The sequence below is a fragment of the Rhinopithecus roxellana genome, chromosome 20 (genome assembly GCF_007565055.1).
Source record: "Rhinopithecus roxellana isolate Shanxi Qingling chromosome 20, ASM756505v1, whole genome shotgun sequence".
NCBI classification, from domain to species: Eukaryota; Metazoa; Chordata; class Mammalia; order Primates; family Cercopithecidae; genus Rhinopithecus; species Rhinopithecus roxellana.
Window position 1 is genome coordinate 15612960 of NC_044568.1, and position 72089 is coordinate 15685048.

A 72089-nucleotide genomic window follows, 5' to 3' on the forward strand; every position below is an offset into this window, starting at 1 on the left:
TGTCCCAGGAATGCAAGGTTGGTTTAACATTTGAAAATTAGTGTAACTCAGCATTTTAACAAAGTAAAGGGGAGAAAAACTTACATGTTTATTTCAATAGATTCAGAGAAAACATTTAAGAAAATTCAACACCCATTCATAATAAAAATTCTCAAGGCATCTGTGAAAGGACATCTGTGAAAAATCTGCAGCTAACATTATAATTAACAGTGAAATACTAAACACTTTCCCCCTAGAATTGAAAACAAGAAAAATTCTCACTTGTATTCAACATCGTACAGGTGATTCTAAACAGTCTACTAGTACAAAGAAATGAAATAAAAACATCTGCAGATTGGAAAGGAAGAAGTAAAACTGCCTTCCTTCACAGCAAACATGATCATGCAAGTGGAAAATCTAAAAGAATTACAAAGAAAAGTACTAGAATTAAGGCTATGAAATGTCACTTGAGGAAGCTAAAATCAGTACAGCAGGATTCAAGAGTGGATCCGAATTACTTGGGGGTAAATAGGAACTATAACACAAGTGAAGGACGTCCTTCATACTCACTCATCTCTCCCAACCCACAGCCTCTGCCACAGAGAGCTCAGACTTTAAGAAGACATTTAATTCCCTCTAATGTCAGGTTCCCATCCAGCTAGAGCCTAGGCACATTGCTGGAGAAAGCAATCAGCAACTTTAAACTGACTTTGTACACCTGTGTTAATAATTGTTGAAGCTGTAGATGGACACACAGGGACTCATGATATCATTTTTCTACATCTGAATTTTGTAAAATTTTTCTTAATAAACAGGCAATTTTTGATTTGATGATTATTTCTGTTTGTCTGGCAAAGCACTGGTTTGAATAGAGCACTAGATTGGTCAGCTGAATTAAGACCTGGCAAAGCTATTAACATGCTTTGATCTTAGGCAAGTCTGTTTCTCCCTCTGGGCTTCAGCATCTAGAGTTGAAATGAGGAGATGGATTATATTACTGGTTTTTCAACTGTCACATGGGGGCTTTTGCTTCCCAGAGACTGTTTTATAGGCAGTGCTAGCACAGGTTAAGGGTGGGGTTGGGGTAGGACTGGGGGCATGAATGTACACCCCTCAACAACCCTGCTTTTATCTGCCTTGTCTGTGTCAGGCTTGCATCAGCGTATTATTTGTTTGTTTTGTTTGATTTCCTTCCCTCAGACCCTGCCATGGGCCATTTTTCAGTCTCCCAGTTGATACTAAAGTAGAAAAAGATTTCTGGCTGCAGAGTACATTTTTCTGCTCCAAAGACTAAAGAAGGGGGCTGAGGGGAGGCAAGAGGAAATCAGTGGTTGACTTAGACAGAGGAGGATTTTTGGGGAGCAGCATCCTCTAAAATGGGGAGGAGATGAGAGCCCATCTGACCATGGATTACATACAGCACAGAAAGAAAAGAAATCAACCTTCAGTCACTGGCTAGTTTAGACTCCCCATCTCCATGTCTACCAACAGCGATGTCTGGTGCAGAGTCCTGGTGGCATATAACAGCGCCTGAACTGAGGGTGGAGAACACAAACTCCCCACATGGGCACAGGGAGACAAAGGGAAAGCCTCATCCCAGGGCAAAGTGGCCCTGACCCAAGCCAGCTGGAAATTTGCCCAGGAGCCTGGACAGATAAGTTGAACACATGCTCATGTTGGGTTTTTCTGTAAGATTTAATTGTTAAAGGAGTTTTCCACTGTACCAGATGATCTAGAATGTCCAGCTTTGATGCTCTATGACATGAGCTGATTCAGTCAGTAAATGAACCTATCCCTTGACAAAGGAGATGTAAAAATGAAGGCATAAGATTCTGCTCCTGAAATTTTATGTATTAGCTTGCTCAAATTTCTTTTCTCTACCCACACACAAAAGTGCATAAGATAAAATGCAATGTTTCCTGAAGGAGATGGCATGTACTGTTTTCCCCACAGAACAGGCACCTCATTCTCCAGGTCTCTTCTTTTTCATGTGATATGAACTAAACAATAAATAACCTCAAAAGTTTTTACCAGCCCGAAAGGTTTGTAAACTGTGAGAATATTGCTACTTTTTCACTTCACTAGAATATATCTTTAAATTTTTTAATATGTAATAGAGAAGCAGCATGTGTGAAATAAAAAATAAAAATAAAAAACTGAGAGAAAATTGAGTAACAGATATGAAAGGTTAATGCCCTTGATATATAAAGTGCATCTACAAATAAATGACTAAAATACTAAAATATTGTTAAAAAGTAAAAAAGACATGAATAGGCCACTTACGAAAGGAGCCATAAAAATGGTTTATAGATATGGAAAAATGTTGGGCTTCACTGTATATCAGAATAATAGAATAATACAATTTTTTAAAATAATACTTTTTTCTAAACAACTAAAAAGCAGCATATTAGAAGAGTTAAGAGTGTGGGGTCTGACAAGCCTGGATTCAAATCCATGTATGACTCTAGGAAATAATTTAACCTCTCTAAGTCTTGATTTCCTCCTTTATGAAGAAGGCCTAATAATTATACTTACTTCCTAGAGTTATTAGTACACAGCCTGACAGTACCAGAAAAAATAATAAGTAAAAACAGAGGACTTTAAAAAAATAATGTTGACATCGAATATTTGAAAAGTTATTGGAAAATTGTCAATTTGAAGTGTTATTAGTCTACAGAGCAATTTCCCACCATTCAAAAGCCTGAAATATGTACACAAACTTCATATGTAACAATTTCATTTGCAAATATGAATCCTAAAAATATAATCAGAGATGTGAACTAATGATTATGAATAAGGATACTGACTGCAACCATATTTATAATGCGGAAAACTTTGAAACAAACTCATCAATTCAAGCAATATGAAATTGGTTAAATAAATCATAGTATTTCCACAACACAAATTTTCTGTGTAACCCTTTAGAAATCACATTGGAGAATGTTTCATCACATGGGAAAATATTCAAGATGTTCTCTGTGATGAAAGCAGATTACACAGCAGTAAACTCAGTCTGATTTCAATTTTGTAAAACAGAAAAGAAAGAGAAAGAAAAGAAAGAAAAGAAAAAAATCTCAAGAGATAAATATTCCTCATGACAATCTTTAGATAGGTTAATTTATTTTTGTGCTTTTCTGTGTTGTACAGGTTTATGATATTAATGCTGATGTACTTATGTAACTCTGAATACATTAAATATGATAATATTTCAAAGATGTGCTATGCAGGGAAAAATTGTACTTATCTGCATAGTTGTCTGCATGACATAGTTCTCTGGAATTTAATGGCTTAAAACTACCAGCAAGTTATTATTTAATATTTTGGTTTTATGTGTCAGAAATTCGGGCATAGTTCAGGTGAGAGATGCCTGCATTTCACCATTGGCTGGGGTCCCTCAATGGTACTCAGTGGGCAACCACCTGGTCTACAAGGGGACAAGATGGTTCACTCATATCCCTGGCAACTTGGTGGTATAGTTAGAAGGCTGAATCCACCAGATCCATCCCCCTCTCCATGTGGGTTCAGGGTCTCTCAATATGGTCTCTCAAGTTGGTTAGCTGGACTACTTACATGCAGGCTCAAGGCTTGAAGAAAAAATGAACAGAAACTGCCGATCCTCTTAAAGGCTATACCCAGAATTGACATAGTGTCACTTCTACTCCACTTTATTGGACAAAGCAGTTCCAGGCCAGCTCAGATGTAAGGTGAGGGGAAATAACCAAATCAGTCTCTGGTAGAAGTATCCAAGAGCTTATTGTCATGTTTAATGCACCACAACTGCATTTTCAAACAGCAGGGAAGAAACCAAAGTGTATTCTATTTGGAAAAAAAAAGAAACATAGGTGCAGAATTTCTACCTTATCTCTTCAACCAGACAGTTATCCTGAAATAAGTTCATTCCCATCTGTAAAATGAAGCCTATAATTGTTATGAAAGTGTTCAGTGCGTTGCCAAATACTGTACAACTATGAAAGATTATCTGTGGAACAAAGGCTAGCACATAAGCTAACAAAGCAAAATGTGCGTAGATGTAAATACCACATATGTTTCTGGGTGCCAAATACCATAGTCAAGCATTTAGCGATTGCTTTTACTAATAGATACTGCAGCACTTGCATACTGCAGCCTTTGTAGCCATGAGATGAATGTGTTTCTCTGGGCTGTTGCATCCGGTAAGAATGCACATTCCTGCCTGGCAGCAAGTGACTGGAACCGAGCAATAGTTGTTCTCTGAGAGGAAGGCAGGCCTTCCCACCTTTGCAAGACCCCACCACTCATAAGATACTTGCGTGCACTAAGACCTGAGCCCACTTTGCCCGTTCTCATTACTTGACTGCCCCATCGGCATTTTGATTTGTGACAGCTAAAATATTACATGCTAACATTCTTAATGAATCACAAAAACTTCCTTTCTACCATATCCATAGTTATTTTCAATGTTTGTCCTAAAATCGAATGGTGGATCCATTTTTCCCTATAATCTGGGATTTGTCAAAAGTGTTGATGTGCATACAGGGCTTCTCCCATCAGAGGTTGGCCTATTTCCCCTCACCTTGCTGCTGGGCTGGCCTAGAACTTCTTTGGCCAATAAAGTAGAGTGGAAGTGACACTATGTCAATTCTGGGTATAGCCTTTAAGAGGATTGGCAAATTCTTTTTGTTTTTCTTCAAGCCTTGAGCCTCCATGTAAGTAGTCCAGCTAACCAGCTTGAGAGACCATGTGGAGAGGCCCTGAACCCACATGGAGAGGGAGATGGGTCTGATGGACCCAGCTTTCCAACCACACCTCCAAAGTGCCAGAGATGTGAGTGAACCATCTTGTCTCCTGCAGACCAGCCAGTTGCCAGCTGAACATCACTGAGGGACTCCAGCCAATGGTGAAATGAAAGCATCTCTCACCTGAACTGATCCAGGGCTAATGGAACACAACAGAGAATGGGGTTGGAAAATACTAGCTCACTGCTACGTCAAATAGCCCTTGAACTCTAGCAATCATGGAGCATCAAATCATTCTCTGGGAAATCCCGCCACCCCGCCAACCCCACAAGGACCTTCTGTGGATGGCACAGAGCACCTTGGCTGGTATGGACTTCAGTAATGTGGGAAGTGACCAGGCCCATCTGAGACTCTTGCCACAAACCTGGAATGCATGTCTTCATTTATTTTGAAAAGTTTCAGGACATTTTTCCCTCCCATATGTTAAGCATTAAATGGCAAAGATGATAGAAACAGGCCTAATGAGCCTTTGATTTTTGTATACACCATGATGCTGTGCTGGAGGAGGTTGAAGATGGGGAGCTGGGTCCTCAAAGAAATACTCACAAGTGCCCCCCATCCTTCCAGGAAGAGCCCATGCCTCTCTCAACCATCAGTAAGCCCAACTGCTTTTAATTCCAACAAGTTGTTTTCTTTTATCATTAATTTTGACAGTAGAAAAAAAACCCTTTGATATCAAAGAAGGCAGGCCTACTCGAAATTATTGTTTTTATTAGATTAGTAATAGTGGTTGTGATAAATTGGACCAAGCAAGGGTTGATGTAATGGACCCTCCTGGCCCCAAGCACAAGGCTGTCATCTCCGTTTACCTTGACTCTTCATTCTGGCCTGGGTTATAAGTGATCATGTGTCTGTCTCTCTCCCCTCTGGATTTGTCAGCACCTGGAGGGTATAGCCCTTGTCTCGTTCACTTTTCTACCTCCCAACTCCCCATGGCAATAAGCACAGAGAGTTGCTTAATCAACACACCCGATAGGATATTCAGTAAAACCTCAATTAGTTGGAAACGTCATTGAACCGGGTTTTGTAAATGACTGTCCGCTGGGAGGACAAAGTGAATGTGAGAAATAAGCTCAAGGATAAGATGGTTTCTGTTGCATTTTTGCTTTTGTCTTTAAAGCAATTTTTTAAGAGATGGGATCTCTCTGTGTTGCCCAGGCTGGACCACAATGGCTGTTCTCAGGTGCAGTCTCACTACTGACCATCACTGGAGTTTTGAGATGCTCCATTTCCAGCTGGCTGGTTCATCCCTCCTTGGGCAACCTGGTAGTTGCCCCTCCCTCCCAGGAGGTCAACATGTTGATGCCCAATTTAGTGCAGACACCTGAAGGACATAACACTGCAGCCAAGGACTCCAGGGCTCCAGCATCCTCCTGCCTCAGCTCCCCGAGTAGCTGAGACTACAGGTGTGCACCACCACACCATGCTTTAAAGCATTCTTAAGGGTAGGCATGGGGTCTGCACATGGTTAGCTGAATCATCACAAAATATACCCACCCTCCCTAGGCCTGATTGAAGTGTGTATTAGTCTCTTTTCATACTGCTGAAAAGACATACCCGAGACATACCAGTCTCGGGTATACCAGTTTATAAAGTAACAGGGGTTGAATGGACTCAGAGTTCCATGTGGTTGGGGAGGCCTCACAATCATGGCAGAAGGTGAAAGGTACATCTTACATGACAGCAGACAAAAGAGAGAGTGAGAGACAAGCAAAAAGGGAAACCCCTTACAAAGTCATCAGGTCTCGTGAGATTTACTCACTACCATGAGAACAGTATGTGGGGAATCCACCTCCATGATTCAATTATCTCCCACCAGATCCCTCCCACAACAGGTGGGAATTATGGGAGCTGCAATTCCAGATGAGATTTGGGTGGGGACACAACCAAACCATATCAAACCTAGTTCCTTTTTCACCCTGCACATGATGGGGGCAAACAGAGAAAAAGTTTCAGACATTGAATAAAGGTTATCCTGTGGCCTAGACATTCATTCAACAGGTGTCCATCCACCACTTACTGTGGGCACTTACTGTTCAAGGCAGTGGATATGTAACATTGAGCCTGCAGCTTGAGTGGGGAAGGAAGACAGATAATGAACATGGAAACATGCAAACAGGTGCTATGACAAGTGATCCTAAGAGCTACTGTGAAAAATAAAGCAAGTTCAGGGAGTAGCTGGGGAGGGGGGTTGTTCGTGAGAAAAGGAGCTAGGAAGGCCTCCAGAATGGGAATGAAACACACATATAGCTGAGGGAGGAGAGTTCCAGGAAGAAAGGCAAGTGCACAGGTGGGAGAGTGCCTGGGAGTTTGGGAAAGGCATTCTGTGTGTCTGGAGTGAAGTGAGGCAGAGGGAGGATGGGAAGAGATAGACCAGAGAGGGAGCCAGGCTGCCTGCCGCTGTAAGGAATTAGGATTTTCCTCTGAATGAGATGGGTTTTGAGCAGAGGCATAACATGATCTCATTTGCATCTTAAATGCCTCATTCTGGTTTCTGCCAGAACAACAGACTGAGGGGCCAAGAGGGAGAGAGGAGGTAGGAGGCCAGGTCGGAGGCTGCTGCAGGATCCGAGCAGGGCACGATGTGACTATGACCTGTAGAGGTGGTCATGGTGATAAGGGGTCATTTTCCAGATCAATTTTGATGGCACGCAGAGGGAGATGAGAGACACAGCAGTCAAAGATGACTCCAAGGTTTGGTCCTGAGCACCTAGAGAGTCAGTGTGGGAGGTGGAGGTGTAAGGTGGGACAGGAGTTAGGTTTGAATTTGTTAAGTGTGAATCTAAACATCTTCCCATGTTTTAAAAGAATGAGGTTATTACTCACCTTGAGGGACTGTTGCGATGAGCAAATGATGTGAGTGAAGGCAGATTTAAACGTAGCTGCATTATGTGAAGGGTAATCTTTACTCCCTTGACATTTTTACTTGGCATCCATGCCATATTCTTTCAAAGTTTCCTACCTATTGCTTCAGAACCTTGGTTTCTTTCCAGCAGACAAATCAAAATAACCCTGGGAGAGTTTTCATTATTCAGATGCCAGGTCCACCCCTCACCTGTGAATGGGAGGTCCTGGCAAAGGCTGTGGTCTTGGGCACTCCCAGGTGTGTCTGCCGTGCACTCGGCTCAAGAACTGGAGCTTGGCTGGGCGTGGTGGCTCAAGCCAGCACTTTGAGAGGCCAAGGTGGGAGAATCACTTGAGGCCAGGAGTTCAAAACCAGCCTGGGCAATATAGCGAGATACTTCTCTACTAAAAACAAAAACAAAAAATAGCTGGGTGTGGTGGCGTGTGCCTGGATACCCAGCTACCTAGGAGGTTGAAGTGGAAGGATTGCTTGAGCCCAGGAGTTCGAGGCTGCAGTGAGCTCTGATTGTGCCACTACACTCCAGCCTGAACAACAAAGAAAGACCTCGTCTCAAAAATAAATAAACAAAGGAAGAAAGAAACTTAGGGCATTAGAGGGAACAAGCAAGTACATGAAGATGAGACACAAATGAGACACAGTGTTCTAGCTTAGAAGGCTTTCTAATCGTGGAACCCAAAAGACCTCAGTTTAAATAAATAGTATTAGGTTTACTATTAACTTGATACTATAGTAAGATTCACTCTAATAATAGAGGAAAATTTGAAGAAAGGAAAAATTTGAATATTTTTATTGATACTAACAATGATGTTAAAGAGATTTTATATAAAAAAACATTTTATTGTTGTAAATACAGTAGACTATTGGGATCATGTAGAAAGTCTTAATTTCTGAATATTCAGTAATAATTGACTAACACTTTAAAGAGTATAAAATAACTGCTTTAAAAGTCATTTGTGTGTATGTATATGTATACTACATATATATCAGTGAATATAGAAAATAGCAGAAATTACTCAAACTCTAATCAGTCATATCATATGTGGTTTTTAAATTTTTGCTTTCAAAGAAGTACAAAGTAAAAATTTACCAGCCACTACCACTCCCAAAAGGCAATGCCATGCTCACCTTTGCTCTGAGTTTTGAATTGCCTAATTCCTCCACTGGGAGTTAGCATCTTACACTGTTTCTTCTCTGACTCTTCTTTCCACCTGGAATATGGGCACACAGTAATTTTGGTGTTGAAGGAAAGAGGCGAGGCGGTATCTTACATGCCTGCAAATTTAATGAGTCCTCATCCATTTGGAAGACAAAGAAATAGATGCTCAGAGAGGTTAAGTGACTTGCCAGAAGCCACACAGCTGGAACTGTGCAGAACTGGTGCTGAGACACAATTTTAATTACAAAGACCAATTTGCTAACCACAATGCAAAGTTCCTCTCTAAATCCAAAGAAATTATTTCAATCTACCGTCAAAAAAGCCCTAAAAGATCAGAGGGTCTGACTACTTATGCGAGTCTCAAAATGGTTTTGGAAACTACAAAGCACTATACAGATGTAAGGAGTTTAACTGGTAATAAAATTGTATCCTGGCTGCTTCGTATGGTCTTACCAACATTGCAAACTCCTGGAGGAGGAGCTATGCCTTTCCTTTTACTTAGAGCCCTCCTGCTGGTGCCCAGCACCCAGTGAGTCCCCCAAACATGCTCACTGAATTGTGCATCTGAATTTGTCCCCTCTGAAATCAGAGAAGGCAGAATTAATTCGGTTGCGCTGTATTATTAATGTTGCTGAGATTGATATCAGTGTTGAACGCCAGAGGAGCATTCCAGCTGCCTGTCTTCTTGAATAGGAAAAGAGAGTGAGATGAAACAGTTTCGAGTTTCCCCAGTGAGGCCCTGCCTGGTGCTGATTCACTTACTTCTGTTCAGACTCTGCACCAGAGCGTCCAGTGAATTCCAGGCCCCGCGTCTCACCACCACCACCTACGCCAACAACTGACATGATGGGAGCTTACCAGATGCCAGACACTGTGCTGGGCTTTACATGTGTATGCTTATTTAGTCTGGCCCACACCCCAGGACTCAGGAACTACCGAGAATCATCCTTATTTCACAGCTGAGGTTCAGAGAGGATAAATAACTAGTCTGTGGTCAAACAGTCACAAGACATACATCTGTGTTTTTAAGCCTGAATTACTAACCAGTGTACCCTCTAACCTCTGAACATCATAGATAAATCAGTACCTGACCGGGTCACCAAACTCTGGACACTCAGTAAGAAGCCCAAAATCCAAAAAATATATAAGCCAGAAACAAAGCCTAGGAAGGAAAAATTAATACCACAATCTCAATCTCTCTCTGTCTTTCTCTTTCTCTCAGCACAAGATATTTCCTCTATATTTCATAGAATGAGTTTTGTATATTCTGTTTGTGCACCAGGACATTGGAATGGAAAGGCAAGAAATCACTGTTACCTCAACAAATAACTAATTTTAAAAGCAAAGGACGTCATTTGAGTTATTGAAGTTCAGAAGTATTTCAGGATACACTTACCAGTGAGTTAGGCGTCCACACTCTTGGGAAACAATGCCCAGGTAATTATTTTAAATGAGCATTAATTATGTCATTATTAGAAATGGGGAGAAAATGCAATTTCCTTCTGTCACTTCTTGATATCTTAACTAGAGGAATATTTGCCATGCTATTATAACAAGTCACTGTTCGCATAATGGTGCCCAGGCAATAATACAGAGACGTGTACATTTTCATATGAATATATCATGCCTAACTAATGAGATTGCTCATTTCATAACTTCAGTTCCATTTTTATTATTTCATAAAACTGGAAGTCCTTATCCATTTTATGAAAACACCAAACCTTTGTGAAATTCATTAAATAAGCATAAAAAATTCATTAAACAAGTGAATTGCATTCAGGGCTGCTTTGATGCAAATGCCCTTTAAGCAATGTAAAACTCCATATTGATTTAACCTTTCATGTTCTGATATTTCCTTGTGGATATAAAAAAAATTCTTTATTCAGGGAATGAAATTAAGTGCTGATCCCTTGATCTCCGGCTGGGCAAGATAGATTGGTCAATTTAAGTAGCTGCCGCTGATCAGCAAACAACTGAATTTAAAAGTATTAAGGCATGTCGATATTTTAAGTATTGTCACCTGCACATCAAGCAAAGAGAAAAAATTAGTATTCCAGCTCAATTAAGTTTGTGTTTGCTGTCAAGCTGACCTTGAAAGGGCTAGCCCATTGGGCCATGGCTTCATGCCCTTGGAAGTTGACAAGGGCAACAGTAGCAAGATGTAAAACACCAACAATAGCCTGAATATTTTGAATTGTGAGGCCAGAGCAGACGCAAAATAATTAGCCTGGAGACACCGTCCCTTTGGGCTGTGTCGCCTCATTAGTGGGGGGCAGTCAGTGGAGTAGGCATTAGTTCAGAGGAGGAGAAAGGGGCTTGCCCTTCACCCAAGAAATTCTTCTGGGAACCCTCATTAGGCAAAGAGCACAAGGTGGGTTTTAGAGGACTCTAGAGCTTGATAGGCTCTTTGAGATCATCTAGTCATTCATTCATTCATTCATTCATTCGTTCATCCATCCAAATTCTATGTGCTGAGTACTGTGGTTGGTACTGGGGAATAAAGTGTGAGTAACATAGCTATTGCCCCAAGCCTCATAGAACTCAAAAATTATGAGTAGTTTTACAGTGAAGAAGCTGATCTCTTAAAAAACAAATCTGATCCATAATGTTATATGCCTGAATCGAATCTCAGTTCTGTCATTTACTAATTGTGTTGTGTGGCCTTAGGCAAGTGATTTCATCTCTCTGAGTGTCAGCTTCTTCAAATTTCTACCTCATGAAGCTGTTGGGCCAACTCAATAAGATGTTATATATGAAAACCTCGGCAGAGCAGAATGCAAGCAGTTAAGTGCCTGATAAGTGGCCATCATGATCATCATCATCACTGCTGTGATTTCAATCTGACCTTCTCGTTTTAAAGATAAAGAAACTGAAACTTGAAGAACTGAGGTCACACAAAGACTAAGTAGCAGAGTGGGACTCAGAGGACCCTTTCTCATGCCAACAGTGGCTACCACAGCCTCTCAAGCTGCAAGCTTTGTATGTCAATGGACTCCTGACTCAGACTGGCTTGTGTGACTGTAAAGTTTACAAACCTGTCAGACTTCAGGTGAAACATGATCCAGGAGCCCAGTGATCTCATCCGCTGTTGATTTGTCTGCTCTACTTGCTTGGTAATGACTCCAACCTTAGCAAATTTTTCCTCTCCCAGTCCCAAGACAGCTTTCAGTACTGATACGGTTTGGCTGTGTCACCCCCCAAATCTCATCTTGAATCGTAGCTCCAATGATTCCCTATGTCATGGAAGGGACTTGGTGTGAGGTAATTGAATCACGGGGGCAAGTGTACTTCCCATTCTGTTCTCGTGATAGTGAATAAGTCTCACGAGATCTGGTGATTTTTATAAAAGGCAGTTCTCCTGCACACATTCTCTTAGCCTGCTGCCATGTAAGATGTGCCTTTGCTCCTCCTTCACCTTCTGTTATGATTGTGAGGCCTCCCCAGCCATGTGGAACTGTGAGTCCATTAAACCTCTTTCCTCTATAAATTACCCAATCTCTGGTATGTGTTTATTTGCAGCACGAGAACAGACTAATACAAGTACTAAGGATACTTCCTGCTTCTTTGTGTGTGACCCAGAGAGCATTTCCAGACAAAGACCTGAAAACCAATATTATCAGGGCAGCTGAAGTCACACACCCACTCCTGAACCAATAAATGGGGCCGGTAGATGGAATGTGCTGACTGACTCAGCCTGGTCTCACTGACATTCCACCTTGGGTCAGTAGTATCATCAGCCTGCCCAGAATCACAAAAATCAGTGGCTATTGGGGAAGTGGAGGATGGTGGGACAATACATACTTGAGATTTAACCATAAACATCCTCACACAAATTTAAAAGCCACACAACACTGGAGGGTAAGGATTCCATAACATCTGACTAGTATTTATAAAAACAGTGACATGAGAAAGAGTTAAGTCTGCACTCTTAACAACATACACCACTGTGAGCTCCAACTGGGTGGAGACTACACTTATCTTATTCACCAACATCTCCCCAGGGCCTGTCGCTGTGAATTTGGGGTGATTAATTAGTGGTTATGAGTGTCAGACTACTTGGTAGGAGTCTGAATCCCAGCCCTACCTCTTACATGCGTGAATTCTTATGTGAAGGAGGAATAATTCAGGATCTAGCCGAAGGGTATATGCACATCTAATGAAGGAATATCTGTAAAGCATGTAAAATAAATCTAGCAAATAGGAATCATTCAAAGAATGCTATTCATTATTATTATTATCAACTGGTACTTCCCAGCCCCAATGTAAGCCTTCAGTGACATTTCCCATTAAACATATTTGCAGAAGGAAAAATCGATGGCTACAACATACCCCACACTGTCTTGACTTTTTATCTCTATCATTCATGTCCTTCTTTTTAAGACCCAAAGCAAATCTACCTTCTCTGTGAACCCCTTCTTCATCCGCAGAGCTGGAAGCAATTTCCCTTTGCCCTCTATTCTCACAGATCTTTCTTTCCCTTTCTTTTGGAGTCCTTGTCAGATTGTATTGCCATTTCCCTCTTACTTTTTCTCAGACACGCAGATGTTTGTGACAATGTATTAAATTCTGCCTAGAGATCAGTCCCACAGTGGTATTTCAATAGAAGACTCAGAACAACAGATAAGGGACTCAATCTTTGGGAATCAGGATTGGCATCTAGATGTATGTAGATTTTGAGGATTCCTTTGGTTACAAGCTAAAACCCTGACTCAAACTAATTAGCAGAATGAGAATAATAGTATGGTTGTTGCAATGAGATGGTGACATTACTGATGCCTACAGATTCAGTGAATGGTAAGTTATTGTAATATTTGTAATTGCAAAGGACTCAGAAATTTACCGAGATGCAACACTCAGCTGAAGACAACACAGCACAAACCCACTAAGGCCTGAAAGTTCCCCAGCTGTGCAGGATGCCATCTGCATGGAGGAAAGATTCTCCAGGTGTAAGAAGCTCTGTGTGCCTGTTTTATGGTGGGGTGGGGCCAGTGGTTAATACCCTGCTGGCTTCCATCTTCCCTGATTCTTCTGCAGCCTCTGGCAACTTCCCTGCTCACTCATACCAACACATTTGTGATTGAGAGATTGGGTGAGTTGCAGATTGATTTTCAAGGATCAAGACCTAGAGGCCCAAGCTGCAGCCAAGCCTGAGGACCTTTCCTGAAATTGAGTTCTTACTAAGTGTTCAGCTGAAATAGCTCCACGAGACAGGTGCCATTATCCTCCCCATTCTACAGTTGAAGAAACTAAGACACAAAGGGCAATGAAGTGAGTTGTTCTAGCACCGGAGTTAGTGACCATATACATTTATGTGATCCCACAACCCAAACTCTCAATCTCTAACCTGTAGTGTGCCCTGTTGATTGCATATGATTGAAGGAACGGTGAAACAGTTGGACAACTTGAGGGATCCAGGGGTCTATTCTCTTCACCTCAGACTTCTCATTGGCAGGTGGAGTTCATTTTCTCTCACTGCAAATGAGAAGCCTTCTTGGCAAGGAACGTGTCTTAATTACAGCTTCAGCATTTCATATCTTGCAGTTCCATTCAGTGTCCGGTGCTGATAAACTTATGTCAGGGGAGATGGGACTCTGTAAGAACTGAGATGTTCCTGTTGGAGTGGGTGGAAGAGCTGATGGGAGGTGTTGGTCATAGACTACCACAGATGCCCACACAGTAGCTAAAGTCTCAGCTTCTCTATAAAGTCATATAGCAAACTGAAAAGATGAAGTATATACAGCAAGCAGCCAGTGTCTTTAAAAAAAAAAAAAAAAAGATGGAAATGGTCACCAGGGTTTTTTACACCTTTACGTCTGCTTAATGACAAGTATTGTTGCTCACTGCCAGGAATAATAAAGCAAGAGACAGGAAAGACAGAACAATAAAGATTTGCACAGTTTCTGAGGCTTGGAAATCATGTTTTGGGCAAGACATAGCCAACAAAGTTTACCTGCTTTTGAATCTTAATAACTAAAGCATGCAAAGCCCCTGTCTGGCATTAGTGATCCCTCTCTGCCCTTATCAAGCTGCGTGATTCTGGACAAGTCACTTGCCCTCTCTGAGCCTTGGCTTCTTCATCTGTGACTGAGCTGTGAGTGAGGCTAATGGGCAACGGTTTTAAAATTATGTTCTGCTGAGCCCTCAGTCCTTCCACGGACAGCATCATAAGAGGAGGGTCAGGGGCTCAGTGGGTGGGAATCTGTACCCCCAGCTCCACATTAACCGGCTCAGTCTGCTTTTATCTCTTTTATAATCACAGTTCTGCATAACATTTTGAGAGAAGAAAGAGTTCTAAGGCCACAAAGCAAATGAAAACCACCCTGCCAACTGATCTCAAAGGCCTTCCAGCCCTCATATTGTAGCAACAGAGGGAGATAATCGTCTCTTTTCTAGTCCCAAGACCTCTTGCAAATGATTTAGGAACCAAAAAGAAACCACACCCACATGCCTGTTTGTTTGTTGCCTTAGGGGATACCAGGATGGCTCTGTTACCTGAAGATGAGAAAATCTCCCCCTCCTAGTGTGAAACTCATCACAAGGAAAGAGCTTTCTCCTCTTTTGCTGGACATTGCCCTGACACTGCCTATGGGGGGCATCTTTCTTTCTGCCTTACTGTTTATGTTCCCAACATAACCCAGAGTTGTTGCGGTAAGAGGGAGATTAATTTTCCCTCTTGGCTTAATGGTTTCACGTGTAGTTTCTTGGTGTCCGTGAGATTGAAACAGAGCTTTTAGAGGTCTGAGCAAAACCATCTATTCATTTGAGTTAATAACAACTGCTGACAAACACTATCTTTTCCAACTTGCTGATAAATTATGCCTTTCATGATGGACATCTGATTGTAAGGCTCTTGGCAGTACTTGAAGGCATTTAACTTAAAACCATTATTAGATTTTAGTGTAGTGCTCCCTTGATATCCCAGTCCAAAAATAAGACCTTGAGGTACCTCTGAGATATTTAAGTATACGTTTTCTTAAGAGACCACCCTCGCACCAAAGGCAAATACTTTAAAAGTTGCTTCGTAATATTAAAAAAGAGAGAGAAATCGAGAGAGAGAACTGGGTAGGATTTTCATGATTACTAATTTAGCAGTCTCTCAGTTATGTTTTATTGATAGCTCTAAACATAAATTTGCCTTTGGTATACTTTGCTGCTGATGCCTAAAAGAAGACGTGTAAGAACACATAATCCCATGCCTAGGGCTTTTCAGAATAATGTACAAAGGCTCTTTGTGGCAACCCAAGCAAGAGATATTTAAATGGAGAAGTGCAGGGCTTAGGCAGTTCTTCAAATTTGGGCAAAAAGAGAAGTCACTTGCTGCTCACTCGTGTATCACGCTAAGTCCCAGCGTTCATGCAGTTTTAAACACGACATTTCTCCTGGTTTATTCTTGAATTAGAAATACTGATCTCAACCACATTTTATTATTTGCAATTGGAGAATCGTGTGTGTGAGGCCCCAAGTTCACAGGAGAAAAATAATACATACTGCACCACTTAAGAACGGGGTTATTTATGACCAAAGCCTGCCGAGGATACCACTGTAATGTGTTATCAGATGCCTTTACAGGCTCAGAGAAACACAAAACTTCGTGCACGCAGCCCATAAAAAGCAATCACTTTAAAGGATTTGCTGTCAGTTTTCTTTCTCCCATCTTCTTCCTTTTTCAAATCATGAGATACCAAGGGATAATCAAATGTATATATTTTCTCTTCCAAATACTAATGGGCTTGAACACAGTGTGAAAGACAGAGAGCTGATTAACGGGGAATGTAATGATGCCATTATAGGCACTATTTTCTTTATAAATAAATGATCTCGATAAAATCTTTTATCCGTGAGGAATGCCACTGTGAAGGATGTGATAGCATTTTTAACAGGGGATGGAGATAGCCTCTTCCTCCTGACGATAACACCCTGTTTTCACAAATGACATGTTAAAAATCAAGCCAGTTTTTCTCCGGCTTGCACGCTGCTGGGGATCTAGGCAGTTTAAGAGACCTCAGCTTATGGTACATGGAGGCCCTTCCCAGAAGGGCGAATGGTCTCTTCTCCTGGCCTCGTTTCTGCAGGCAGCAATATAGGGCAGGAACCGAGAGACATAAAGCCCATCTCTTAGTATTATTTTAAGGGAGACAAAGTATCTAATAGTGTGCTCTAGGCAAACACACTCTCAGAGGCAGATCAGCTTAACTCCCTGGTATCCTGGAGCACAAAGCATTTTAATAAAAAAAAGATTTTGGCTGCTGCACATGCAAGTCTGAATCGTAGACCTCTTTCATAGATATATGTCCTCAAAGAGAGGCAGCGGGTAGCATACCTGATGTCAGTTGAGCTCCAGGTTTTCTCAACCAATCCTCCCCCTGCCCTCCCAAATCCTACCCCAGGCCCTAAAGGCCAACTGGGGAGGAAAGAAGAGGCATCCCTTCTCTCCTCCCTGCCATACCTGCTGGAGCAGGGAGCCCTCCCCACCTTCCCCACGTGACTGTCCCACTCTCAAGGCACAGCCTCATCCCTCCTAGTGGGCGGCAGACTCCACTTTCAAGCACTAGCCTTTTCTTGCCTTGGACTGCTGAGCCGTTGTCAACACTTCTTCTGGGGGACCTCTCGAAGCTCCTCCCACGCTGAGAGTGAGAGTGTGAGTTCCAGGGGCACTGGGTGCTTTGCCTCCTTGTAATAAATGTTTCCTGCACTCCTGCTGTGTGCAGAATGTGGTGCTTACAGTCAGTTTCTGCCTTTGGGCATAAAGACAGAGGGACGGTAAAACTGGACCCCCAGATATAAAGGGAGAGGCTCCAGCGGAATCTAAATGTAGGGCCAGTCATTCATTCATCTATTTTTGAAAGTGCTGAGTATGCATCAGGTTCTTTACTACTACACAGTGATCACAAGTGTGATCCTTATTTGCCCAGGGACAGCCCACTGCAACATAACATAATAAACACAGCAACCAGGTGCTATGAGATTGAAAGCTTTAAAAAAAAAAAAAAAAAATTAAGCAGATCTTTCTTGGGGAAAGTCCAGTCTTATTCAAAAGGAAATCTTGGTAAGTCACTGGGGTACAGGGCATCTCCCTAAGAAAGGTCAATAAAAAATATTTACGAAAATATGCACTTAAGAGAGTGAGCTCTTTTAACTAAAGGATACTTTATTTGCTAAATGCTGGGATGATTTACAAGTTTGGAGCGAAATAGTTTAGGCATTTTTCAGAGAGGAATAGACAGGTGGAAGGGAGTCAAGGAAAGCAGAAGAGGGAAGTAGACTAAAGGCAGGCCACTTTTGTGACCCAGGAATACCTTATGTAAGTTCATCATTTTAATGATGGCTAAAACTTTAGTTGATCATTGGAATCGCTTCAGGAGCACAGCCAGGACAAGGGAGAGCTAGTGAAGTATCTAGGATGCAGCATTTAAGGAAGCACTGATCCTCAGGGACATGTATGCACAAGGTCACCACCTGAGAGTAGGTGCCTCCTTAAATTTTACAAACTAAGCAGTTCCTTTACCTGGTCCTAGTCCCAACCCTATTGGGAAGCTTTTAAAAATACTAATTTCTGAGCCATCCCACCCCCCAGCCCACCTCTGATTTAATGTGTCTAGGGATCAGCCTGGGCTTTGAGATATTTTAAAGCTCCCCAGATGATTCTAATGTGTAGCCAGTTTTGAGAACCAGAGATACAGTGGGTTTCCCCAAGCAGGACACAGGAGCGGGGGCTAGAGCTACTAATTATCAAATATCAGGGCTTGGAGCAGGGATGGTCAGGTTCTTTGCCTGCAATTGGCTCTTTCTTGGGCAGCTTTGCAAGACTTAGGATTTCCCTCTTCCAGTGATACAGCCCTATTCTTGAGTAGCTACTGGGAGAGCTTCTGTAAACTAGTTCACTAAATTGTGATGACAATCCCAAAGAGTAGATGTTATCATCTTCATGTTATCAAGAGGAAACGGCAGCCCAGAAAGGTTAAGCCATTTGTCCAATGTACCACACAGAGAGGAAATAGGATGTGTCTTATTCTGTTTGTGTTACTAAAAAGGAATATCTGAGACTGGGTAATGTATAAATAAAAGAGGTTTTTTGGCTCATGGTTCTGCAGGCTGTACAGGAAGCATGGTGCTAGCATCTGCTTCAGGGGAGGACTTCAGGCTGCTTCCCCTCAGGTGGAAGGCAAAGGCGAGACAGTGTGTGCAGAAATTGGATGGCAAGAGAGGAAGCAAGAGGTGTTGGGAGGTGCCAGGCTCTTTTTGACAATCAGATCTTTTTTTTTTTTTTTTTTTTTTTTTTTTTTTTTGAGACAGAGTCTCGCTCTGTCGCCCAGGCTGGAGTGCAGTGGCCGGATCTCAGCTCACTGCAAGCTCCGCCTCCTGGTTTCCCGCCATTCTCCTGCCTCAGCCTCCCGAGTAGCTGGGACTACAGGCGCCCGCCACCACGCCCGGCTAGTTTTTTGTATTTTTTTAGTAGAGACAGGGTTTCACCGTGTTAGCCAGGATGGTCTCGATCTCCTGACCTCGTGATCCGCCCATCTCGGCCTCCCAAAGTGCTGGGATTACAGGCTTGAGCCACCACGGCCGGCCGACAATCAGATCTTGTGGGAACGAACAAAGTAAGAACTCACTCATCACCACGAGAGGGCAGCAAGGCAGTTAAGCGGGATCTGCTCCCGTGACCCAAACAGCTCCCGCTTCCAACACTGGAGTTCAAATTTCAACATGAGGTTTTCAGGACAAACATTCACACTATAGCAGGGCACGAGACGCAGCCCCGAGTTTTTCTTTCTTCAAAGCATGTGTTCCTAACCTTCTACTAAGCTACACTAGGCTCTCCTGAGCAAGTGGCCATCTTTAATCAATAGTAAAGGTAACTCTGGTTCTGAATTTGTGAGCTGTAAATACCTTGACTTACACAAATCTCCTTGCCCTTGACCTTGGAGAAAACTAGGCCACTGTGTGCCCTTTTACCTCTAGTCACCAGAGTTAATGGGTGTAGAGCTCTGCCCCCCCAAGTCTGTTTAAGTTTGAATCTGATTGCTTCTGGCTCCAGGAAGGGTCCCATGTTCCCATGCCTGGACCTCCTGCTGATGGCAGATGAGGCCTCTGGGAATGCGAGGTCCACACTAATTGTCTGCAGTCTCCAGAGCACTCAGCCAATGGCAGTTGCCATGCAGGGATGCTGGGGTGAACACCTACATGGGTCCTTGGAATGACATGTCCCTTCAGCTTAGAGATGCCTATGACTCACAAGGCATGCTGGGAAAGGAGCTCTGAAAGGCTAATGCTTGGTTTTCTGAAAAGTACAGATGATTAAAGGCCTAGAGAAAAGGCAGTCCTAGGAAGATGTCTTTCAAAAGCTGACACCATAACCACAGAGCTCCACGAAGAGAATGCAAAGTCCCAAGACCTATAGTACACTTGCATCAAAAATAGAGTGAGCTGATACTGGAACGATCAAGATTTACATTCTCTGTGGTGCCATCATTTAGCCATAGAAATATCCCTCACTTCTTTTTCTCCTGATAGTGTCACTCTTGTGCTCAAGATCTTTACTGGCTCCCCACTGCCTACCAAGCCAAGTGCAAGTCCTGGTTCTTCACTTTCCAGTTATATTTACTTAGGCAAGACACCCAACCTCCTAGAGCCAGAGTTTCTTCATCTAAAATACGGAGATGTTCATAGTAGTTACTACTTCTGGTACTTTGATTTCAATGTGATTGTGATTTTGCCGCAGGTTTCATCAAGAGGTGGAGCTTATTGTCCCACTCCTTGAATCTGGGCTGGCCATGTGAAGCAAACAGAACCCAGCAGAGGTGACTGTGTGCCAGTTCTAAGCCTAGACCTCTAGAGGCTTTGCATGTTTCAGAATCCTGCCACTGGAATGTGGACGAGCCCAAGCTAGCCTAGTGAAAGAACGTGAAAACAGTCACCAGCCCAGCTGAGGCCACCTAAGACCAGCCAGGCCTAAGCTGATCTATCAGTTGAATCCGATGCATAAGTGAGCCTGAGACCAGCCAAGCTTGGTCTACATCTGCAGAACCTCTCTATACCCATGATAAATAATAAATGATTGTTCTTTTAAGCTACTAAGTTTTGGAGTAGGTTGTTACACAGCTATAACTAATTGATACACTACTTCATGGGAGTTTTATGATTATCAAATGAGATCAGGTATCTAAAGTGCTTAGCACAGTGTTTGGAACAACACAAATGCTCAATAAGTATTAGTACGAGGAATGGTACTAATAGTAGCTGAAGCAGAAAAAATACTCTAAACTTCTTATAATGTTCAGTATAGCTTATCTTACCATACACCACCTGGATTGAAGCCAGATTGAGCTACTCTCCACACATGTATTTCTTACATCTTAAACTTGGCTATAGTCTTCTCTCCCACGTGGAATATTTTCCTTGCTTATATACCTCCCAAATTGTCTCTGACTTTGAAGATCTAGCTGAAATATCAGCTCCAAGAAGCTTTCAGTGATGCCAGTCCATGGAATCAGTCTCCCAATTCTGTTTATCTACGGTTCTTTGATAATTTATCATAAGATTATACTTCACTTTGTGTCAGAGTTCATTGTGTCTATGTGCCACTCTTGGCTTCAAATTTTCTGAGGACAGACCTGAGGACATGTTAATCTCTGCTATTCCCCAATGGGTCTACCATAGTGCCTAAGTCAAAAAGGACAAATTTGAAATTTTAAGTGCAAGCCAGCTCTAATCAGTTGGTAGTGACTTCCTTGAGTGCCAACTTGGAAATAATCCTGAGGCTGTATCCGGTTCAATCAACAGTGTCTTTCATGGGCACAAAATGGGAAAGGACAATATCAGAGTAGATATTTGCATATTTACTGACTACATCCGGTTTTAAAACTCCATATTTGACACAAACAAAATATATGATAGTCTGTCTAATTGTTATGTCATCTCAGCTTCATGACATCCCTGTATTTATTTTTCTCCACTTCATGGGAGAGGTTAAATGGCTTGACTCAAGTCACCCAGCCAGCAAGCAGCAGTACTCAAACTTGAATATAGATCGCTGCCCCTAAACTCAAGGCTGTTTAGACTGTAGGGTATGAATTGTTCTAATTGACATCATAGCCCTGAGTTTATACTTTCATGTACCATGAAAATTCACTTCAATTATGTCAATTGGAATATTTATTTAAAACACAGGAAAGTACACTATAGTCAAAATCACATATAGTCAAAATCACATTGCCCACATGCACACAACAGCGAAGCATGAAATCAAAGAACTTGCTTTTAGTTCTTTCCTTCTGTAATTCTCCATGCGGGCAACTGGGCATGTGCCATTGTCATTGCTATAATAGCATCATAAGGCCATAATTTAATGACTGACTTACCCAGTACTAAATAAAGATAACATTTTTAGTATAGTAGCTTTGGCTGGGGAACAAGTATTCTGGAAAATCCAATTTTCTGGTGAATAAAAAGTGACTACATGGAATATTATACAATAGTGAGGAATAATGAACTAGATGTACATAGAGACGTGTGGACAGGTCACAAAAATAGAATGTTTTATGACAAAATTAGGAAACAGAGCAAAGTTTTTAGAACAGACGAGTTTACATAAATTAAAAACACGTATGTGAAACCACATTACATATTTTACGTGTATCACTCATATCCATATCTTGGGAAGGGGAATGGGAATGGAAATGGAAATCATGGAAAAAATTTGAAATAAGTTAGCAAGAAGGGGCCTCACCCATCCAGTGATAATAATTTGCTAAGAATTGAAAAATATGAGCAGCATATTTCTATGGCAAGAAGTGCATAACTCTATGATAGAGGTCCATTATTTTAAATTAAAACAAATTAACTAGATTCAATTAAAATTTCTGCATAAACCAAAAATGGATTCAAAATATACAAATACCTCAAATACCATCAGAATTGCTTTCCTCTAAAAGTGCTTTTGTATGAAATATACTTTTCTCTGCCTGCTAGTTCATAAATAAATGGGAAACTTTCAATGATCTAAGCATTGGAAATACAAAATAATGTAGAATCTCTGCCCTCAAGAAATTTAAGAACTACAAGTACTTATTGAGCACTTATTAAATGCTAAGATCTGCCCCAAGTATGTTACATATATTATAATTATTTCTTACAACATGAGAGCAATTATTATATCCTTTTTAAAGATGAGAAAACTAAGGCTAACAAAAGTCAATAATTTTACCCAAAGACACAGCTAGAAAGTGGCAGAGCTGGAATTCAGACTCAAATCCCCCTTTCCACAAAGCACAAGTTTTTTCTATAGAATGACACTGTGTACAATCTGATACTGGGGCAGGTGGGAGTGGAGATATAAAGCATACAGAATCTCAAGGTAATTATTATAAACATCCTATGGACTCTAAGCTTGTTGAGGGCAGAGGCCAGTTTTCATTTATCCTTGCAGGGACAGTGCTCAACATGATACATGACAGCATTCTTGTTAAATATAAAAAGTAGTTAATGGCACAAGAACGGAAGTGTGGATTTATGGCCAAACATTTTAATTAATCTCTCTCCAAATGAAGTGAATTTTATTGTATTTATCTTTTTATATATAGACTAGGAAGTTTTATAGGCACCCATGGATATTGGCACTTAATTGATACCACATGGTACAATAAACCATGTACCAACATGTGCCAGAGAAGATTCTCACCTACCCCAGAGCTGGAGACTGTCTGGGTTCTTCTACTTAAATGAAAAGATTTAAATCTGTAATCATATCTAGCTTTTAAATCATCATCATCATCACCATCACACCACTAACATTATTTTCGTAATATCTGCCACCATCCATCAAATGTATTCCATATGACGAACACTATGCTAAGCATTTTGCATGCATCATCTCATTAACAGCCTTATGAATTATTGCTGTTATTTATTCCATTTTACAAATGAGCAAAATAAACCTCAGAGAAGCTATTTTACCAAGATCACATAGGTATTAAGCAGTAGAATCATGTATTAGTCTGAGCAGGCTAGGATATGCTGCAATAACAAATATCTCCCAAGTATCAGTGTGTTAATTTATGCAAAGTTTGCTGTAAGTCTGAGAATCTCAAGACCAACTCTCCTCTAGTCAGTGAGTTAGAGATCCAGTAGCTCCACCATGTCAACCCAAAGCCTGCACATTTGCAGAAGCAGGAAAAGAGAGTAATGATCATTTCACATGAAGACTTCCTGCTGCCTCCACCTAAAAGTGACTCACATTGCTCATATTTCTGTATCCCAAACTAGTAACATGGCTTTTCCAACTGCAAGGAAGTATTGTCTTGGAATACTTGGAAGTATTGTCTCCAGCAGGTCCAGGAAGAAAAGAAGTGTATACAGATGAACAGTAGGGCTCTCCACACAAATAGGGACTCCAAAAGCCTCTTAATCCTTGGAGACACCTGTATCCACCATGAATGTTAGGCTTGACTTCTTGAATACTTCCGTAGGGCATGGCAAGGGTCGTCACGTGTTATGCATTGACCCTGTTCTCAGACTCTTACAAGGCCACTTATGCACTACTGTTTAGCCCTCACAATAATACCATGCGATAGACACTATTGTCCCCATTTTATAGATGGGGAAACTGAGGCTCAGAGAGATGAGTGACTTCTCCAAGCCAGAACTGAGGCCCAAAGCAAGAGTTTTCTACCTCAAAAACTAAACTACAGCAAGATCGCAAAGTAATTGTATTCATTCACTTTTGTTATTTTACAAAATGATTCCAAATATGTTATGGATTTAGTGTTCATGATAATTCTATGAGGTTAGTAGGGACACCTCCATTTCACAAGTGAGGACACTGGAGCTCAGCAAGGTCAAGGACATCACCAGAGAGGCAATGAAACCAAGTTCATCTATGGTCAGAGGTGAAGCACACTCAAAATAAAGAGTCCCAGTGCCAGGTCAATGAAAGGTACTAGCCCCCCCGGAACCTTGTCCTGGCAGCCCAATTCCTTTGGAGAGAAGGCAAGAGAAATTCTAACCCCTACAGAGTTCATGCTCTTAAACACTTATAAAGGCTTTAATATCCAGACAAAATCCAGACCTAAGTGCAAAGGTTACTGGAGTTGGGATTTATTGCCAGATGTAAATCCATCTTCTCTAAGACCTGCTCCAGTTCCCTGGTGCCTCACTTGAAATATTTCATGTGTGCTGAATGGATTTGTTGGCTCCCTGTTGCCTTTATAAATTATAAAGTCAAACTTTCTTAAAGCCTGGATCCAGCAAGGGTAGATCTAACTACCCCACGCCAAGCTTTGAATGGTGGACAGCTTTGCTTCATTCCTGGAGAGTGCCGTTATTGACGCTTTCCAAGAATTAATACATCATGATCTCCCATTTTGGATTGGGGTTGGGTGGGTGCTGCTGGGCTCACAGCAGATCACCCCAACCTTCAGGGCCCAAGTTTGGGACACACCCCCACCATTCTGTGGCCATGGTTGATTGGTTCAGCCACAAAAACACTGCGCCAAAAAATGGACCAATCAGTTTTCTCTTTTAGGAATATGACACTTATTCCAAGGGACATTTCTGTTGGAGGTCAAGATTTCTTCATGGTAGGCCCCTCAAGAGAAAGTCTCAAGCCTCTGGCTGAGATCTCTGCATCTGACTTCCTAAGATGGGATGTCTTAACTCACCTTTTCATCCCCCTGCTGTTCAAATGTAGCTTTTTCATTTCACTTAGGTGAACCAGTGTCCATTTTTGGTGCAATCAAAAGGATCTTGACCAATGTCTATATTAATCCACCCACTCTCAATACAGACACACATAATTTTCAGCTTCTCACTGCCCATGGACAGCTTTTCTGTATTCCTCCCCAAAGCTCATCAGCTGCACCTGCTTACTTTTGAAGTCCCACAGAATCATAGAGCAGGGTGTTGGACAGGGAAGAAGACTACAGTGTATGCCTGGGCAAGGAATTCCAGAAGACGCTGCATTTCATCAGCACTGTTATGTGTGACACTCTGCTAGAGCCCACAGCTGCTGCTGATGAGTGACTTAGAGGGACCCAACATCCTTCTGAATGCACCCTGACCACCTTCTCTGGCTCCATTCCATTCATTCCTTCCCCTCTATTCTACTATTAGCATCCCTGAATAGCTCACTCTGTGGCTTTGTGTATGCCATTCACAATGCTACTACCTGGAATGCTTCTTTTCTTCTCTGATTAAAAACCTAACTAGTCTGTCTCAGCCAGATCATTTATTGGTTCTTTGCACACATATATAAGGCAAGATTAGTTAAGATTAGTTACTTTTATTGCCCATTATGCACTTAACATGCCACATTATTATTATTATTTTCTGATTTATTTAATTATTTGTCTCCCAGTGGACCAGTTGTTATTTAAACATCTCTTCCTTCATAAGATTAATGCTCCAAATTAGCTCTTATATGCCTCTGTAAAAAAAGGACTACTGAGTTCATTTGCTTTTTTTTTTTTTTTTTTTTTTTTTTTTTTGAGTCTATTCTTAAACAGGAGATGTGGCCTCATGGAATAAGATGCTAGAAAGAATCAGTTATTGAATGTTGAAGAAGGGTATATCATAAATGCTGCCCTGTAAGCATGCTTGGCCCTGCATATAACTAAAGGGAAAAGAGTACAGGGTGGGGTGGAAGAGAGTGGGAGACAGGAAAGTAGGTAAAATGAAAGATAACAAAGAAGAAAAAAGGCCAATCTCAGCAGATTCTCTTTTTTGCTGTTGGCTAGCTTCTGCTTGGGCAAAAATCCTCTTAGAACATGGTCATGCATCAAAAGTGCCCATCAAAATATCCCATGGTCATTAAGAGAAAAAATACTGTCTCCTCCATACTAAGGAATACTACACAGGTGTCAAAAGAGGGGTATCTCTGTGCATGTTGGAAAGATGAAGAAATATATTCTTTTAATTTTAAGTTCCAGAGTACATGTGCAGAATATGCAGGTTTGTTACATAGGTAAACATGTGCCATGGTGATTTGCTGCTCCTATCAACCCCTCACCTAAGTATTAATCCCAGCATGCATTAACTATTTTTCCTGATACTCTCCCTTCCCCCTTTTCCCTCCCCCACAGGCCCCAGTGTGTGTTGTTCCCCTCCCTGTGTCCATGTGTTCACATTGTTCAGCTCCCACTTATAAGTGAGAACATGAGGTGTTCGGCTTTCTGTTCCTGCATTAGTTTGGTGAGGATAATGGCTTCCAGCTCCATCATGTCCCTGCAAAGGGCATGATCTCATTTCTTTTTATGGCTGCATAGTATTCCATGGTGTATATGTACCACATTTTCCTTATCCAGTCTATAATTGATGGGCATTTGGGTTGATTCCATATCTTTGCTATTGTGAATAGTGCTGCAATGAACATTCATACACATGAATGTATGTTTATAATGGAATGATTTATATTCATTTGGGTATATACTCAATAGTGGGATTGCTGGGTCAAATGGTATTTCTGGGTCTAGGTCTTTGACGAATCTCCATACTGTCTTCCACAATGGTGGAACTAATTTACATTCCCACCAACAGTGTAAAAGCCTTCCTATCTCTCCACAGCCTCGCCAGCATCTGTTGTTTCTTGACTTTTTAATAATCGCCACTCTGACTGGCATGAGATGGTTTCTCACTGTGGTTTGATTTGCATTTCTATAATGACCAGTAATGCTGAGCTTTTTTTAATGTTTGCTGGCCTCATAAATGTCTTCTTTTGAGAAGTGTCTGTTCATATCCTTTACCCACTTTTTCATGGGTTCTTTTTTCTTGTAAATTTAAGTTTCTTGTAGACTCTGGATATTAGACCTTTGTCAGATAGATTTAAAAAATTTTCTCCCATTCTGTAGGTTGTCTGTTCACTCTGATGATAGTTTCTTTTGCTGTACAGAAGTACAGAAGCTCTTTAGTTTAATTAGATCCCACTTGTCAATGTTTGCCTTTGTTACAATTGTTTTTGACGTTTTTGTCATGAACTCTTTGCCTGTGCCTATGTCCTGAATGGTATTGACTAGATTTTCTTCTAGGGTTTTTATAGTTCTGAGTTTTACATTTAAGTCTTTAATCCATCTTGAGTTAATTTTTGTATAAGGTGTAAAGAAGGGTTTCAGTTCTGCATATGGCTAGCCAGTTCTCCCAGCACCATTTATTAAATAGGGAATTCTTTTCATTGCTCGTTTTTGTCAGGTTTGTCGAAGATCAGATGGATGTAGATGTGTAGTCTTATTTCTGAGTTATCTATTCTGTTCCATTGGTCTATGTGTCTGTTTTTGTACCAGTATCATGCTGTTTTGGTTACTGTAGCCTTGTAGTATAATTTGAAGTCAGGTAGTGTGATGCCTCCAACTTTGTTCCTTTTGCTTAGGATTGTGTTGCCTATATGGGCTCTTTTTCAGTTACATATGAATTTTAAAATACTTTTTTTTCTAATTATGTGAAGAATGTTAATGGTAGTTTAATGGGAATAGCACTGAATCTATAAATTACTTTGGACAGTATGCCCATTTTCATGATATTGATTCTTCCTATCCATGAGCATGGGATGTTTTTCCATTTGTTTGTGTCCTCTCTAATTTCCTTGAGCAGTGATTTGTAGTTCTTCTTGAAGAGATTCTTCAGTTCCCTTCTTAGTTGTTTTCCCAGGCATTTTATTCTCTTTGTAGCAATTGTGAATGAGAGTTCATTCATGATTTCGCTCTCTGCTTGTCTGTTTTTGGTGCATAGGAATGCTTGTGATTTTTGCACATTGATTTTGCATTCTAAGACTTGGCCGAAGCTGCTTATAAACTTAAGAAGCTTTTGGGATGAAACAATGGGGATTTCTAGATATAAGATTATGTCATCTGCAAACGAAGACAATTTGACTTCTTCTCTTCCTATTTGAATAACCTTTATTTCTTTCTCTTGCCTGATACCCCTGGCCAGCACTTCCAATACTGTATTGAACAGAAGTGGTGACAGAGGGCATCCTTGTCTTGTGTTGGTTTTCAAGGGGAATGTTTCCAGCTTGTGCCCATTCAGTGTGATATTAGCTGTGGGTTTGTCATAAATGGTTCTTATTATTTTGAGGTATGTTCCTTCACTACCTAGTTTACTGAGAGTTTTTCACATGAAGGGATGTTGAATTTTATCAAAGGCCTTTTCTGCATCTACTGAAATTATCATGTGGTTTTTATCTTTAGTTCTGTTTATGTAATGAATTACATTTATTGATTTGTGTATGTTGAATGAGACTTGCATCCCAGGGATGAAGCTGGCTTGATCCTGGTGAGTAGGCTTTTTGATGTGCTGCTGGATTTAGTTTGTCCCTATTTTATTGAGGATGTTTGCATCAATGTTCATCAGGGATATTGGCCTGAACTTGTTGTTGTTGTTGTTGTTGCTGTATCACTACCAGGTTTTGGTATCGGGATGATGCTGGCCTCATAAAATGAGTTAGGGAGGAGTCCCTCCTTTTCAACTGTTTGGAATAGTTTCAGAAGAAATGGTACCAGTTCTTCTTTGTACCTCTGGTAGAACTCACCTGCAAATCCGTTTGGTCCTGGACTTTTTTTGGGGGGAGGAGGGGGTTGGTAGGCTATTTATTACTGCCTCAATTTCAGAACTCATTGTTAGTCTATTCAGGGATTCAGCTTCTTTCTGGTTCAGTCTTGGGAGGGTGTGTGTGTCCAGGGATTATCCACTTCTTCTAGATTTTCTAGTTTACAAATAGATTCTTAAGTGAAAAGGAAAAGCAGTAGAATGGCATTCACTATAGAAAAATAGCTAACATTTCTGAGTGGTTGCAATGTATGAGGGACAGTTCTATGTATTTTACATAATAAATTATTAAATCATCAGAAGAAACTTGTGTGGCAGGCTTATCATCCCCATTTTACTGATGAGGAAATTGAAACACAGAGGCTAAGCAACTTGTTCAAGATAATGTAGCTAGTAAGTGGTGGGGCCACTAATCAGGCTGTCCATATACTATGCTGTACCATATCAGCTGCCTCCATCAGGCTCCCAACCACCAAGCTGCCATTATGTGTGTGTGTGTGTGTGCACGCGCGCGCGTGTGTGTGTGTGAGACAGAGAGAGAGAGAGAGATGGTGGGTGGGGGGAAGTGGGGGGAGAGAGAGAGAAATTTCCTATGTATAACTTATATTTATGTTATTAACATAGAAAATTCTGGAAGGCAGCCAAGAAACTGTTCAGAGTCCATGCATCTGGGGAGTGGGGATGAAATAATTATATGACTTATTTGTCTCTTTGCACCCTCCTACACACTGGCTCAGGAATTCATTCAGCTGTAAGTAATAGAAAACCAAATTAACAGAGACTTAAACAAAACCAGTTTATTTGTCTTACATAACTAGAAGTCCTGAAGTAGTGGTTTATTGGCTCCTTGGTATCAGGGCTACTTTCTTGCAATTATCTTGGCCTCACTGTCATAGCTACTCTCCTTCTTTGTTTTTTTTTTTCTCCATGGAATTCTTCTTCATCCAACATCCATATATTTTGCCTGTGTACCTTGTTTATTGTCTATCTTCTGCTCTAGAATGTCAGCTGTGTGAGGATGGGGACTTTGTTTTGTTCTCAGCCGTATCCCAGCACCTTAAAACCCTACCAGGTGCAGAGTAAGTTCTCAATAAACATTGTTGAACTAATAAATGCCTTAGTTATCATGTTCATGTTCAAAAGAAGGGAGAGGTGACACCATTCCCTCTGTCCTCTTTTATTATGAAAACAAATGCTTTTTCAGAATCTCCCATTCAGATTTCCTCCAGGTTTTATGGAGCAGAATTGGGCCACGTGGCATGCTCCTCTCCCCTGAGCAGAAGATGCCAGAAACTCAGGAGCAGAAGGCCGTGACTGCACTTGGTCATGCCGGACAACATGAAGGTGTTGTTAGCAAGGAAGGAGCAGCTGGACAGCCAGCCACATCTCCCACAGGTTGTTGACCTTTCATCACTTGCATGTTCTACTTTTATTTCATGTTTTCATTGAATACAGATTTCTGGGTCCCATGGCAGGCTTGCTCGGAATCTCAGAGGGTGAGGCTAAGTATCTGTGCTTTTTAAAGATTCTGATGCACCACCAAAGGTAAGGACTGCATTTAAAGTTAGGAGAAGGGGTTTATGGTCCTAGAAAAGAAAGTGACCTTTGTAGATCAACAAATTAAATGTCTCCATTTTGCAGATAAGTAAGCTGAGGCTCCCAGAGGGGAAGAGACTTCTCCAAAGCCTGCCAGGCAATCAGAGGCAGAGCCAGGGCAAGATTCCAGAGTTCTGTCTCCCAGACCAGGGCTTTGCTCTCTTCAACCCTTGGCTGCCTTATTCTTCACCATTGCATGTTTACAGCCAAGGGCAGGACCCTCCCATAATTCACATTTAACTTTTACAGAGAAACAACCAAGTATCAATTTTCCCTTTTTCCTTTATCGGCATTATCTAGAGTAATAAATTAGTCCCAAAGCAAAAAGACGCCCTTAATCCCTACACTACTTTTTCATATCCCTGTGGTGTTTATAATGTAAAAAGAGTTTTAGTGGCTAATATCCACTCTCCTCCTTTCCTTTATTTATATGTATAAATTTCTATTTTATAATTATAGTTGCAGGTTTCCCCTCTGCTCTACATCTGCCCTCGAGCCTAAGAGTGACACAGGAAATGGTTTATGTTCTCCGGCCTACACTGACAGTCTAATCCCGTTCCTGTATTTCATGCTGTCTCTGTCAAGTCCATTTTCTCCCGGCCATGAGATAGACATGATTCCCAATGCCTCCATCTCTGCAGACTCAGCCCAGCATGGGCCTGGGAGGAAACCTAGCTACCCACCTCTAAAAGATGTCAGCTTCAGGGCAGAGGGCTTCAGAAATGCAGGCAAAGAGACCCACACCAAGATCTCATTGGTGAATTTATCTCATTGATTAAATACTTCAGCTTTAGCGTTGTGTCTATGTAATTGTCATGAACATTGCAAACTCTCTTTCTCTTTTGGACCTGTGGTTGGAGCAAACCTGAACAACCGGAAAGCAGAAGTGCATGTGGCATTAAAACTGTGATGGAAAATCCAGTCTCCAAACCAAAATGAAAGACGCAAGGTGCCCCCTTCCCAGAAATGGAAAATGCTGCTGGGCTGCCACCAAATTCTGTGTCAAACTCCAAGATCAGACTTTTCTAAAGTTCTTTAAGCTTTCTTGAAAAAGGTGTTTAAGTCCATAATAGGACAGACAGCAATCCAAACACCAAAAGGTAGTTGGGTTTTCTCTTATGCTAATCAGTTATGTGACCTGAGCCACTGGCTTAACCCTTCTGAACCTCAGTTGCTCATCTGTGAAAAGGGGGTGAGAAAAGCTGCCCCATGTAAGCCCCAGAGTAACAGGGAGAGTAGCAGAGAGCAAATTATGAAAGTGTTACACATGTAACAGGTAATGTGAGAAGATTTCAGGCAACCGAAACGCTGATGTTCCAAAATTCCAACCTAGCTATACTCCCTCCTCCAGCCCCAACATCCAGTATTTATGAGAGGTGTATTTGCATGGTCATTTTTTGGACGTTAACTGTGGCAGTAAGTGAAGGCAAATGTGTAAAATATCAGCTGAGCGTCCAAAGGCATTGGCATCAAGAAGACTGTAACATCTATTTGAATGCCCCAATTTTCTCATTTTCCATACAGATATTTGGTATTGCATAGACATAAAAGGGCAGAGAAAGCCAACCATGTGATATAAAAGGAACATGGCAGCACAGATCAACTACTTGTTAGGTGAGGTCATGATTTTTGAAATCACATTATCTTGGCAATTAAGTACTTAATCTGAAATGCGTTATTTTCTGAAGACTTGGAAGCCAGAAGCTTGAGCTCAAAGCCTAGATTGTCAATACTAGCTCTGTTACACTGCGCAAGCTTCTCTCTCATAGACCTTAACTTCTATAAAATGAAACAAATAATAACCACTTTTTAGGTAGAAAATATAGCTAAATTGTAAAGTCCACAGGAGCAAAGATTTTGTCTTGCTGACACTAAATCTCCAATCACTAACTCAGTGTTCTTTAATAACAAGCACTTAGTAAATGTTTGGTAAAGGGATGAATGAAGGGTGAATTACACATAATTAAAAAGTACTCAACCTTGTGGTTAGAACCTTTTGTGCATTCCATCAACACTAAGCCCCTTTTCCAAATTATTATGGTGTTAGGTAAGAGATTCCAGGATGATCTGAAAATATTTAACCCATGAACTGTAGCCTGCTCGGGGCAGGGACCTGCTTTTATTCAGTGCTAAATCCTCACCTCCTAGAACCAAGCTTGGCATTTAGTAGACACTCAAAAAATGTCTGTTGAATGAATGATATGTGTCTTTCTTTCCAGACGGTCTGTGTGCTACTTGAAGAGAAGGACTAGCATCTTTGTATTCTCTCATTTTCTTATGACTCCCTCGTACTGTACATGCACAAAAGATATTTAAGCATTCGTAGTATTCTAGGACCATAGTCTGTTAGGGGTATGAGATTGCTTTAAACCACCACAATCTGTCAATAGCAAACAAGGATGATGATGACCATATAATAGCTTTGACTCCAAAGTAACAGAAACATCTTCTATTGCCTCTGAAACTCTCTGCAGTCAGAATTTCAACAGAAAATTGCAATAGAAAATACTCACTGTAAAATTCCACAACCTCTGTCACTATGAAAAATGTCATGGAAGAAATTTTTTTTATAAAACAGCAACATGCAAAAGTAATCAGTGCTGGAAAAACTCAAAGATGGATGAAGAAAACAAGAGGAACAGATCCAATAGCTCTGGTTTTATGAATAGACTGTTCTACCACCCCACTCATCTGTAGGGTCCTCATGAGATCTTTTTTTTACAACAGGTTATGAATTATCCTCATGATGTCTTTAAATGGATGATCAATACTATATTTTCCCATAAAATGTTTGGTTTGAAATCCGATTTTAAGTGCATTAGAGTTTTTGTGCACCGAGTGGGTGAATGCCATAATAAATTGTCATCAAATATGAAAGAAATATAGCATAGATTAATTGCCGTATTTATTTATGAGTCTATAAAATATCTTGTGAAAGTCCTGGCACATTTTTGGGATACCAATTTGAACCTTCAGGAAAGTTAAAAGCATTAAAAGAGACTGCAAGGAGATTTATTATCAGAATGTTTTTAATTGCAGACCTAAGCAGACATACAGGTATTAGAATGGCTATGCCCTTAATGGGCATGTCTCGTGTGTTTCTCTCTCTCTCTCCTTTTTCTTTAAAAATGATATACTTTCCATATTTTTATTGATTTGTGAAGATTTGTTATAAATTACCTATGGCTAGCACGTGACATTACAAATGGTCCCAGCTTCCCTAAAATAGTGGGCCCCAGGTGGCACAGAGAAGAATGATCCCGGCCAGTTCTAATGCTCAGCTTTAAAAGTAGGAGGAAAGCATGAGGAAGAGAATTCTAGGGAAATGCTGCTAATAAGATGAAAATGTATAAAGCTGGAAGCTGCTCATGTTTTAATTGAAAGCTTCACATCTACGGTGGTGAAATCCTTTAGAGGGAAGAATGACAAAATATCCTTATAAACTGCATGTTAGCAATGCTTTAGTTAGAGGGCTGTTTGCAAAAACATAGAGCCCCTCCTGTAGCCGAAGCCAGCAACACTGTGGCTCCCTTTCTTGATTGTCTAGGCCATGATTCTACTCTCTAATTGTACACTGAAGGACCATTTCTAGGTCCTATCACATAGGGAGACAAGGGCATAGCATCTTATCCCAGTGAGTCCCTGTGTGTTATTCCTTTAAAGTCTTAATTTCTCACACGCATTTCTTTTCCAAAGACTTAGACTTCAAAAACTATTCCCTGGTTTTCAAATCCATACATCTGTTGTTTACTTAAAAGTTTAATTCCTTGAAAACACATCAGATGCCTTGAGCTTTTCATTAGAAAGATGCCATCATCCACAGGATAAAAATAATCAAGAATTTTTATACATAAAAACTGCTTTGAAATTAACACAGCAAACCCCTCCACCTACTGATGCCAAAACCAGATTTTTTTAAAATTCCTCTTCCTGAAAATAGTCCGTAACTAATTTCAAGGAATTGTTTTTAAACCGTTGTAGAAATAGAGACACTATCTTTTGTATTTTTTTTTTTTTTTTTTTTTTTTTGAAGATGGTTTTTTTGGCCAGGGAGGGGTGCTATTTTGGTTTTTTGTATGTATATATCAGTCATGGCTGGGTCTGTTTGCTCTTTGCCATTCAATTAATGATTCACACCAAATTTATAAAACTCCCAATTACTACATAAGCTCTTTCATAATACAGATTCATGTAAAACAGGGCATACAGACCCTGAACTTAATTTTCTTACAGTGACATCTCTTTAAGATGTTTTTCTGCTAAATTATACTGCATCATCATGGCACACAATATGTGAATTCACACAGTCCAACTGGAGTTAGCAATATCTCCTGGCTGTGCCTGGCTTTCTATGTGTTTGAAATATGGTTCTGTGAAAAGACCCAGAATCAGGAGGTCTGAAGTCTGATCCTTCCTCTGCCACTTACTTGGCTGTGTGATCTTAGACTTGCTTCTCACCTCTCCAATATCCTTATCATGAGCCTTAAATAAGATAAAGCAGAGGTGTTTAGGAAAGCTCCCAAGCACTCTACAAATGCTACAGAATTTTATTATTATTAATACACATTACCAATTTTAACTCTAAACTGAAATACAATGCTGTCAGACCAAAACCTCTGCATTCAGTCTTATTTTTTACTTTATCCCGAAGAAGTTAATTCTTTCTATTTGCTGCCTTTTTGACAAGAGACGTCAACACTCTCATCTGGGAATTACTCTCTTTTTATTTTCTCCTCCTGATGCCAGAGTTACTGTTGACAATATGTATTCAGGCAAGGTAGGGACTCATTGCATTTTACAATCAGATGCTATGCACACTACTTCCGTCAAAACAATTAGTGTTCATTTCGGTTTTACTCCATGAGACCTGCAGTGACTGATCAGTATAAATTATAGATGCATCTGTCCAGATGCACTTGTTCATTCATGCATAGATTTGAGGAAATTTTATTCTTCTCAGTTCAAAAACAGTCACTAAAAAATCCATACTTAAAAAATATAATTTAGCACATTTTCAACTCTGTTATTATGTTCATGTACTCGCTCATTCCATCTGGGATTTGAGGCATTTGAAGTTGATTTGGGGCATTTCCAGATTGTTATATTTTCCCCTGTAAAATCTGCTGTCTTTATAAATCATGAGAAAATCGTAGACATTTTTAACCGAAAATAATGAAATACAGTTTGTTTTCCCTCTTTTATTGTTTGTTTGTCTTTTGTGGTACCTGCATGCAAGCTTATTGTGAAACATACATCCTTTACTCTGCCTGCTCAGGAACTTCAGTGCATTTGAAGCAAAGCAATAAGAGCTTCAAATAAACAATGTGGATTAGTACTCTCTGGTGCAGATAGGCTTTTGATTGTTTAATTTGTTTCATATTTGTTTTAATGAGCAGCTAGAGGAACTATCAGGCATGTTGCACAGTACAACAAAAGAATCTCTATCATTTGTTTAAAATACTTTAGGTGGAATGACTCCCTTAAATATAACTGGGAGGGTCTATATTTGATGGATTTATTTACTTGCTTCAACAAAATTCTATGTGTACACATATACAATTGGGGCTTTTTCTCCGAAAGTAAATTAATCAGCGCTGAACAAAGCAACGGAAAGCTGCCGGGGTGGAGAAGCTCAGGGCTGCTGAAATGGGAGTCTGTGAACCATCAGGAGGACAAAAGCAAATTCCACTGTAGCTTCCCCTCAATCAGACTTTCCAAGAAAGACATCTCACCTGAGGTTTTTGCCAGACAGAGGTTGATATTGGCTTAACCCACTGACGTTGTTTTGTTATGAGGGTCCCAAAATAACAAGAAGAATAGGCACATTTCATAAAAACCATTTTTAGGAAACCCCGTTAAATGCTCAAGGTGGTAACAATCAAATGTCAGCAAAACAGGGGAGGTTTACCATGGATGCAGCCTCTCCCTGGGAAGGAAATATTAAATCAAGGTCTTGCAAGGCTGGGAAGCCAGAGGAGACATGGCAGGCCTTCCTCCCTGGGAAGCATTCTGATAGAAGCCACAAAAAACCATCAAGCAACTTTGAAGACAATAGAAAAGGTGTCTTAACATAAAACCTGCTCTTTTGTTTGTTTGCATTTCTTTCCAGAAGAAAAATGCCCAGATATCTTCATAGTCCTACCTCCCAATTTCCTTCCCCACCATTCCCCAATATCCTCTTTTCTTTTTAAAAATTGTGTTGCTTTTCTCAAATCCTAGAGAGCAAAGACAAGAAGTAGGCCTGGAGGCCCTGCACACAGCATTGATACAACAGAAGTCTTATAAATCAGCTAAAAATCAATAATTCCTATATGGTAGTTTCTCCTTTGCAACCATATCGCCAAGGGACAGGGCTAATGCTTTTTCTCCACCACCAGCCCCATTTTTCTGTCATAAAATTTTTAAAAAATTCTGCTTAGGAACAAATGGGCAATCGAAGTTGCTGAGTCAGTATTTCGACTATCTAATTTTATTACTTTACAATTGACATACCTTCCCTCTGGAAATGTTTGCAATTAATTAATTAGCAGTAATCTTCCCCAAGGGATGAATTTAATGAATACTCTCCAATTCTTACTTTAAAAAAATAGCCTAGATGTATCCAAGCTGCAAATGTGTGGATAGTTCCAAAGTGCATTTTGAAAAATCAAGGGATCTATCTATTACTGTGAATTTTTATCACTAAGTCAATCTGGTGAGGACTATAATTCTTTTTCTAACTAGGAGTTTCCCGGGATGAATGCAAGGTTTCTCCAAGGTAACAGCAGCAGCAGCAGCAGCAGCAGCAGCAGCTGTGTTTGTTAGTATTTAGAATGGAGCTTGTCCTCATGTTAATAATCTCTTAAGCAGAAGAGTCTCTGGTTTGTGGCTTCTTTAAGCTCCTTGAGCATTCTACAGAATGTATTTTTAAAACAGGGTGTGGGGAGCTAGAGATGTCATGCCAAAGAGATCAGTGGCTCCCAGTGACCAGTTCCCTCTGTAAGGTGCTAGTGGCAAACTGGGAGTTGAGGCATGCCCCGTCCAGGGCCCCAGACCTTGCGCTATCTCATGCAAGAACCCAGAGCCAGAGCCGTTGCTATCTTCTGGGCCACAGGCTCTTGCGTTTCAACTAGAAAATAAAACTGGGCCCTTGAACCAACCCCTATGGCTCCTCGGAGGAGTTGCAGCAAGGTCCTGGAAGAGCATTTTAAAAGTATAAAGCACGGTGACCCCGTTAAGTGAAAGGCAAGGCTTTCTGAGGTTTCTGGCCTGCAAATCCCACTGGATCCCTGCAGTGCCCACCGAAGACCTTCCCCTACCAGAGCGACAGTCCCTTTTCGCCCCTAGACGTCGCGGGTTGGAGGCTCTCAGAAGGGCAGCTGGGGCCTGAGTATTGAGCCTTCAGATGTGCAGTCTATAGTGCTCGCAAACTGGAGGTGCCCTGTCTCGGGACTAGGCCTGGAGGAGGCAGCCCCCTCCTGGATACCAACGAGCCTCCCCCCCACCCGACACCTCCCACCCATCAGTGCCCCTTTGAAGACCCCTGGGATGGAGTGAGGAGGTGGTCTGACCGCTGGGCCCAGCCGGGCGTCCAGGAGGAGCGCAGGGAATGGGCCACCCTCCCGGAGCGCTCCACTGCGGCTCTCCAGCGCCACCCCCAGCGGAGCACAGGGGCTGCAGCCCGGACCGGGCGCCTTCTTCAGTCTCCCCGGCTGCCCCGCGGCCACTGCGGGCGGCGCGCGCGAGGCAGCCAAGCCTTGCCTTCGGAGGAGATGCCCAGGGATCTTAGCAAGCAGCCTGCGGATACCAGGGATCGGACCCGGCGAGTTTCCGGACCGAATCTGAGGGATCCTGAGCCTCGGCCTCGAGGGGGCGCTATCCGGCCTACTCGAGGACCAGGCAGCTGCAGAGAAGTCCCAAGGTTAAGGCCTGGGCAAGGCCAGGGCTTGGAGAGTCGGAATCTAGCCCGAGTCCTGGGGAGGCTGAGGCGGGGAACCAGATCCCCGAGGACAAAGATGGGCGGGCCAGTGGGATCCACCGACGCTGCCCGGAGCTGTTCCAACGAGAGCCGGGCCTGTGGCGTGAACAAACTTTCCTTCAGCGCAGGGGCGGAGGAGCCGGGCTGGAGGCTTCTCCCCCGGGCCTCTGCTCTCCTCCACCTGCCAGTGCTCAGCCTCCGCCCAGCCTTCGCCCACCCCAGCTCCCTCCCCCTCCCCCGCGCGCCTCTGTTCACTCAGACTCATGTCTCCCCTCTCCCCTCCTCCTTCTCCCTCTTGCCTTTCTCCCCCACTTTTCTCCTGTCTCTTCTTTTGTATTCTCTCCTCCCTCGCCGCCCCGGTTGCCTCTCGCCTCCTCCGGGCCGCAGGGGAGGAGGTGAGCGCGCTGCGCCAGGGGCCTGCGCGGCTCAGAGGGAGGCGTTTCTCCTACTTCTCCCGGGTAATTTGGAGAGGTTGTGTGTGTGTGCGCGCGCGCCTGAGCTCCTGGAGGAAAGGGGTAGGATTCAGCGCCGAGCAGAGAGGGTCAGGGTCTTTGACGTTCCTCGCCAGCTGCACAAACCTCCCGAAGCAAGTGTGAGTGTGGATGAGAGTGCGCGCGCGCGCACGGGCTGGCTGCGCTTGGCACGCTTGGTGGCCCGGGGCCCCGGGGCCCGGGGTCCCGTCTGGCGGCTCGGGATTACCGTGACGTCACATTGAGCCTCTGGCCACCTTGGACTGGGACACCTCCGGAGCCTCACAGCCCCGCGCCGCGCCGCACCTCACCTCGCCACCACGCGCCTTTGGGAACCAACATCTTCTTCCTTCCCCTGCCCATCCATGGGCCCTTCTGTCTTCCGGACCCCACGGGCCGGAGGGGCGCCTTCCGGAGCGCAGGGCTCGGCAGCCCGGCTGCCCTCGCCTCTGCCTCCACTCGGGCCAACGAGGCGGAGGAACCGGCGCTGGGCACCCGCCACGGTGTAAGCAACTGAGACGCCGCACTGCTGGGGGCGCCGAACAGTTGGGCTGAGACGGGAACTCGAAAGGGAAGAGAGAGGCGGGCCAGGGACAGCCACCATGTCCTTCCCGCACTTTGGACACCCGTACAGCGGCGCTTCCCAGGTAAGAGGTGCCTCTATGGGGGACAGGGGACAGACTGGGTGGAGGGAGTGCCTAGTGCCCGGTGCCTGTCTCTGATCTTCCTCCTCTTGTGTCCTGGGGAAGCCCGAAGGAGCAAGGACCAGGGTAATGTGTCACAGCCTCCTCTGACATCCCCAATCCCTAAATGAGAACGTTTCACCCCGGAGTGCACCCTGGAAAATCCTGTGACCTGAAACACGGACCCTCTGACCATGCGCTCAGTGAGGTGGGTGGGATCACAGGGATCTCCCAGTCAGGCCTCCTCCTATACAGAAGTCTCAGGTGGCCGGGAGTGTCTTAAAGAGAAAGAAAGAAAGAAAAAGAGAGAGAGAGAGGAAGGAAGGAAGGAAGGAAGGAAGGAAGGAAGGAAGGAAGGAAGGAAGGAAGGAAGGAAGGAAGGAAGGAAGGAAGGAAGGAAAGAGGGAAGGACTTGTAGGCTACAACGCTGTCCATCTCGCCATATGTTGACCTGGACTCTTCTCCTACCCCTTCCTTGGGCGGGCCCAAGCTCTCCAGTTCCCTCGATTTTCCAAACCAAAGTGGATGTTGTGCGTTGACAAGGGTTTCCTGGAAAAGTTCTGCGGACACCCCCTCCACTGTTCTGCAGCTTTTCTCTAGAGTTCTGAGTGTATTTTCCTGTTGTCTAGTGCTGGCTCGACCTTTGACCTGCTGCGTGATCTTAGACAAGTCTCATACTCTCTCTGATCCTCCACTCCCAATCTATAAAATGGGGAGCAGGAATGAGACGTTAATAATGGTCTCTAAGGCCACCTTCTAGCTCCACCTTTGCAGATCCTGTGAGGAGGGTAGGGAAGGGGGCTGAGGGTTTGGTGTCTTTAATTCCGGTTTCAGAATATTCACATTTTCCCGGCCTCCTGGGGCTCTGGGGCCTTAGCAATGGCATAGGCGCATCTATAAGGGTATTTTGGTTAAAATGCCTTTTATAATTCCCGTCCCAGCACCTAACAGAATGCTCAGCCCAGGTGGCATTTAGTTAATGCATAATGAAGGAATGAATGAAGGAGCAATCTGATTTCACCCTCTTTGCTTCTAGCTCCCGCCAGCGGGAGGCAGGGGTCTCTGACCTCCAGTGCCCTCTTTCTTGCCCCTGTAGTTTCTGGTGTCGGCAAGTTCCAGCACCACATGCTGCGAGTCTACCCCACGCTCAGTCTCAGATGTGGCATCAGGCTCCACCCCAGCGCCTGCTCTCTGCTGCGCACCCTACGATAGTCGACTGCTGGGCAGTGCACGACCAGAGCTGGGCACCACCTTGGGCATCTATGGAGCCCCCTACACGGCTGCTGCAGCTGCCCAGAGCTACCCTGGCTACCTGCCCTATAGCCCGGAGCCCCCCGCACTGTATGGGGCACTGGTGAGTACAGGAGTGGAGTCCCAGGGTCGTGAGCAGTAGAGACAGGTGAAATCCAGAGAAAGTCAAGGAAAGACCCACACTCCTGAGGAAAGGAAATGGTTAGGACTGTGTATAAGGAGGACAAAAAAATACAGTACATTACAGTTTGCAGAACTTGAACTTCATACTGTTTAGAAAACATTTATACTTCTGTGAATTCTGTGAGGTAAGCAAGTAATCATTAATCTCAATTTATAAATGAGGAAATAGAGGTGCACAGGGGTTCAAATACTTTACCCAATGTCACAGGGATACAAAGGGTCAGAGAAAAGCTCCTGAAGAAGAGTAAAGCAGGAAATGCCCCAGCTGGTGTGTGTTGTGTGTGGAGAGGAGGGGGAGGGGTAAGTGACACAGTAATAACAGCAGCTAATATTTAACTACTGCCTACTCTGCACCAGGGATTCTGCCAAGCATTCTGCTAGCATGGTCTTCTTCAATAACCTATAAGTACTATTATCGCCATTTTACCAAGGAAAAAGTTGAGGCACAGAGTGGTTAAGCAACTGTGCCCAAGATCACATGACCAGTACCAGTGGCCATACTGGAATTTGAACCAGACCCTTGGCTACCACCCCATGTGCCCCCTCCCCAACTGTAGTCCTGAATTCTCCTTTTCTCTCCCTCCAGAATCCACAGTATGAATTTAAGGAGGCTGCAGGGAGTTTTACACCCAGCCTGGCACAACCAGGAGCCTATTATCCCTATGAGCGGACTCTGGGGCAGTACCAATATGAACGGTAAGGAGTGAAGGGCCTTGGCGAATGGCACTGTGAGGCTTTCCTCCCCCACTGCCAAGGTAGGGTGGATGGGGGCAGGGGAGAAGGAGGGAGCTGAATCATACTTCCAGGCCATAGATGGCCCTCTGCCTGCAGTTCCTTGTTCCCCTTCTAGAATGTGAGCCAGGTTCTCCCCCACAGGTATGGTGCAGTGGAATTGAGTGGCACTGGTCGCCGAAAGAATGCCACCCGGGAGACCACCAGCACACTCAAGGCCTGGCTTAATGAGCACCGCAAAAACCCCTACCCCACTAAGGGTGAGAAGATCATGCTGGCCATCATCACCAAGATGACCCTCACCCAGGTGTCCACCTGGTTCGCCAATGCGCGCCGGCGCCTCAAGAAAGAGAACAAAATGACGTGGGCACCCAAGAACAAAGGTGGGGAGGAGAGGAAGGCAGAGGGAGGAGAGGAGGACTCGCTAGGCTGCCTAAACGCTGACACCAAAGGTACTGAAAACGTTCACCAGTCCACCTTAAGGGTTTTACAAGCCATCAAGCAGTTTGGTCTTTCAAAAGCTGCCCTGTAGGGTAGATTTTCTGGAAGGTCCTCAGAATTACCCTTGCACCTCCCTGCCTGTCTCAGAGCATTAGCCTGTGCACTGCGTTCTACCTGTAAATCTACACAACCGGCTTCTTCTTGACATCAAAGTGTTACCTCCTAAAGTTCTTCCTGACTCACCCAAGCCAAAATAGCTTCCCAGTTATTTTCTGTTCTGCCAGCCTGTTTGGATTTCCTTTGCCATACTTGTCACTGTGAGAAAGTTTACATACCCAACTACCCTCTCTAGAATGCCAACTCCAGTAGAAGGCTTACTCACTGCCATATGCCCTACACACCTAATACCTAAATGATGGCAGGCATATAGTTGGCGCTCAGTAAATAGTTGCGGAATTAAATGATATAACAGCAGTCACTTGTAAATATTGAAATGGAGGAAAAACTGCTCCCTGGTTTTTCGCAATTGAGAAGCTGAGATCCAGAACTCAGGCAGCGCCAAGTGGCATTTCCTTGCCTTGGCACTACTCGCGAGAGGAGGAGTTCGCTAAAGGGCGGGGGCAGGGCTGGGGCAGGAATTCTTTCCCAGGGACAGGCGGCCAACAACCCTGGGGCAAATGCAAGGGGTGGTACGGCAGGTCTGGTGAATGACACCGCGGATGCCCGCGGATGCCCTGAATGCAGGGCATTTCTTGCTAAAGGCTTCTCAGGGATGGGCATTCCTCCGATTTCCCTTGGGCCCTGGGGCTTTTCTCACTCGCTCTTGATTTCCTGCAGAAGTTACTGCTAGCCAGGAGGCCCGGGGGCTCCGGCTGAGTGACCTGGAAGACCTGGAGGAAGAGGAGGAGGAGGAAGCTGAAGACGAGGAGGTAGTGTCCACAGCTGCAGACAGGCTGACGGAGTTCCGAAAAGGCGCGCAGTCGCTGCCTGGGCCCTGCGCTGCAGCTCGAGAGGGCCGATTGGAGCGCAGGGAGTGTGGCCTGGCCGCGCCCCGCTTCTCCTTCAGTGAACCTTCCGGATCGGAAGAAGCTGACTTCCTCGCGGCGGAGACAGGCGGCCCTAGGTTGACCATGAACTACCCATGCGTGGAGAAACCGCGCATCTGGTCTCTGGCTCACACCGCGGCAGCCAGCGCTGTCGAAGGTGCACCCCCAGCCCGGCCTAGGCCACGAAGTTCTGAGTGCCATATGATTCCCGGACAGCCTCCTGCCTCTGCCCGGCGACTCTCAGTCCCGAGAGACTCCCCGTGCGACGAGTCTTCCTGCATAGCCAAAGCTTTTGGGAACCCCAGGTTTGCCCTGCAGGGACTACCGCTGAACTGTGCGCCGTGCCCGCGGAGGAGCGAGCCTGTAGTGCAGTGCCAGTACCCGTCTGGAGCAGAAGGTAGTGGGCCCCCAAAGGCGCTGGGAGTATCTATGCAAAAGACACCCACCCACCGCCCTGCCCGGCAATTGCACACCCTCTGCCATTCCCGTCTGCCCAGGTCTGCCACAGACCTGACGGGAGATTGCTTCACAGCACTCTTTCAGACAGAAGCGTAGAGATAAGTTCTAGTACTCCCTTACTTTAAAGCCAAATAATAATAAGCTCACAGGGAGACTGTAATTTACCTAGAATCACTTAGAAATCCGTTCGAGAGATGGACAACCAGGATCTCTGCATTCGTGGTCCAGTGTACTGCCAAATTCACCAGGTGTACATCACCATGCCCCTCTAGCACAATTGCCCTTGTCCCCTGCCTGCCCTTCAGAGGAAACTCGCTGGTCCCCTGCTGTGCTGCTCAGAGAGTTTACTAGGGTTGGGCAAGCACCAGGGCTTTTGGAGAAGTCTAAGATTGTGGGCCAGAAGCACACCATAAATTTAAACTCAGTGCTTAAGTCCAGCTTGCAGCCCTCTCTGTGTCCCACCAAAACCCCTGGGAAGTTGTAGACATGCCCCTGCGGTCAACAGTTTCAGACCCTAGATTGGTGCTGTCCCTGGATAGCACCCTACCAAGGGCTCATCCCCAGGCAGGCCAGTGACTGCCAATCAGTGTCCCCTTATGCTGGCTGGTTCTTTCACTGTGTTAAGGACCTGGTGGAAGGGAATTTCACCCCACAAAGGGACATTCCCCAAGCATGAGGCAGCCTCCAGCAATTACTGTCAGATTCTGCTCTTTGTAGTAATTTCTCTCAGGATTAGCTGCTGGCTTAGAAAAGTGGGTTACACTGTTATTTGAATTTACACAACGGATCCAAACATTACCTCTGGCAAGCTAATTGCCTCTAGACCCTTTGCTTGCCTTCAGAAGAGACATGGCTGACCCAGAGGTTTCCTAAGAATTGCCACTAAGGGGCCTTTGGGTTTTAATCAACCTTTCCTCTCTCAGCAGGTTAGCGCAATGGCTGCGATTTGCGAAAGAATCTTGGAAATGGGCCCCACGTTTCGAATTCATCTCCAGGTTAAGAAGCTGCCAGACCTTGCCAGGGACCAGGAGCTCTCATTTTGCCTAAGAGACAGACACACAGAAACCCTCCTAGCAGCTGTCCTTGCACGCAGAGCTAGGTTGGTGGGCAGAATTGTACCTTAGCAGATCCCACAGAGGAGATGGCAGGGCACCTTGGGGAAGGCCAAGTGGGAGGCTGGGCAAGTCTGCCCCACCCAACGACTCTACCAAGTCTCTTCCTCCTCTGGATTCAACAAGCCTTCCTCTCCTGCTCATCCCTGTCTCTCACCTCCACCACGCCCCCTCACTTTGTAACTTCATCGCAGACCCAGCTACTAAGGACCCTGTGCGTCTTCTCCCCCTCCCAACCCCTTGTGTCCTTAAAAATAATCAGTCCGAACCCATGCTGTGTGGCCTATCTTTGCCAGGGGTGCTTGGAGAGGTCGGGGTGCAGGCAAACATGCATTGCGGCCAGGGGTTCTTGCGACAGCGCAGCGTGGGGTGCATACCTCAGTTCCTTTAGTAGCTGGGAAAGAAACTGACAAGGTAACCGACAAGGTCGTGGCGACTGCAGCTCAGCGGACTAACCGCTGCGTAACCAATCCGTGGAGCCAAGCTGACCACCTCGCGGGTCACCCGCATGGGAAGTGGTGGGACTTGTCAGGATGTTTATCTGGAAACTGCATCTGTTTCCGGGTTCGTCCTTGGGTTGTAAGTTTACTGGGGGGAGGGGTGATGAGGACTGCGCTCCTCCGATGGAACTGAACCTAATCGCGAGGTCAGGCAGCTTTCAGGGTCGGTGTGAGGCGAGAGGGGGCATTCTTCCCGTTTTATCAAAAGTGTCAGCAAACACTTCCGGTACAGGCCAACCAATGGGAACTGACGGGCAGGGAAGGGGTCTTTGTCCCCCTTGCTAGGAGTGTCGAGCAGCGGGGTTGGGGGTAAGAGACGTAAAGACGCCCGCGCAATGCTGGCTGGGGGAGGCTGCCTGCGTTTGCGTCCCGAGTCTAGTGGCTTTGGCTTTAGCCAGGGAATGAGCGCACCGCTGCTAGCAGGGAAGCAGGGACCCGGGACAGTGCCCTAGAGGGGAGCTCCGAAGAGCAGATGGGGCGGGGAGGCAGGAGGAAACGCAGTGGGGTGTGCGCCCAAGGCCTGGATCCCTGGGGAGCTGCGTCTCCAGCGCTGGGTCCGGCCAGGCCAGGCCTTCCAGACCAGCGCGGATGCCAGATTATCAGTCACTGAAATCCAGGCGAGCAGAGTCCTTCTCCTGGGCAGGAGAACTGAAGACCTTTGGAGGACGATGAGGGGAAATGTGGAGGTTGGAAATGCTAGGGAAGTCGAAGCAGCGCGCCAACTCCTAGCCCTTCTTCTCTATGGAAAAGACCGCTTTGCTGTCGGAAGGGACTTTAGAGATCATGACTTATAAAAACTGCAAACCTCCTCTTCAGATGAGAAGGTTAAGCCCAAACGGGAGAGCAGGTGATCAGCTCGGGGTCACAGCGGTCCGTGGTGGAGACCAACTCCAGCTTTCCGCCCTAGTCAATGTCCCTTTTCGGTTCTCGCTTGCCCTCCCGAACACCCGCCCACGCTTCCTATGGGAGACCCCTCTTTGCTTTCGTTTTGTTCCTGGGCAACAGCTGCTCCCACCCCCAACCTCCCCGGGGACCTTCAGTCGCCCTCGCTGACCCGCGGCTTAGGGTCCGGAAAATTAAACTGCGAAAAGATAAACATTATTTCCAGTCGGCTTTGCGGGATTAACGCTTGTAATAAAGAGCATTAGCTGGAGGTTTCTTTCAAGGCACTCTCGACCCCACCCCCTACTGGGGGGCCAGGTAGACCCGTCTGTCCGGAGACTGCAGAGGCGGCAGAGGCATCCTAGGGCTTCCAGTTGAGAGTAGGGCCCTAGAGAGCCATTTCGTGGAGGGGAGAGTGATCCTTGGAATCAGAGAGTCAATACTTGGAGATGGGAAGCTGAAGACCAGATTGGAGAAGGGACCCCTCTAAACTCAGTTCATGTGGCTGAGCAGGGTCTAGGACCCAGAGGGTGGGGGTTAGGGGGAATCTCACCTGCACACTGCCTCCAGCAGTTCAGCTTCAACCTTGGGAAAGGAGGCCTTCCCGAGTTGCCCTACTTCACCACCCAGGGCCCCAGGAGGTTGTCTATCCAGCTGCAAGAAACATCTCTTGCCTAGGTGGCCTAGCCTCTCCCTGCCTTCCCCAGCCCAAAGCAGGCGCCTGCAGCCTAAGGTTATCTCAAAGATCTGGTCCTAGTTGGCTGGAGACAGTGGGGTGTGAGAGGGACTGAAGGGCAGTCTGGGATCCCAGAAACCTGCTTTACCTTCTCAATTGTGTTACCACCTTGTTTTGTGGCTTGGACAAGCCCCTTCCCCTCCGAGTTCTGCCACTGTAAAATACAGGGATGATCTAGTTCTCCATCCTGCTGCTCAGTGTCTCCTCCAGAGCTGATGGTGAGCTCCTGGGGTCCAGGAGAAGGGCCTGAGAATGGCACGTCTGAGCCTGTGATTATCCCAGCCTCAAGCCCCCAGTGCCAATCTGTTCCCACCATCTCTGCCCCCCTGAGAGCCTCCTGCAAATCTCCCAATATAATCTCCCAGAATCATATTTTGAATACTGTCTTGATTAAACGCCAGAGTAAGGGGAGGGAGGCTGCAGCCCTGCTCTCTTCGGCTGAGACTGCTGGTGCCCACAGACAGCTGGACTGTGAGCTCTGCAAAGTAAATGTTGGTAAATGCAGAAAGTTGAGGTTCTCAGGTTTGTAGGATGTATACAAACTGGACCTCCAAACTCCTTCGATGGCTAAAGTGGCCCTTCCCTCAGCTGGGCAGCAACCAGAGGCTAGGCCCTCTGGAAAAGACGGGAAGCCACCCAGGGGAGCCCCCCCAACCCCCCAGCACACCCAGTGCCTTCCTTTATTTATTTTTTTCCTGCCAGTGTCACTAGATGGACATTGGATTCACTAGATGATCTCTGTGGTCACTTCTAGTTTTAAGAGTCTATGATCCTATTAATGATAATAAGAACTTCTAGAGCCTTTACCATGTGCCAGACTCAATGCCATGTGTCTTAGTCTGTTTGGACTGCTATTTTACAGAGTACCATAAACTGGGTGACTCATGAAAAAACAGAAAACTGTTGCTTACATTTCTGGAGGCTGAGAAGTCCAAGGAGCCAACAGGTTCAGCATCTGGTGAGGATCTGCTTCCTGGGTCATAGATAGCACCTTACTGCATCATCACATCATGGAAGGGGCAAGAGAACCCTCTGAAGTCTCTTTTATAAGGTCACTAATCCCATTCAGGAAGGCTTCAAGTTCATGACCTAATTATCTCCCAAAGTCCTCAGCTCCAGATACCATCACACTGCAGATTAGATTTCAACATGTACTTTTTGGGAGGACACACACATTTAGTCTCTTGCACCAGGTCTTTCACATGTGCTGACTCATATGTCACAATAGTCCAAAGATCTATTATATCGCACCTAACAGTATGCCCCACTAATGAATGAGGAAACAGGCTCAGAGAGGTTAAGTAACTCAATGTCAGTTATCCAGCTACCAAGTAGAGAGGCAGGCTCTATGCAAGACTGATTCTTTAACCACTAAGTTCAACTACAAATGTATTCTATTATTTTAAGATTTATTTATTTAATTATTAAGAAGACCATCTATTTCTGAGGCTCTAAATGTCTAGAGTCTATTATTTCATTCTCTGGACTCCTAGGTTGCCCTCCTTCCCTCTCCAAAATGTCCAGTGGGAAAAAACTTGTGGTACCTCTTGAACCCACCCCTGCATCCTGACCAAGAACATCCTGTTGCCCACATTTCCTGGGGACACACTGTCTGAGACACCCCGGTCAGTGTTTGGCGAAATGTAGCCCATGGATTCTACTATCAAAATCAGCTAAAGATTAAAGAATCACACTCGGATGTGGGCTGAGAGGTCTGTCTTGTTAATAAGCACCCCAGGTGGCCTGATGGGCCTCTGATCTGCATAGTGGCGGATGAACCTTGAGTGGCCAGACTCTAAGCTCAACAAGAGGGCCTTGGACACCTGCTGTTGGCTAAGAGTAAATCACATCCCAGTAACAGGTACAAGCATTTCCTCCAGGACTTAATCTGGATTCCCTTCAATCTCCTCATCTGGTTCAGCTCTTTTTTACCCCATCCAGAAGCTCAAAGATGTGTTCTTATTGGAGGGTGAGTAGGAGAACTAGGAGGCTAACTTGCATGTACCAGCTGTCTGAAGATGATTTAGGAATCCAGGTTTGGAAGCACCTGAGTAGTAGCCTGTACCGTGGTATACAAGAGAATTCTGTCCAAAAACACGAGCATGCAGTCAAGAATCTGTACACATTTGGAGGAAGCCAGCAGGAAAGAAAGACTACCTTAAGTGAAAAAAGAATTGGTGAGGGCTGGGCTTTTCCACTGTGGCTGTCTCCTGGCACAGCCACTTGCAACCTTGGTATTAGAAAGTTCTTTCTTTTTTGAACCAAATTCCTTCTCCAAGTAACTTTCTAAAGTTGCCTCCTAAACTAAAAAGTCTTAATCTTCTCCACAATTCATTCTTTCTCCTCCCTTCCATGCGTCCTCTCCCCACCCTCAGTGGGACTTGTTTTGTCTTTATGCTGGGATCAGAGTAAGAAATGGAGTCTAGGCCAGGCACGGTGGCTCACACCTCTAGTCCCAGCACTTTGTGAGGCAGAGGTGGGCAGATTGCTTGAACTCAGGAGTTTGAGACCAGCCTGGGCAATATGATGAGGCCCTGTATCTACAAAAAAATACAAAAATTAGGTGAGATGGCATGCACCTGTGGTCCCAGCTGCTCAGGAAGCTGAGGTAAGAGGTTTGCTTGAGCCCAGGTTGTTGAGGCTGCAGTGAGCCGTGATCATGTCACTGCACTCCAGCCTGAGGAACATAGCGAGACCCTTTCTCAAAAAAACAAAGCAAAAAAAGGAATGGAGTCTAAAGGGCTTCTACTGATTATATGGCAGAGGTCCCCTCTATTGGCATAATTTTCTTCATTAAATGTTAAGTTGGGGCAGGGGGAAAAGGAGGACCAGTGGCCTGAGTCCTTGGGCAAGTCACCAAATGTCTCTGAGACTCAGCATTCTCCTGGTAAGTTGTGATGTGGCTCTTTTATAAGCAATATGGTTTTCTCAACTGGCTGCTATGGGGATGTGTTAGCCCATTCTTGTAGCACTATAAAGAAACACCTGAGATTGGGTAATTTATAAAGAAAAGAAGTTTAAACGGCTCATCATTCTGCAGGCTTTATAGGAAGCACAGTGCTGGCATCTATCTACTCAGCTTCTAAGGAGGCCTCGGGAAGCTTACAACCATGGTGGAAGGCAAAGGGGTAGCAGGCACATCACATGGCAAAAGCAGGAGCAAGAGAGAGTGAATGAAGGAGAAGGTGCCCACACACTCACGCGAACTCAGAGCAAGAGCCCCCTCCCCACCAAGGAGATGGCCCAAGCTGTTCATGAGAGATTTGTCCACATGATCCAATCAGCTCCCACCAGGCCTCACCTCAAAATTGGGGATTACATGTCAACAAGAGACTTGGGTACAGACAAATATCCAAAAATCCAAATTTTGGTTGATGGCAAGAGTTGGAGAGTTGTTAAAGACAAGTTAGCACCAAACAGAGATTCTCTTTTGTCATCAGATGATTGGAGGAGACTTGAAAAGGGAATAATTTCGGTTATTCTGAGATTCAGCATTATTTAGTGTCATGACCAGCTCACATTGTCAGTGGCAAACTGTTAGTAGACCAATTAAACTCCATCTTTAAGCGTGGGCCCAGCAGTATTTTCTTAAGCTCCCAAGTGATTCTGATGTGCGCCTAAGGTTGAGAACCGCTGAACTACAACCAGGCTGTTTCTCTTTCCAGGCTCAGCATTTTCTAGAAGCTGTGGATGGGCAGAGGGGTGCGGAGGAAATTGGAAGACTGAAAGTCTAAAAGCCTGTGGCTTCTCCCTTAGCCCTATGTATTCCATGTTCCCCCCATGGTAAAATGGGGTCTGATGTTCACAATTGACAACACGGTTTGTGAGGAGCTCAAAGCTGAATGTAACCCTGGACATCCGAGGCCTGTGTTTAGCCAGGAGAGGCAGTCTTCAGCTCTGCCCATCACCTATCCCAGGTGGTGGGAGGTGACTCCCCCACACAGGAAATCCTCAGCACACGGGCCAACAAATTCACCCCTGGGGCAGTTCAGAGGTGGCTTTGAGCAGAGGTAGAGGTGTTTTGGAAGTGTTTCTTGAAGTTCCAGTTATGTATTGCAGCGGAAAAATCACTTCCAAGCACAATGACTGAAAGAACCCACAACAATAATTGACATTTCTAAAGAATCTGTAATTTGGGTAGGGCTCAGTAGGATGGATTTGTTTCTGCTCCATGTGCTATTAGAAGAGGTGGCTTTATTGGAGCTAGAGGATCCATTTCCAAGGAGGATCCTTATTTCACCCCCTGAAGGGCTTTCCTTGGGTTACTTGTTTTCTCATGTGATGGCAGACTGTGTTTCAAGAGCAAGTATCCCAAAAGGTCAAGATGGAAGTTTTAAGGCTTCTTCTGACCCATCCTCAGTAGTCCCAGAACACCACTTCTATCGTATTCTTTTGGTCAAATAAGTCACTAGAGCCTATCCAGATTCAAGAGGAGGGGAATTTGACTCTACTGCTCCATGGCAGGAGAAGCAAAGCATTTATAGCCATCTTTACCAAATTTGGATTACTGATGAAAGTCAAGTTTTGAATGCACTTCCAGACTTTACTCTCCCATTCAACATGAGATCATGATACAATGTCTCAACTCAGGCTGCCATAATAAAACACCACAGGCTGGGTGGCTTAAACAACAAACATTTATTTTCTCAAAGTTCTGAAGCCTAGGAAGTCCCAGATCAAGGTACTAGCTGATTCAGTTCCTGGTAAGGGCTTTCTTCCTGGCTTGTGGACAGCCACTTTGTGGACTGTGGGCAGCTTGTGACAGCTACGTGCTCACATGGAGGAGACTCAGAGCCCTGGTGTCTTCGGCTCTTCTTCTACGGGAACTGGCCCTATTAGATCATGGCCTTACCTTGATTACTTCATTTAACCGTTGTCATCTCTTAATAGCCTCTTTCTCCAAATACAGTCACATTAGGGGCTAGGGCTTCAACATATGAATTTTAGGTGTACACAAATATCCAATTCATATTAGACTAATCTAGAATCCAAATGGAAGAGGCCAGTTAGGAAGCAGGTGACAGGGAAGAGAGCACTGTCTTTCTGGCCAGTGGTCTAAGCTGGCCCCTTGTCATGGAGGTTCTGGTTCAGGCAGCATCCTTCTGTCCATCCACATCCCCCCTTTAGTGTCCCGGCCTGGCAAGTACAGGATCTGTACCTTCAGTGTGGAAGAAGGGGGCAGTTATATGTGTTCAAGCACTGTTAATTGCCTGACACTTCACATAATTTCATAAAAACTCTCCTTTCTACAAATGTAGAAACTGAGTCTTTTTTTTTTTTTTTTTTTTTTTGAGATGGAGTCTCGTTCTGTCACCAGGCTAGAATGCAGTGGCACGATCTCGGCTCACTGCAACCTCTGCCTCCTAGGTTCAAGCGATTCTCCTGCCTCAGCCTCCCAAGTAGCTGGGACTACAGGCACACATCACCATGTCCAGCTAATGTTTGTATTTTTAGTAGAAACAAGGTTTCACCATGTTGGCCAGGATGGTCTGGATCTCTTGACCTTGTTACCCACCTGCCTCAGCCTCCCAAAGTGCTGGGATTACAGACGTGAGCCACCGCACCCGGCTGAAACTGAGTTTTAAGTAAGTGAGGTCACTTGTCAAAGGTCCAACAACAGGGAAGTGGCAGAGTTGGGGTTCAAATCCAGATCTGTGTGAGCCCAAAGCCCATGTGAGGGCAGAAGAAGCATACCCACTCTAAGATGATGCTGTATAGCAAAGTAGTAAATACACAGCCCCTGCATCCAAACCACCTAGGTTCGAATCCTAGCTCTGCCATTTACTAGCTGTGCATCCTCAGGCAAGTGGCATATCCTCTCTAGATGTCAGTTTTCTCATCTCTAAAATGGGAATAATCATAGTACCTAACTCACAGCACTGTTGTGAGGATTAAACAGTTCATATCTGAAGCACTAGAACTATGTCTGGCCCACAGCAAGGATTATATAAAATGTCAGCTGTAACTTCCTTCCTACTCCTATACTCCAGCCAGCCCTGCCACAGGCCTGCCTCTCCAGCAAGTCCTAAACTCACTGTTGGATCCCCACCACTTATTATGCCAAGTTGAGTTCACAGCTCATGTGTGTCCCTCTTACCTAGAGCAAAGACATGGGGTCATTCACTCTGGTGTCCATTTAGAGAGATACCTCACCAAGCAAATTTTATGAATTGTTCACACTTCCCCTTATCAAGATTAATGGCACAATTGCCCACGGTCAGTCCTTCTGTGGTCACAGCTAATGACTTCAACCCTCAGCACGTTTCCTCTGCATTTGCTTCAGAAAACCATTCTGAACAGCAAGACTGCTTTAATAGCCACTTGGTACTAATGATGCCTTTTAAGTGCATAAAGAGAATCTCTAAGTATCAAACGGAAGGCCCATCCACTGGTGACAACAGCTATTGACATTGGCACGCAACACAAGGTCAGAATAGCTGCGATACATGGGGACGCTTACTCGGCCTAACCGAGGGGAATTGTTTTAATATGTAAGAAACTCCTCATTATTCTCTGTTGCTCCTTAAACATACCCAACAGCACTGTTTCCTGAGGCCTGCTATGTGCAATTTCAGAGCTTACCAGCCTCTGGTAGTTTTCATTTCACCTTCAAGATTTAGGCCAATCCAAACTTGTGCTATTTTTACTTCGTATTTTTCTTTAAATAGATTCCCCTTTACATTTTTAAATAAATGCCATGAACACCCACTATTTATAACTGTCCTTTTCTTATTGCTTAGCCACCATGACACACTCAAATGGTCAGGAGCCTGGTAATATGATTAGGAATGTGGACAAAGTCAGACCAAGTTGGGGCCATGTTCTGGCTTTACCACTTACTACTTGGGTGGCAGTGAGCAAGTTCCCTAATCTCTCTGAGCCTTAGTGTCTTCTTATAGAAAATAGGGTAAAACTAGAACTTAGCTCATGGGGTGGTGGTGAAGATGAAATCAGCTGGTGAATGTTTAGTGCTTATCTCAGGGACTGGCACACATACTCAAAAAATGTTGGTTAGGAGTGTACTAACTTTCTCAACTGAGGTGGGGCTCCTTGGAGAAGTGTAAAACAGCCTCACTTTGCCATCTACGTTCTTGCTAAGGTCATAACATCGACTATAGTCCCAAGTATCTCCCATGTCACCTCACTATGAGGTCCCAATTTTGTTAGCAAAGGGCTACTCCCCAGATGCTGGAATCTGGGCATGTGGTGTCACTTTCTGATCAAACCATTGTTTTGCTAAGACAATTTTCTCTTTCTTTAGAAATGTCCTCCTCCCTCAACAAGAATCTATTCTAGAAGTGTCCTCCTCCCTCATCAAGAATCTGTTCCTTTTCATTACCAGCTGTTATCTCAACACCAAACTCTCATTGCCCGTGGATCCAGATCTAGTACATGGCGTCCACCATCTTGCCTGGTCCTTGATCATTCATCTCATTAGTTCCCAGGGAGATTCCAACCTTCCATTTCTGAAACACATCGATTCTTGGTCTCACTTGATGCTCAACTTTGTGTTGATGGTAGTTTGTGTTGGGTCCCATCTGTGAGGTTAGGGCAGAGCAAAGGTGGGGCTTCCCTCTGAAAGAGGGTTCCTGAGGGCTAGTTAGAGACAGGAAGAGCATTGCTGAATGGTGATCTGTAAACGTTCATGGAGAAGAGGAGAGGGGAAGGAACAAGTGGGAGAGAAGCAGAAATTGGACCTGGATTGGAGTGAGGAAGTGAAATGAGGACATGAGGATGAATGGGCATTGAGGGAATCAGCTCAGAGCCAGCAAAGGGTAAGTTTAAGGAGCAAGTTATAGAGTGAGCAAGGCTGAAAAATTCAACTTTTAGTTGCTAATGCTGGGAATTCATTAGACTTTTCTTAATGTACAGCATTTAAGCATTGAACGCATGAGACAGAAAGAGTAGGGCGCCATTACATATTTTACAAAACTGAATTCTCAACCATACATTCACACCGAAGCCCACATACTTCTAATGTGGGGAGTCTAATTTGACTAGGGGCAAAGGAGAAGCAGCCACCTGGGAATGGGTGCAGAAGCTTCATTTGCAGTTCCCCACACATTCTCTTCATTGAATTCTTAGCTACTGTTCAGCCACATCATGTAACTGTGACATTTGACATATGACACCCATGAGATTCACTTGACCCTTTTGTCAGGTGCCATTAAATGGCCCAAAGTTAAAATGTTAATTATCATTAATCATTTTTTATGAAATGGCTTTGCCAATCCATAAATTCAGCAGAGAGAGGCTTCTTTCATGGATCTGACAGTTTATGGAATACTGACTGTCAGAGAAGGCACCTGCATTTGGGGATGTTTCTAGAGATGTAAGTTACAAAGAAAACAATAAATGCCTGCAAGTGTATGTTAACAAGACAGAGCAACTGGGACAAAAAAATAAAAAGTAAAGAAATAGAAGAATAAGTTAGGGGAGGAGTTGAGTCTGTTTTCTTGCATCAAGCTCAGTGACTGACGCAAAGTGGATACCCAAGAAACCTATGTTGAAAAAGTGACTGGATGCGGAAGAGGAGGGGAGGTCAGAAAAGGAAAAGAGGAAAAGGACCTTCAAGGGAAGAGAGGTTTTACAGAAAATTGGAGAATAAATGAAAGGCATGTGAATAAGAAAGAGCCCAAATTTCTGCCCTTGAGTTCAAGATCCTGGGAACCTCAATATTTATGTATTTGTTTATTTTTGGCTAGATATACTAAAATGCAATTATCTGTCTCATTCTTGTTCAAGAAAAAATCTTTTTTTTAAAACAAATCAATAAGGGAGCTGGAATTAATTTTTTTAAAACACAAGCAGGGGTATTTTAGGATAAATTCAGAAGATGGACCTCCTTTTAATCAACATTAAAAATAATCCTTTCATAGGTGCAAAGATGCATAGGAGAGCGGATTTCAAAGTCTTGTGCCAAAATGAAAACAGTGGTTATCTCTGGAAGATAAGAGTATGGGTATTTTAATTGTTCTGGTTCATACATTTCTAACCTTCCAAATTTTCTGCAAGATTTAGCTTTATAATGAAAATATGTAATAAATCTGTGTGTGTGTGTGTGTGTGTGTGTGTGTGTGTGTACAAATATGAATAACGGGGAATGAATAAAAAGGATTTCTGTACCCACTGGGGCTGTCCTGTTGGGTGGGTGATAGGAGATGGCCGATTATTTTGGGTCCAGTACTTTTGGCTCAAGAAGGCACCAGATAGAAGGAACATAAGATGCCCTTCATGCTGACTGCCTGGCTCCATAACTGAGGTCCTTGGTGGGTGAACAGGCACTGGAGTGCCTAAAGATATGCTAGAATAATCCCTGAGTGAGGACACTTGAAAACAAGCACTCTTTCCCTGACATTCAGAGAAATCTCAGAGAAATCTTCAGAGAGCCCCCTAAAATAGTTTGCAGAACCTTACATATGTGTGCAGTATTCTCGAGAGAGAATATCCTTAGTTTTCATCAAATTCTTAAGGAAGGCATCAGTGATCCCCTAAAAGTTCCTATTCTTTAAACCAGAAATATCTATTACTGTTAGTAAAATTTTTTTCAAAGGGGCACCTCAAACATGGGTGTGTGTTTATTTATAAATTAAATGCATACACTATAACATAATATATATACAATATATACAAAATATTCATTTTTTAAAAAGACAGAAAATAAGAATTTCTAGTATTTTTGTCTCATATTCCAAAGGATCATACCCAAGTCCCCTGGAAAGCACTGATCTCTTTTTGGAGAAAGTTGCCTCTAGAATCAATGAGGCAGCCGGGAGTGGCAGCTCACACCTGTAATTCCAACACTTTGGAAAGCCAAGGTTGGAGGATCGCTTGAGGCTGGGAGATCAAGACCAACCTGGTCTGCATAGAACCTGTCACCATTTTTGTAATCAAAAACTAATCAATTAATTAATAATAGAACCAATAAGCAGCTTCTTATTGCCCCACTCCCCAGCTAAAGTAATCCCTGCTGTACGTTGCCAAGTTCCATGAGGAAGACATAAAAACACCTGGGTCAAACTCAACACTTATAAAATACTGCAAGTCTATAAAACACTTCACAGAATCTTGAAGACATAGATATACTTCCTCCAGCCTAGTGTTTCTAGAACCTACGACTTGGTGGTTAAAGTACTCAGATCCCTAACGTTGTACCACAGCTTTAGCTTTGAATTCAAACAGCAGTGATTTCACTCCTAGGGTCCAATACAATCAAACAGATGGGGGTCGCAGCATGAACGATCATCTGGAGTCCATTTCCCTTAACTTCACCCTGAAATGACCCTGGCCCTCACCTTGGTGACATATGCCAGGTCTCTTAATTTCAGACCATCAGAGGGGGCACTAACAATTTAGCACCATCCCTCCATTCATCACTACTAAATGGACACACACAGAGAGAAAATGCCGGATCAGGCAGATTTGAACCCACCTCTGCTAAGGGACCCCTTTGTACTTAGTGGTTTGGGGTTTCTTTTCCCCTAGGAGGTACTCACACCCCTCCAAGGGCAAGAAAAAGAAAATCCACCTGACCTTCATCTATTTGTATTTCTGTTTAGCTTTTCTTCTCCCATATCTTTCATATAAAGGCCCCACACAGACTTTACAAGAAAAGAAAATTATAGGAAAATCTTCCTTGTAACACTGATGCAAAAGCCCTGCATCAATATTAGGAAACTGAATTAAGTGATATACATGAACCAGAGAGACAGAGAGGGAAGGAGGGGAGAGAATCATATAGAAGAATATTAATAACAGTATTATTCTTTTTGGTATACATACAGATATATAAACATTTTTTAAAACTTTAAGAAATTATTTACTTTTAATTGACAAATAATAATTTGGTATATTTATGGGGTACAACATACAACCCCATAAATACACTATTTGTTTTGGTGAGTGTCTGATATATGTTTAAATCATCTCATATGAGGAAGATCTTTTTAATAGACAAAGTTCTTTCAAATTCAAAGTCTTAGTTGGCTTTCTCCCCAGCCTTGGGATGTAGGCACTGGTGTATGTGGTGAAAGCTGGGGTGCATTGTCCAGATGCCCTCCTCAGGACTAAGGCACCCCTCCCACAGTTGCTGGGAGTGTTGACTGCTGATAGCTCTGTCAAGGTCAAGTCCCTCTCCAGGGAAGCCTGCGTCCAAACCCGGTCTATTTGGGATCAATTACAAAGGCTTACTTGCCTTGCCTCAGTGAGAGACAACTCTACAAGTCCATCCCAGCTCCCTGTGGAATCAGCTGAGGTCTTTGTTCCAACTGTGCCCCAATTCAACTTCTCCCTCTGCAAAGTTCTGCTTCCTTCACCCTTCACAGGTCGGGAGTGCTCACCTGACACACCTCAGAATCTCAGAGTCTGCTTCCTGGGGAACCTGTCCTAAACAGTTTGCCTTTTCTACAGGCGAGGAAGCTGAGGCCCAGGGAAGTAAAGGGATTTACTCAAGGTTCCACAGGTGGTAGAATCAGGAGTTAGGATTGCTATTCAGACCTTTGACTCTGTTCTCATGCTCCTCTACAAGAAGGGAGGGTGCATTTCTCTGAGTGGTGCATAGCAGGACCCCACACAGAGCTTCAGATACCCAGAATAGGCATCCACTGTTACTCACATAGAATTGTGAGCACTTTGCTGTCTTAAGATAGGGTTTGGGTTCACAGCTCACTCAATCTTTCTTTGTAAATTTTTATTTAATTGCACGTGATATACGAATGCATTCTCCTTATTAAAAAAGTAAAAATACTTCAATCAACACTTAAATTCCAGTGTTCGTTTGGGTAAAGCTAGTTCCTAGTACAGAGACAATAAAATCTCAGTGATTTAACAGCATAGAAGTCTGTTTCTTGATCATATAAAGCCCATTCCAGTGTTTCTGGTCCATAAGCAGCTTCTCTCTCCAGGAATCTTCCATGTGTTCTGTGACTTCACCATTTTCAACACATAACTTCCAAAGTCACCCAGGAAGGAAAAGGCCCAGAGGTTTGCATCTGCAAGGTTATTATGAGCCAGGCCTGCAACTGGCTCACATGACCACAACTTACCTACAAGAGAAGCTGGGAAATGCTGTCCAGCTGGGTTACCAGAGAGAAGGGGAAGTACATATGGGGACCAGCCAGCCAGTCTCTACCAAAATCCTTCTTTGACCCCTTTTTCCCTCAAAAAGAATTCTGGTCTCTTCTTCCACAGAAGTAAGCACTTTAATCAGTTTGGTGTGTTGCTTTCTAACTCCTTTCTCTGCATTACAAGAATATATATAATTCGGCCTGGTGTGGTGGCTCACGCCTATCATCCCAGCACTTTGGGAGACTGAAGTGGGTGGATCATTTGAGGTCAGGAGTTCAAAACCACCCTGACCAACATGACAAAACCCCGTCTCTACCAAAAATAGAAAAATTAGCTGGGTGTGGTGGCAGATGCCTGTGGTCCCAGTTACTCAGGAGGCTGGGCAGGAGAATCGCTTGAACCCTGGAGGCAGAAGTTGCAGTGAGCTGAGATCGTGCCACTGCACTCCAGCCTGGGCAACAGAGTAAGTCTCCATCTCAAAATATATATATATACTTTTTATAAGAAATATAAAAATATTTATATTTTATATATATAAATATTTATAAGAAATATTTAAAAATGTATTTTTTTCTCCCAAAGTGCCGGGTGACAGGCGTGAGCCACCACATCAGGCCGATTTATATATATTTTTGTAATGCAGAGAAAGGAGTTAGAAAGCAACACACCAAAGATATATATATATATATATATATATCTCCATACAAATATGTAGAGATAGCATTATTCTATGTGTGTTTCTTTCATAAATGATGTCAACCTCCTGGGAGAATTAAATCTGTTGGTAAACAGAAATGTAACTCATCCCTCTCCAGTGCTGTTTGTGATCCAAGGCATGAGTTTCTCAGAGTACATTTAGCTCCCTCTGTATTGATGTGTATATATTAGTTAAATATTTATATACTTTTTATATATTATATTATATACATTTATATGCTTATATACTTGTTTTCAACTCATTACAATTTTTCCCTTCAAATTTAATTTTTATAAGTACTATAAAATTGAACATCTTAGTATATGCCTTCTTGGGCACACAGGTAAATGTGTTTTCTTAGGGTAGATTTGAAAAGTAGGGCCATAGGAATGCACTTTCAAATGTTTAATAAGTTATAGTGCCCCTAAAGTGTCCCTCTCTAGCTACATTCTCTCCAGCAATATATGAGACTACCTGTTTTTCCCAGTCTGCTGGTACTTGATATTTGCTGTTGTTAGATGGGCCAATCTAATGGGTATGCAGGGGCGTCTCAATTTTGTTTTGGTTCCAGTTTCCTCATTCCTAGTGACATTGAATATCTTTTCCTTTTTCATGACTTACCTGTCCATATGTCCTTTGCCCATTACTTTTAAACTGGGTACTTGTTTCTCTCATTGATTGGCAAAATCTTTTTGTGTAGTCTTGATAGGAATCCTCTGTTCTGTGTTCTAAATATTTTCTCCCATGCTATAGGCTGTCTTTTTTTTGAAATAGGGTCTCCCTCTGTCATGTGATCCTGGCTCACTGCAACCTCTGCTTCCTGGGCTCAAGCGATCCTCCCACCTCAGCCTCCCAAGTAGCTGGGACTACAGGCATACGCCACCACACCCAACCAATTTTTGTATTTTTTGTAGAGATGGGGTCTCACCACATTGCCCAGGCTGGTCTCAAACTCCTGGGCTCAAAAGATCCACCTGCCTTGGCCTCCCAAAGCCCTGGGATTAAAGGTGTGAGCCACCGCACCTGGCCAAGTTGTCTCTTAACTGTTTTTTATAATGTTACATTCCTCAGAGAGTGGGTAAGACTGGGCCAGATGCTCTTAAACCTTGATTTAAGTATAAGCATTTGTTCTTTGTACATATATTCATCACCTCCTGGAAGTTCCACACTGTGCCAGGCACCATAGGCAAAAGAAGAATGAACCAGATGTGGAGCTTGTCCTCAAAGAGCTTGCAATCTGGTGAGAAAGAGGAGCGGAGAGTTGTAAACAGAGATGATCCACAGTAGAATATAAAGGAGTGAGGAGAAGGAGAGCCATCCATATATTTGTAGTTACTGAATGGAAAAAGATGTCCCTGAGGGCTCACAGTGTGAAAATGGATAACTAACCATGGATAACCTAAATTCATGCTAGAATCGGTTTATGGGTTTACACAGTGACATCACATCATAACCAGACCTTGGGGGTATAAAGATGACATTTAAGCCAACTTACCCTCAAAAATCCCTTATGAAGCCAGTCGCCACCTTGGAAGTGATGTGTCCTAATACATTCCAAGAATACCAAAAATTTTTTCTAATGAAGAAATGGATTGCCATTTCTTTGGTTGGGTATTGGATGATGTGGTTGTTTAGGGGCCAATAGTAAGAGAAATATGTATCTTTAAGCCTGACAGTCCTACTTAGGCAGATTGATGAAACCACAAGAGACAGAGAGAACTCAGGGCAATCGAAAGAAGGGCGGATCCATATCCGCCTGCATCACTTACCCCAGGGAACACTCACATGGAGTGGAATGGTTGACAGAATCACATCACCCATGGGCGCTGTTCTCGCAAGCTAAAAACTTATATTGGTGCATTTGCATAAATTAAATACGTATGACTCTACCTGAATTACAGCTCTGCAAACATACTCTATCCCGTACTCTGCACCAATTCAAGTAGATCATAAACTCCTCAGTGTGGGATCCACAGCAGGTTTGTCTCGGGATCCCCTACTGAATCCAGCACTGTGCCTGGTGCAGGGGTTGATACAAGACATTGATTAATGGACTGAGTGCGTGGCCAGGGACCCATGGGTCAGCTTCTATTCTGAACTCTAGGGCAGGAGTGGGGGACACGCTGAGCACTGGATGTTGGCACAAGTCCACACCTCTTTGTGACTGCTGGAGAAAGGCTTCATGAAAGGGGACAATGCAGAAAAAGTAACTGTTGTGAGTCAGGAGAATTGGATTCTAATCCCTGGTCTGTCACATCTAACCCCTAGGAGAATCTGGCCAAGTGCTTTCCTCTTCAAGCCTTCATACAAGGAAGGGTGTCTTAGCTTCCTGGAGCTGCTGTAACAAATTATCACAAACTTGGTGGCTTAGATTTACTCTCTCACCTTCATGGTGGCTAGAAGTCCAAAATCAAGGTGCTGGCAGGGGCACACTCCTGCAAGACAATCCTTCCTCGCCTCCTCCAGCTTCCTTGGCTTGTGGTAGCATCATTCCAATTACTGCCTCTGTCTTCAGTAGTCTTCTCCTCCTTCTTCTCTTCTGTCTCTTATAAAAATATCAGTCATTGGATTTATGACCCAATCTCAATCAGGATTATCTCATTTTGAGATCCTTAACCTAACCACATTTGCAAAGACCTCATTTCCAAATAATGTCACATGCACAGGCACTGGGGATTAAGATTTGGGCATGTTTCAGGGAGATAAAATTCAACCCACTATACTATATATATAGATATATAATTATATATGTTACATATAAAATACATATTATATATAAAAGATACAAATATATATTACGTATATATTTCTAATACACATATATATTATATATATTACATACATATTATGTATAGTGGGTTGAATCTTATCTCCCTGAAACATGCCCAAATCCTAATATATTGTATATATATACACACATACATACACACACACATACACCCACACACACCATGGAATACTACTCAGCCATAAAAAGGAACAAAATAATGGCATTCACAGCAACCTGTATAGAATTGGAGACCATTAATCCAAGTGAAGTAACTGAGGAATGGAAAACCAAACATCGTATGTTCTCATCCATTAGTGGGAGCTGAGCTATGAGGACACAAAGGCATCAGAACAATAAATGGACTTTGGGGACTGGGGGAAAGGATGGGAGGGGTGAGGAATATAGACTATACATTGGGTAAAGTATACATTTCTCAGGTGATGGGTGCACCAAAATCTCAGAAATCACCACGAAAGAACTTATTCATGTAAAAAAAAAAAAGTTTAAAAACTATAATAAAATAAATGAAATTCAACTCACTACAAGAGGGGATGGATGAAATGGTCTGTAAACTTCCTTCCAGGCCCAACACCCTTTTAACTACGACCTTGTTTTCTAAGGAGGGCATTGTGTGAGGAAGCAGAAAGAGAAAGAAGGGTGACCCCAAAGAGATGGTGGGTTAGTTTAATTAAGTATATATCAACCAGTTCCAGAGGGAGAATTGGAAGCCGGCTCCTCGTCTTCATGTGCGCTTTACACCAAGAACACAAAGTGTGAAAAACACGAGTAAAACAAAAGTCACCTCTCCCAAGACCCAGTGGGAAGGAAAGAGAGGTAGTTAAGCAAAGAGGAACTATAAGGAGTTGTAGCTCTGCACCACTCCAGGCAAGGGGTCAGTCTGAATAGCTATGGGGGAGGGGCAAGGGTGGGGGATGTTGTTCCAACAACTTGAGAATTTCCTAAAGAAAATAAATTATTTTTTAGCTGGTTATGGGAAAAGCTGTGACCTATTTACCTTCTGTTGCATCAGGCTGCTGTGGGTAGAGGCTTCCAGTCCTTATTATTTATGGGGTCATGCAGGTATCATTGGGTTGCTTATTGGAAAGCTGCCAACACCAGACTGGGCTGCCTCCAATATTTTAAAACTATCTTTCTGAAAGTCAATTGCACCCTTACATTTTAAACATAGCATTTGTGTCTACATTCAAATCATGTCATGATAATAACATTTCCTCGGGCAAGCTTTATATGTAAGGACTACAGCTTTCAACTAATTTAGGGCACAGACTTCCTCGTTATTGTTTGACATTGGTTGGTAGGGCTTAAGTTTCGGGTCCTGAATGCATAAACAGGAACCACAGTTAAAGACTAGCAATTGCAAAAAGAGGAGATCCCGTAGTACCAGCACTTTGGGAGGCCGAGGCACACAGACCACGAGGTCAAGAGATTGAGACCATCCTGGCCAACATGGTGAAACCCTGTCTCTACTAAAAAAATACAAAAATTAGCTGGGGGTGGTGGCACATGCCTGTAGTCCCAGCTACTCAGGAGGCTGAGGCAGGAGAATCGCTTGAACCCGGGAGGCAGAGGTTGCAGTGAGCCAAGATCATGCCACTACACTCCAGCCTGTTGACAGAGTGAGACTCTGTCTCAAAAAAAAAAAAAAAAAAAAAAGGATGGGGGGGAGATCCCTGAAAATTATCAGGAAAAGCCACTGTCATATGATGTGGGTGCACATGAGACTAGCAGGATGGAAGCTGTCAAAAGTAGCAACTATTAATACTAAGTGCAATAATTAAAGGCCAGCAAAAGGATCAATTTCCCCAACAAGAAACAAGGGTAGGGACTCTGAGTGAGTCCATGTGGAGGCTTGAGGAAGGCAATTCCTGGAAGAGCTGCTTGGGATGTAGATCAATGAAGATTATCTGGTGGTAAGCAACAGAAATCTACACCAGCTCACAAGAGAAAAAGAAAGAAAGAAAGAAATTGATTGGATGGTTCCAGGGAGGCTCAGAGGATGGAGAGGAATGCTGCCTCCATCAGGATCAGGCCTGGAAAAGCCACTGACCATAGCAGCTCTGGATTTCTGAGCAATAAGAGCTTCTCATCAACCTCTCTGGTTATGCTGCCAGAAAACTGAGCTTCAGCTGTGCTCAAGCTTGTGACTGCTCTGCTCTTGGTTTGAATTCCAGAAACAGAGCATCTGGCTAGACTTGCTTAAGCTGCATGTTCTTACACAACATCCTCATCTTGGCTGAAGAAAGGCAGGATCCCTCAACGTCCCACTAGCTCTATCTAGAAATAGAAAGGTAACTTCTTAGAAGGAAATTGGTATGCTGTCTGAGCCAGTAGAATGCAGAAGACACCCTTGAAGGGGTGACTGGGGAGAGTTCAATATAGTGCTGTTACAGAAGTGTGGGCTAAGGGAGACAACCAGGAGTGGGGAAGCACCCAGAGACCAGCAACAATGGGAAGCCGTTACCTCCCCAGGGCCTGAAGGAGCCAGCAGAGGGAATATTAGTAGAATATGCGACAGAAGTAGAGAGGTCACCTGGACAGGAGCTGGGGTAGTAAGTAGAGGAAGAGGTCACTGCCAATAGCAACTCAGCCCCAAAGGTATCAGGATTCTGAATACTCATATCTCTCTCATGCCCTCCAAGCCCCTGCCAGCACCTTCCAATAGAAATCCAGAGATCAAGGGAGCTGGTGATGCAGTCTATAGAGATCAATCTTCAGGTACACAGGGAAGGACAAAGAATGGCAGAGAATGGATTTGAAGGGGCAGATAAAAACTATCTAACACAGGTGCTACTATCAGAAACAGCTAGACTAGATGCAGCCAGCCTGAATATAGTACAGGTCCACTTCAGATCAGAAGAAAAGCACTGAGAAAACTCTAGGAGTTAGAAGAAGAGAGCACATAGCTTCCCAGCTTGGAGGTCAAGAAAACACACACACACACACACACACACACACACACACACACACAAAACACACATGAAACCTCAAGCCATATGAGAAGAAAGTTTCAACAGCATGTAAACAGATGGTTTTGCTTCTTATTTTTAAAAGCCTGACTTCATTAAAGTGATTGTATCCAATATATCAAGGTACCTGTGTCTTCCTATGGAGAAAATGAAACCAGGGGTAAAGTTCTGAGGCAATCCCAAGAGATTTCCAGTTGAGTAACTTGATAGAGAATTAACTGTTTGTCTTTGTCAATATGCTGAATGTTGTAAACTATAATGTAAGAGTGCAGACTATTTCATCACCACCCCCCATCTCTAAAGCATAATAGCTAATTCGAATCCTAGTGCAGTAACAGGCAAGCAAGGCTCTTAGCGGACATTGAGAGAAAGTACCACTTTAGCAATCAAACCTCCTTTACCTGTCAGAAGAAGGAGTCTGCCCAAAGACTCAGTCCTTGACAAATATTGATGAAATTACATCCGTGGAATCTAAACTGATGGCATGAGTGAAAAAGCACATTGTTTTCCAGCTCACATTATTCCTGTGTCCATTTCATCTTTGCAATTTGCAATGTATTTTTACATATGTTTTGTCATTGACTCTCACAACTGGCATACCTGAGTGGGATTATTATTCCACAGTTAGAAGAACTGAAGGTAAAGAGGTTCACATAGCTAATATCTTGGGCTGAATGTCTCCCAGAAGCTAAACCGTAAGACAAGACCTGAACACAAATGGTTTATTGGGAAGATGATCTCAGTAAATACTGGTGTGGGATGAAGAAACCAGAGGCAGAAGACGAGAAAGCTAATTCAGAGGACCATGTGACCCCTAAGGGCAACCGGGCTTGGTCCCACAGAAAACTACCAGGAAACAGGTGAAATATTCCTTGGAGTTGCCCCACTCAAGGGTAAGGAAGCTGGGGTATGTCCTCCATCTACAATTTGTCGATGACTTGGGGCTGCTCCCAGGGGTGTAACTTCTCAGCAGTAAGGGCCTGCCTACTTGTGTCAAGAGAAAGCCCCCAGTCTCTCCCAGTAGAACCAAGTTTATGTATACTGGGATGGTGAGCGCCAAGGGGCTGGGGCCAGGCATTCTGCTAGCTGATCCATCATGTCACACCTGGTTGCCAGTCAGCAGCACACCCAAGCCCCTTTTCCCCAGTGGCATCCCAGCATAAAGGCTTTCCTAGCCTCCTCTACATTAAAGGTTGGCTTTGTGGTGGCAAATGAGATGTAACAGAACACCCCACCCCACGAGGCTCCTGAGAGTGATTTCTCTTTTCTGATAAAAAGGAAAGACATGCATACAGAGTCCTCTCGCCTCTGGCTTCCCATGTTTCTGGCCTTTGGATAGGCCATGTGAGGTCATGAGGCCTGGGGCAGTGGCACCAACGGGGACCAAGAGGGTAAGACATCATTTATATTCTAAACAATTACTGAAACTGCATACATCCAGACTCACTGTAAAGTTAATAGCTGTCCATATGATTTAAGCCACTATTAGTTGAGTTTTCTATTACTTGCAGCTAAATCCATTCCTAACAGAAAATTTGATTTAGTCTCTCAATAGAAATTTTGTATCATTGTCAACTTAACTATTCTTCCTTATTCTGCTAGGTGTTGTAAAATATAAAGGAAGTCTCTGCCTTAAGCTTTTTAATAATCAACATAAAAGTAGTGGTTTCATCATATGTAAACATGTCAAAACTTAAACTGTGCAATTGAAATAATCAAAATAGGAGACTAGTTATTACTTTGTTTTTTGTGTGTGGTTCTATAACTCTATTTGATAAAAAGTGGTTAGTTCTCATCCACATTGACTGCCTGTAGGTTTTTTAAGTGATGGCAGGTACATAGGTAATCAATGTGCAGAGCTTGTTTGGTGAATTTTCATCCTCATTAGTTTTTCTCAACAACTGCACATGGATGTGGTATGGGATGTTCCTTATTCCTTTGGCCCCAATAGCTTTTTTGAGCCCAGTATCAACGCACACATTTAGAGTTCTTATTTTCTTCATGGCAAATTTCCACATCTCTTTTGAGTGCCCAAGAGGCGCACTTCTTGAAGCCCACTCCCTGGATGCACCTGTGAATATTGATGCTCTCTGATCACCACCCCACTAATGGCAGAACAGTCCTTCTTCTCGCCACCGGTCCAGTCTTCCAGGCACCAGTTTGGACTATGTTATAATTTTAATAAATTAATTGATGTTGGTTTTTTTCCTCAAAGCTCTTTTAGCTTTTCTTTCTTAGAATTTATTCAGAATATTATAGAATTTCTCCCCTTAGTACACCATCTCTCTCTATCCCCTCTCGGAAAACAGTTCATGAATCAGATACAATACAGGCCACCTCAACCATTATAAGAAGATGAAACACATGGTGGCATTGGAAGAAATCAAGTCCAAGATGAATTGGGGACAGAAATATAAACAAACCCTTAACAACAGACACTAAAGAGTTCGTTATTTAAGAAACACAGAGGCAAACAAGTCTTAGGATAAAAGGGGGATGGCAAACAAAATAGGGAGTTGCTGTAGGTTGAATATTTGAATCCCCCCAAATCCATATGCTGAAGTCCTAAACTACCTAATGTGATGGTATTTCAAGATGGGGCCTTAGGGAGATACTTAGGATTCGATGAGGCCATGAGGGTGGTACCTTCTTGATGGGGTCAGTGCCCTTATCAGAAGAGACATCAGAAAGCTTGCCCTGTTTCTCTCTTTCTGTCTCCCTGCCTCCATCCACCATGTGAGGAGAAAGTAGCTGTCTACAAGCCAGGAAGAGGGTCCTCACTGGAAACCAACCATGTTGGCACCTTGATCTTGGACTTCCCATCCTCAAGAACTGTGAGAAAATAAATTTCACTCTATGGTATTTTCTCATGACATCCATAGCTGACTAATACAGGAATCTTAGGTTTGACTAGAAGCTCAGCCAAGTATAGACACTAGGCTCTTGGGTAAATCATTTGTTCACTCTAAACCCCAGTCCTCTCCCCAGTAAAATGAAAGATTTACAGTAGTACCACTTTATCCATGGTTTTGTTTTCCATGGTTTCAGTTACCCTCAGTGAATGGTGGTCCAAATATATTTAGTGGAAAATTCCAGAAATAAGACACTCAAACGTTTTAAGTTGCAAGTAATTCTGAGTAACATAATGGAATCTTCCAGCACCCTGCTCTTTTCTGCCCAGGGTGTAGAAATCATCCCTTTTTCCAGGATATCCATGCTGTACCCACTCCCAGTCTGTTAGTTGCTAAATTGCGTGGGTTATCAAATTGACTGTGGACTTTTGAGGTATCACGGTGGTGTTTGTACTTAAGTAACCCTTATTTTACTTAGTAATAGCCCCAAAGCACAAAAGTAGTGATGCTGGCAATTTGGATAAGCAAAAGAGAAGCCATAAAGTGCTTCCTTTAAGTGAAAAGGTGAAAGTTCTCAACCTAATAATGATACAATATTCTTTATATAAGGTTCGGTATAATCTGCAGTTTCAGCCATCCACTGGAAGTCTTGGAACATACCCCGCCCCCCGCCACCATGAATAAGGAGGTACTACTGTGTAAATATTACCTCTGATACCCTGGGATTCTAATCATGTCCTGATTTCTCTTATTTTCTGGTTAGATTTTTATATATCTGTCTTCCCCAAAACTGAGCACATCTGTAATTAAAAGTTACAACCAAAGACACCACATATCATTTTCAAATCTTTATTCCAAATATTAGTTGGAAAAAGGTTCTAGAGACAAAAAGTAAGTCAACCATGCCAGAAATGGAATGCACACATTTAAAAGTCTTTGAATGCTATAAAAGCAAACAGAATGTTAATATGACATTTACAAGTCACTCCCAACCACTCTCTAATTAACTTATTGTGTGCCTTCTCTAAACTAACATACACAGAATTAGAAAGGAAACACTTATCTGTTCTGTTGCTAAGGAACCAATATAATTTGCATAGTGAAAAAAATCATTAGTATATTTAAGCTGAAATTCTGTCTATTTATAATGGCCAGATTTAAAACATGAGATCAAAGTCTCGACATTTTTTTTTCCACCATCTTAAGTAAGTAGCTCAAAGTAGTACTGTGGTTGCACCTAATACATAATATTAACATGAAGTCCTATGCCGCTTTGTGTTACAAATTGCTCCATAGTCATTCATGGAGACTAAGCTGAGGAAGTTCAAGATTGTACAATGCAGGTAGACAGGTGGCTTCATTTGACAAGATGTGTTGCACAACTCAGCATACACCTGGATTCTGAATGAGTTCAGATTGATTAGTTCTTTTTTAGGTTCTCTACAGAGATGAATATATTTTCCTCCTCACTTCTCAGAATGATTCCTCATTTGTATTTCTCTGGGACTGATTAAAAAAGCACTAGAATGGAGCCAGAAAACCTGGCTTTGATCTTACGACTTGGCACCCATGTTACCTGGGTGACTATGAGCCAATGTCATCACTTCTCAGAGCCTCAGGTCCTTCCCCTATAAAGGCGGCCTGGCATGGCTAGCATTATTATGAGGAATAAATGAGAAGGTGGGTCAGAAAGAGCCTTTCCAAGAAGGAGGTCATTACTAATTAAAATTTTGATAGAGTTTTTTTTGAAGCAACTTGACATAAGGATATCAAAATTTGCATAGAAAAACAAACATATAAGAGAGCCAGGAAAATTCTGAAAATAAAATTAATGAAGGGACTAGTACTACTATATTTTAAAAGGTATTATAAAGCTGCAGTATTTAAAACAGTATGATGCTACTCCAGAGTTCAGGAGGCAGAGCACTGAAAGAGAATTAGGAAGAGTCAAGCTAAACACATGTGAGGATCTTATAAAAAATAAAAGTGGCTTTTCAAGTTGGTGGAGAAACTATGACTTATTCAATAAATGGTGTTGAGAAAGCTGACTCAACATTTGGAAAAAATGAAATTAATCATTAATGCACTTTTAACTACTTACAGATGTCTCAAATATTTAGATATAAAATATGAAACCATCAAAGTACTAAAAGGAAATCTAAATAAATTTGTTTACTAAAAGCACAGCAGGAGGCCTTTTTCAAGTGTCACATAACACATAGAAACTCTCAAAAGATTGGTAAATCTGACCACAGAAAAATAAAACTATTCTCTGTGGTGAAAAAATAAATCAGAAGACAATCTGCAAAAATGCAAATAAATGGGCAAAGTATATAGATATTTTATGTTTTCTTCAAAAGAAGTAGTAATAAATAATAAAATATGATTAGATGGTTAAATTTGTTAGTAATTTAGAAAACATAAACAATGTTATCATTTTTGAAAATTACTGTATTGGTAAAGATGGAAAGATTGTATAGTGCCCAGAGTTACTGCCTTTGAAATGCAATAGACTTTCTCAAACTCTATTTGGAAAACATACATTTGTTGCAAACTTATTTCATGTAAATTTGATAATATCTATCAGATGTTACAATATACATACCTTTAATTAGGCATAGTGGCTCATGCCTGTAATCCCAGCTCTTTGGGAAGCCGAGGCGGGCAGATAACTTGAGGTCAGGAGTTTGAGACCAGCTTGGACAACATGGTGAACCCCGTCTCCACTAAAACTACAAAAAATTAGGTGGGGCGTGGTGGTTCACTCCTGTAATCCCAGCACTTTGGGAGGCTGAGGTGGGCGGATCATGAGGTCAGGAGATTGAGACCATCCTGGCCAACAGGGTGAAATCTGGTCTCTACTAAACTACAAAAAAATTAGCCGGGCGTGGTGGCACGTACTTCTAGTCCCAGCTACTTGGGAGGCTGAGGCAGCGGAATAGCTTGAACCTGGGAGGCGGAGGTTGCAGTGAGCTGAGATCGTGCCACTGCACTCCAGCCTGGAGACAGAACAAGACTCCATCTCAAAAAAAAAAAAAATTAGCTGGGTGTGGTGGTGCATACTCCTAATTCCAGCTACTGAGAATAGCTGAGGCAGGAGAATTACTTGAACCCAGGAGGCAGACGCTGCAGTGAGCCAAGATCGCACCACTGCACTCCAGCAGCCTGGGCGACAGAGCAAGACTCTGTTTAAAAAAAGAAGAAGAAAAAAATATATATATCTATATATATATAGAGAGAGAAATAGATATGGATATAGATAATATACAATACCTTTGATCCAGTAATTTCATTTCTGGGAATTTTTTTCTTATGCATGAACTCACACAATTACACAAATACATTTGCATAAGAGCATACTGCA

The 72089-nt window shown here is 43.3% G+C and overlaps 1 protein-coding gene across 7 annotated transcripts; it reads left to right on the plus strand.

The window, feature by feature from the left end:
• Positions 1-38601: 38601 nt before the first annotated feature.
• IRX6 (iroquois homeobox 6) lies at positions 38602-45509 on the plus strand. Of its 7 annotated transcripts, none has more exons than XM_010374985.2 (6): positions 38602-39975; positions 41108-41365; positions 42032-42141; positions 42322-42629; positions 43456-44061; positions 45047-45509. In XM_010374985.2, exons 1-6 carry the CDS (start codon positions 39931-39933, stop codon positions 45052-45054), a joined length of 1335 nt encoding a protein of 444 aa, XP_010373287.1. In that variant the 5' UTR covers positions 38602-39930; the 3' UTR covers positions 45055-45509. The 7 variants fall into 7 exon arrangements, with proteins under 7 accessions (XP_010373287.1, XP_010373288.1, XP_030781033.1 ...); XM_010374986.2 differs by having other exon boundaries at positions 39329-39975; positions 45050-45509; XM_030925168.1 differs by lacking the exon at positions 38602-39975 and adding an exon at positions 40097-40219.
• Positions 45510-72089: the final 26580 nt, after the last annotated feature.

Bases quoted from the DNA above. Each gene is read 5' to 3' on its own strand.
- IRX6 (XM_030925168.1), top strand. From the start codon at position 40,139: ATGAGAACGTTTCACCCCGGAGTGCACCCTGGAAAATCCTGTGACCTG. The intron at 40,220-41,107 runs GTGGGTGGGATC...TTGCCCCTGTAG, and splicing joins CTGACCATGCGCTCAGTGAG to TTTCTGGTGTCGGCAAGTTC. The intron at 41,366-42,031 runs GTGAGTACAGGA...CTCTCCCTCCAG, and splicing joins CCGCACTGTATGGGGCACTG to AATCCACAGTATGAATTTAA.